We start from the raw sequence: 72,089 nt of genomic DNA, 5'->3' as shown, positions 1-72,089 counted from the left end.
CCATGTCTCTGTTTTCTCCTCTCTGCTTTGGCCCAGAAACCCCATGTCTCTGTTTTCTCCTCTCTGCTTTGGCCCAGAAACCCCATGTCTCTGTTTTCTCCTCTCTGCTTTGGCCCAGAAACCCCATGTCTCCATTTTATCCTCTCTGCTTTGGCCCAGAAACCCCATGTCTCCGTTTTCTCCTCTGCTCCATGACAGGAGGAGCTTAGTGTTTAAACCCCTCACTCTGAGTGACAGCTGAGCCTCTCCTCTGATTTTCTAGTGTGTGTGTGTGTGTGTGTGTGTGTGTGTGTGTGTGTGTGTGTGTGTGTGTGTGTGTGTGTGTGTGTGTGTGTGTGTGTGTGTGTGTGTGTGTGTGTGTGTGTGTGTGTGTGTGTGTGTGTGAGAGAGAGAATGTTTCTCATCACCGCTCGCCATGCCTGATAGCAGAATCATTCCTGAAAGATTCAGAAAAGGATAAAAGGATGTTGGGAATGAACTAAAAGGACATGGTGACCTTGAAAAATCCTGCATCTTTTGAAGAGACACACCTCCATAGAGTTGCTACAGTGGTTGGGTATAGGGTTTGTATTTCAGGCTAAACAGCCTGAGAACACAGTCATCTCATTAAAACAAAAGGTCTGGTTGAGAGCTGCAGGGGAGAGGAGAGGGATTGACTGAGCCAACACTCCACGGTTAAGTTTAGGCATTCATTTCTAGTGGTTAAAGTAAAGTGTATGGTTTGGGAAAGGGTTACAACAGAAACAAATCTAAATGAGTGTCAAGCACTGGGATTGAACCCACGATCCTTGGAGACCCTAGTGGATGGTATTGACGGCACCTCCTGACGTCTTGGACAAACGTCTAATGCTGGAGAGAGAGAGAGATTCTCTCTGGCAGAAATAATTAGAAAATAACAGAGTGAGAGAGTGAGAGAGACAGAAAGCCGGGGGAGAAGAGAATCCAGTCTATATCTTATGGACGGTACGTTATAAGACTGGCTCTGATGATCAAATTCCTAACTTGAGATACACAACTAACATTTTCATTAAATCATATTGGGATATTTGAACAACATGTTTTGAGTTGTTCTGCAGATCTCAAGTTACGACTTGGCCCAGAGTGAGCTGTGTTTGGAGTTTTTGGACTGACATCAGCACAGACCTGTGATAAGCTTATACTCCCCATATCATAACCTTAATCATTAGTTAGTGAAAAACAAAGTTGACCTTAGACCAGTGTCTGGGGCCTACGTCATGTGAATCATAAAACATCACCCAAAGTAAAATAAAATAAAGTTACATTTCAAACATAAGAGTCCTAATTCTCCTTAATGCCCTAAATGACCAGCAGTGGAGTGCTCATTTCCTCTGTCAGTTCACTACATATGTTTCCAAATTCTCTTTCTTCCTCTCACATCAACAATCTCACCCAGATGGCTCTGGAATACTCTTCCTCTCAGACTCACGTCTAGACTCTCACCCAGATCACCCAGATGGCTCTGGAATACTCTTCCTCCCAGACTCACGTCTAGACTCTCACCCAGATCACCCAGATGGCTCTGGAATACTCTTCCTCTCAGACTCACGTCAACATTCTCACCCAGATCACCCAGATGGCTCTGGAATACTCTTCCTCTCAGACTCACGTCTAGACTCTCACCCAGATGGCTCTGGAATACTCTTCCTTCCTCCCAGACTCACGTCTAGACTCTCACCCAGATGGCTCTGGAATACTCTTCCTTCCTCCCAGACTCACGTCTAGACTCTCACCCAGATCACCCATATGGCTCTGAGACCTCACTTGTTTACTAAGTTAATTGGTATGGCATGACCCTTTAGTGAACTCTGGGGATGGTCATATACTATATGGTTCATTAGGCCTTTAATCTCTGTATACCTCTCTAAAGTAAGATAACTTACAGAACTGTATTAAAATGTTCATACCATGGATCTTTTAGCCATTTGCTTTAGAATTTTAGACCCCTTTTATGTATAAAAAAATATATATATGCAAAGATATCTCTAGCTTAAACTGCCAGATTCTTTGTTATGTTACGTGGATTGACGCACAGGTGCATCGGACTTTTAACTGGATATTAGTTAGTGGGTTCTACAAACATTGACTGTTGCTACAGAATCAACACTGTTTACTGTCTCTGTCATGTTGTCTACACACAATGTGTTTCCGTATCTAATAATATCACTAAAACAGAACAGAGCTGATCAGTGTTATCAAGAAGTGGACATGTTTTCAAGTACACACAGCAGGGAAAGTTACAGGCATTGGTATGGCTCAAACTTGTCTTCTACAGTAAAACCTGTCTCTATCAAACTGAAAGGAACAGAGGATGACATCAGTCTGAAGGTCTGCATGCATCAATGGCTCATCATAGTATGAGGGTCACCTCCTTTATGAGAAAGAGTCTATGAATGAGGACATGGCCACAGAGGAACAGCTGAGGAACACAGGGTCATTCCTTATGCGTTGCTATACAGGAGAGACTGATGGGGTCATTCCACGCTTGTGATTACATGTCCTGCTATGCAGGAGAGAATGATGGGTAATCACTTTGCTTTATTGAGGAAAAATGTATTACTATAATCAAGTTTCCATCCAACCTTTTAATGCGAGTAATGTACATTGGATAAAAAAAAATTTATGACAGGCCTGATGGAGTGTTTTAATAAATAAATGCAACATAAAACAAGAAACACGAACAACGCACAGACTAAACACTGGAACAGAAACAATAACGCCTGGGGAAGGAACCAAAGAGAGTGACAGACATACGGCAGGTAATCAGGGAGGTGATGGTGTCCAGGTGAGTCTGATGACGTGCAGGTGTGCGTAACGATGGTGACAGGTGTGCCATAACGAGCAGCATGGTGACCTAGAGCACCGGAGAGGGAGCACACGTGACAGTACCCCCTCCCCGACGTAGGCTCCAGCCGCAGGACGCCGACCAAAAGATGATCCGGGGATCAGGAGCGGACCAGTCACCTCTGCTGAGGCGTAGGAAACCTGTCAGCCGGCTGAGACACAGGAGCATGGTGACCTAGAGCGCCGGAGAGGGAGCACACGTGACAGTACCCCCTCCCCGACGTGCGGCTCCAGCCGCAGGACACTGACCAAAAGACAATCCCGGGGATCAGGAGCAGACACCCCTGCTGATGCGCGGGAACCTGTCGCCGGCTGGGACAAGGGAACCTGACAGATGGCTGAGGCAAGTGAGCCTGGCGATCTGGCTGAGGCACGAGAGACTGACGAGCCAGTGGAAGCAGGGGAGCCTGGCAATCTGGGTGAAGGCATGAAAGCCTGTAGCGGCTCCCGGACGTCATTCCACCTGACACACACAAAAAAAAAAACACTCCCTAATGCTTCCCTTAGGTGAGGCGTTATTTTGTAACGATGTGCGCTGAGAGTCAGGAAGCAAGTTCAGGGAGTGAGAGTTTTAATAAATAAACATAAAAGAAACATTAACGCACAGGCTAAACACTGGAACAGAAACAATAACGCCAGGGAAGGAACCAAAGAGAGTGACAGACATGGTGCGCGTAACGATGGTGACAGGTGTGCACCATAGAGAGCAGCCTGGTGACCTAGAGACCGGAGAGGGAGCACACGTGACAAGAACATTCCAAATGTCGACAAAACAAAATAAGCTAGACATGGTGGGATCTTTTTGTGTAACATGAATTAGCGAGAAATCTGTGGAAAAATGCTTTTATGCGCAAATATTCATATAATAACGTCAAAGTAAACTTGGAGTCACAGGATGTTATGATCTGTGGTCCTCCCACTACAACTCGTCGGGAAAGCATGCAGTTTATAGCACTTTGACATCAGCTTTATAAATACATTTTGATATTAGGCTACAGATTAAATAAGATATGATGAACTTCCACTATGCTGACCAGTTTGTTTGCTTCCCGTTCATACAGGACTAATAAAGGTACATTTTTTTTATGAATTATGTTTGAATTGTGATTTATCAGGGGTTGCTGCGGTAACTTCAGCACCCCTACTTCGCGGCTATGTATATAATGCAACAATGTTTACCAATTTAACTTTTTGTTCCGGTACATTGGAATTTAACTTCAAAAGGTATTTTTTATGTGAGCTACGTCATCACGCACAGCCATTTTATCTGCAACAAGTCAATTTGATGCAAACATCTCCGGTGGAAAAATGCTCATTGTTTTTATGCAGATTGTAGAATATTTACATGAAAATCTGTCACCAATTGGATAGAAACCTAGCTTATGATGGTAGTATGTGGTTGTCTCACCTAGTTATCTGTAAGTCGCTGCTAAATAACAAAATTAGAGGCACACTAACACAAAGTGCAATGCAAAATAGCCTACATCAACTAATATAAAATAGATATATAGTACCCTAGCACTTTGCAGATTGTGCAGCAATGTAGTTTTAAAAGTGGGCTGTGTCCAGTGTGACCACTTTGTGATTCCTCAATTGAAATGATTGTCTGCATTTGTAAGCTATTCCTCCATTATAAAAGACAGATCTCCATGTTAGTTACTTACAGTAGCAGACGCTCTTATCCAGAGAGACTTACAGATTGCTAGGTGAGACAACCACATATCACCTTCATAAATTAGGTTTCCATCCAATTAGCAACATATTTTCATGCGGAATATTGAAACAGCTGTAAAAAGAAAATATGACAATTCTTTTCCACCAGTGGTCCGTTTCCACCAAACGGATTTGTTGCCGATAAGTCATAGCACACAACGTGCACCTTTTCCATTTCATTTTCATGTACCGAATAAAAATGCAATGTTCAATGTGTTTCTACTTATAGTTTTATCCAAAACTGTTGAGTTAAATAGCATTGCACCACTCTGGTCTTGGTACGTGAGCCCTAGCTAACGGCTCGCAGATACAGTGCTGGTAGGCTGTGTGGGTAGGGTGGTCTGCATGATGAGATTATGGAAAATAATATTTATTTGTTAAAGGGCAGTCAAGCATTGATCATCATCTCACCAGAAAAAAAAAGACCCTCAACATTTATTGGAAAGTAGCATCAAGCGCCTCCCGTGAACTTTCACCACCCTGTGAAGTTCATCAGAATTTATTTCCTCTGTAGCCTAATAAACTGCATTGTGGACCACACACCATGTCATAAAGTGACTCCAAGTTTACTTTGATAATGATGGTTATCAGAGTCGGTTCTTACCTCCCTGGGGCCCTAGGCAAAATTCTGCTAAGGGGCCCTCCTTCCTGACCCGTTGTCACATTCACGATCTTCAAACTCCCAATCATAAATAAACCAAGGCGCAGCGTGCATGGAATTCCACATCTTTTAATGAAGCTGAAACTCACCAAAACGTGCCATTCTGTGCTGCTCACAGGCAGCAACACAAAAACAAGATCCCACAATCACAGGTGGGAAAAGGGCTGCCTAAGTATGATTCCCAATCAGAGACAACGCTAGACAGCTGCCTCTGATTAGGAACCATACTCGGCCAAAAACAAAGAAATAAACAACATAGAATGCCCACCCCACATCACACCCTGACCTAACCAAATAGAGAAATAAAACGGCTCTCTAAGGTCAGGGCGTGACACCCGTGAGCCATGTAAACCATTTACCATTGCCACGCAGTCACACCTGACACCCCAGTGCTCCCACTACAATCCTCCCTCCTTTAGAACAGTTTGCTCCATCTGTCAGTCTAAGAATAAGTGGACCTATACAGAACAAAATGATGTATAAACAAACAATATTTATTGAATATTTATTGAATATTAACATTAACATAAATAAGAAATTGTAGAAATTATAAAATGTAGACAATAATAAAATATAACACTGAGCATTGGCTCTGCTGCCTGGTAATTAGTCCAGTCCTCACAATATTATACAATTAGCTTTGGCTATACAATGTAAACATAAGCCTATAGGCTATGGCTGCAGCTATATGTCTTAAAATAGTCAAATAGAACCTATACATCTGTGTGATTAACTTTGGTTCCCTCTACAGCCTGGGCATCAGAGTTCCTCCGGGGGTTTTTTCCTAACAGAGAAAGGAAAGCAGCTCAAAGGCAGTCATCTTATCTGATAGCAGATCAGGTCAATTCTGAATCTCGTGTGCCAGATCCATTCCACTGATGTCACATCTCTGAATGTTAGAATGTTTTCAACTTCCATGCAGTGAGCGTTTAAAGATTCACTGGACATCTGAGAGGCAGTGCTGATTTTCAGCAGCACTCCATATTTGGTTTTCACCTGGTTGAGGGTTTCAAATCTCTCATCCATGGATGTCACAGCAGAGTCAACCACAATGTTAAAGTAGTAGACTTCAAGGTTTTTCAGTGCATCAGTCAGTGGTTCATCAGGAGCCTCATAGCTGAAATGCCTCTTGCTGTTTCTCAGTCTCTTCTCTTTCAGAACAGCCTCCACATCGTGTTAGCACTGGTATGTAGTGAGGGAGGCCATTGCATTTGAGATTAAATTCACTGCGATATCCAACTGCATTGAGGCAGATTGGAGGAGCTTGTTCTCCTTGTTTGTCATTGTCAGTATCTCACACCATACGACACAGCAAATCAAGAAGCGGTAGGACCCAACTTCCTCTGCAAGTGCTTGTGCCTCCACTTTGGCCACAGGATCGTTGATCGTCTGTCTGGCTTCCCAGTAATTCCTCCCAAACCTCAGAAGCCTGATACCTGATTGCAGAACACTTTGGAGCCTACTCTCCCATCTTGTGTCACTCTGTGACTTCACGGTTATGTTCACGTGTTTCTTCAAAACACTCCATCTTTGTGTGCCAGCTGAAAAGAAGGTGAAGAGCTTTTTCACATACCCCCCCAAAAAACAACTGCATCTTTTGAAGATTTGGCAGAATCTGCAATGACAAGGTATAGAGTATGTGCTCCACATGGGACCAACACGGCTCTGGGATGTTTTTTTGAGCAGTCTGGCTTGTACTCCTTTGAGCAGTCTGGCTTGCTCTTCATGTTGGTTCCATTATCATAAGCTTGCCCTCTGCAATCTTCAAATGGAATCTTCAGCTTGTTCAGCTTATCTAAGATGACAGTGGACAGATTCAAGCCTGTTGTAAACTCAACATTCACAAAGCCGAGAAAGTGATCCTTGATCTCTGGCTTTCCCTTTAAAGCCACGCTTCTCAGAATAGTGGACATTTGCTCCTGGTGACTAATGTCAGGTGTACAGTCCAAGATAATGGAGAAGTACTTTGAGTCTCTTGCTTGAGTCACTATTGCTTCCAGAATCGTGTCACTCACAATCTGTATCAGCTCATTCTGTGTGCGCTTCCCAAGGTAATGAGCACGTGTCTCTCCATCTTTAATTTTGCTGAGATGATTTTTCCATAACGGGGTCAAATTTTGCTAGTAATTCAACCTCTTTTAGGAAGTTTCCATTATCTGGTTGGAAGAGTATGTCTGAACCCCTGAATGCTAGGTGTCTTTCAGCCAGAGACTGGGTGATACTTATTAAACGTGTAAGGACATCCCACCATCTCTTTCTTTCAGCCTCCAAAATTGTCATTTGTATCTGGTCAGTCTGTCCCAGACTTAGGCGCAGACCAAGCTCTCTCCACGAAATCATATTGTTTGTGTGTTCAGGACTACCCTCATGGTGTTTCAGAATGGCGTTGATATTTGACGAGTCATTCACGCCTTCCTTTATTATTTTGTAGTCTTTTGTAGAAAAGAGCTTACAGCAAAAACAATATACAGCGTTGTTTTTGATTGAGTATGAAAGCCAGCTCCTGGTAATCTTTTCTCCATTTGACAGCTGTCTATGTAATGAGCCTGAATGGAAACCTCTTCTAGACTTGTCTTTAGGGTAAGAAAAATCCAGTCCTGATTTGAATGAACCTCTGCACACTAACTCAGTCCTCATAAAGTCTGTTAAGACTGGGGGTCAATCTGCTGGGTCAATTGGTCGAGCAGAAACTGTTCTATTAGAGTCTGAGCTGCTTGTATCTGACGCTGGCAGTACACCTCTGGTTGTGATAGTACTGGCTAAGGCTGCCTGTACTTCACCTGGGTCTGTGTTAGTATTTGCTAAAGCCAGCTGTATTGGGTCTGTGTTAGTACCTGCTGAAGACGGCTGTACTGGGTCTGTGTTAGTATTTGCTGAAGCTGCCAATACTGGGTCTGTGTTAGTATTTGCTGAAGCTGCCAGTACTGGGTCTGTGTTAGTATTTGCTGAGGCCGGCTGTACTTGGTCTGTGTTAGTATTTGCTGAAGCTGCCAGTACTGGGTCTGTGTTAGTATTTGCTGAAGCTGCCAGTACTGGGTCTGTGTTAGTATTTGCTGAAGCTGCCAGTACTGGGTCTGTGTTAGTATTTGCTGAGGCCGGCTGTACTTGGTCTGTGTTAGTATTTGCTGAAGCTGCCAGTACTGGGTCTGTGTTAGTATTTGCTGAAGCTGCCAGTACTGGGTCTGTGTTAGTATTTGCTGAAGCTGCCAGTACTGGGTCTGTGTTAGTATTTGCTGAAGCCAGATGTACTGGGTCTGTGTTAGTACTGGCTGAGGCTGGATGTGGATCAACTGAGGCTGTGCTTGTACTGGCTGATGATCCAGCATGTCCTCTACTGACAAACTTAAGCATTGCACCTGTAAATTATAGATAACAATACTATCATTCATTTGATCAGCTGCATCAGGCCCATTCAACCTGGATCCCCCAGATTTCCTTTTAATACATTTTCAAATATAAAACACTATTTATACTATGGCTTGACTGAATACTTGACTGTTATTATTTACTGAGATATGTACATCCATATTGCATAGCTAATCAACATTTGAAATTCAAGAATGGCATTCTATGCCATCAAAAGGAACATAATATTCGACATACAAATTAGGATCTGGCTAAAAATACTTGAGCCCATTGCCCTTTATGATTGTGAGGTCTGGGGTCTGCTCACCAACCAAGAATTCACAAAATGAGACAAACACCAAATTGAGACTCTACATGCAGAATTCTGCAAAAATATCCTCTGTGGACAACGTAAAAAAATGAATAATGCATGCAGAGCAGAACTAGGCCGATACCCGCTAATTATCAAAATCCAGAAAAGCGACATTAAATTCTACAACCACCTAAAACAAAGTGATTCCCAAACCCTCCATAACAAAGCCATCACCCTACAGAGAGATGAACCTGAAGAAGAGTCCCCTAAGCAAGCTGGTCCTGGGGCTCTGTTCACAAACACAAACAGACCCCACAGAGCCCGAGGACAGCAACACAATTCGATCAACAAAATCATGAGAAAACAAAAAGATATTTACTTGACACATTGGAAAGAATTAACAAAAAAACTGAGCAAACTAGAATGCTATTTGGCCCTAAACAGAGAGTACACAGTGGCAGAATACCTGACCACTGTGACTGACCCAAACTTAAGGAAAGCTTTGACTATGTACAGATTCAGTGTCAGTGAGCATGGCCTTGCTATTGAGAAAGGCTGCCGTAGGCAGACCTGGCTCTCAAGAGAAGACAGGCTATGTGCACACTGCCCACAAAATGAGGTGGAAACTGAGCTGCACTTCCTGACCTCCTGCCAAATACATGACCATATTAGAGACACATATTTCCCTCAGATTACACAGATCCACAATCAAACGTAATAAATAGTTGTATTTTACTCTCACCTTTGTCAGCACAAAGTCACAGAACACCGCCCTGGAAGTGGCTGGCAAGCAAGACACAGACAGACAAAGAGATGCACTGCCCAGCTAGGCTAGCAAGACAGACAGACTAGAGAGAGATGCACTGCAAGCTAACACATCAACTTAAAGCTACTGTTATTTGCTGATGTCAAAGTTGGAGAGGAGAGAATCAAATCAAATTTATTTATAAAGCCCTTCTTTTATCAGCTGATATCTCAAAGTTCGGTACAGAAACCCAGTCTAAAACTCCAAACAGCAAGCAATGCAGACGGCTATGAGCGCTGGCTAGGAAAAACTCCCTAGAAAGGCCAAACCTAGGAATAAACCTAGAGAGGAAACAGGCTCTGAGGGGTGGCCAGTCCTCTTCTGGCTGTGCTTGGTGGAGATTATAACAGAACATGGCCAAGATGTTCAAATGTTCATAGATGACCAACAGGGTCAAATAATAATAATCACAGTGGTTGTCGAGGGTGCAACAGGTCAGCACCTCAGGAGTAAATGTCAGTTGGCTTTTCGTAGACGATCACATTCAGAGTATCTCTACCGCTCCTGCTGTCTCTAGATAGTTGAAAACAGCAGGTCTGGGACAGGTAGCACGTCCGGTGAGGATTCCATAGCCGCAGGCAGAACAGTTGAAACTGGAGCAGCATCACGGCCAGCTGGACTGGGGAGAGCAAGGAGTCATTAGGCCAGGTAGTCCTGAGGCATGGTCCTAGGGCTCAGGTCCTCTGAGAGAGAGAGAGAGAGAGAGAGAGAGAGAAATAATTAGAGAGAGCATACTTAAATTCACACAGGACACTGGATAAGACAGGATAAATACTCCAGATATAACAGACTGACCCTAGCCCCCCGACACATAAACTACTTCAGCATAAATACTGGAGGCTGAGACAGGAGGGGTCGGGAGACACTGTGGCCCCATCCGATGATACCCCCAGACAGGGCCAAACAGGCATGATATAACCCCACCCACTTTGCCAAAGCACAGCTCCCACACCACTAGAGGGATATCTTCAACCACCAACTTACCATCCTGAGACAAGGCCGAGTATAGCCCACAAAGATCTCCGCCGGGGGGGGGGGGGGGGGGGGGTCGGCAACCCGGAAAGGAAGACCATGTCAGTGACTCAACCCACTCAAGTGACCCCTCCTAGGGACGGCATGGAAGAGCACTAGTAAGCCAGTGACTCAGCCCCCGTAATAGGGTTAGAGGCAGAAAATCCCAGTGGAGAGAGGGGAACCGGCCAGGCAGAGACAGCAAGGGCGGTTCGTTGCTCCAGTGCCTTTCCATTCACCTTTACACTCCTGGGCCAGACTACACTCAATCATTGGACCTACTGAAGAGATGAGTCTTCAATAAAGACTTAAAGGTTGAGACTGAGTCTGCGTCTCTCACATGGGTAGGCAGACCATTCCATAAAATTGGAGCTCTATAGGAGAAAGCCCTGCCTCCAGCTGTTTGCTTAGAAATTCTAGGGACAATAAGGAGGCCTGCATCTTGCGACCATAGCGTACGTGTAGGTATGTATGGCAGGACCAAATCGGAAAGATAGGTAGGAACAAGCCCATGTACTGCTTTGTAGGTTAGCAGTAGAACCTTGAAATCAGCCCTTGCCTTAACAGGAAGCCAGTGTAGAGAGGCTAGCACTGGAGTAATATGATCACATTTTTTGGTTCTTGTCAAGATTCTAGCAGCTGTGTTTAGCACTAACTGAAGTTTATTTTGTGCTTTATCCGGGTAGCTGGAAAGTAGGTCATTGCAGTAGTCTAACCTAGAAGTGACAAAAGCATGGATTAATTTTTCTGCATCATTTTAGGACAGAAAGTTTCTGATTTTTGCAATGTTACGCAGATGGAAAAAAGCTGTCCTTGAAACAGTCTTGATATGTTCGTCAAAAGAGAGATCAGGGTCCAGAGTAACGCCGAGGTCCTTCACAGTTTTATTTGAGATGACTGTACAACCATCAAGATTGATTGTCAGATTTAACAGAATATCTCTTTGTTTCTTGGGACCTAGAACAAGCATCTCTGTTTTGTCCGAGTTTAAAAGTAGAACATTTGCACCCATCCACTTCCTTATGTCTGAAACACAGGCTGCCAGCGAGGGCAATTTTGGGGCTTCACCATGTTTCATCGAAATGTACAGCTGTGTGTCATCCGCATAGCAGTGAAAGTTGACTTTATGTTTCCGAATGACATCACCAAGAGGTAAAATATATAGTGAAAACAATAGTGGCCCCAAAACGGAACCTTGAGGAACACCAGAATTTACAGTTGATTTGTCAGAGGACAAACCATCCACAGAGACAAACTGATATCTTTCCAACAGATAAGATCTAAACCAGGCCAGAACTTGTCCGTGTAGATCAATTTGGGTTTCCAATCTCTCCAAAAGAATGTGGTGATCGATGGTATCAAAAACAGCACTAAGGTCTAGGAGCACGAGGACAGATGCAGAGCCTCGGTCTGACGCCATTAAAGGTAATTTATCACCTTCACAAGTGCAGTCTCAGTGCTATGGTGGGGTCTAAAACCAGACTGAAGCGTTTTGTATACATCGTTTGTCTTCAGGAAGGCAGTGAGTTGCTGCGCAACAGCTTTTTCAAAATGTTTTGAGAGGAATGGGAGATTCAATATAGGCCGATAGTTTTTTATATTTTCTGGGTCAAGCTTTGGTTTTTTTCAAGAATGGCTTTATTACTGCCACTTTTAGTGAGTTTGGTACACATCCTGTGGATAGAGAGCCGTTTATTATGTTCAACATAGGAGGGCCAAGCACAGGAAGCAGCTCTTTCAGTAGAGAACACACGTTTACTTGATTGCTGTTCCCGCAATTCACTCTTCACTCTCATGGCGTTTTTTTTCTCTTTTCTTGACCTAGTTATAGTTCCGCTTCATCCTCTCATCTAAGTTGTAAACATTGACACACGCTTTGACACGAGGGGGAGGCCATTGCGTAATTTGCGGGGCACTACGCAACTTGCGTAGGGAGCGTATAGGGCCTTCCGGCTCTGATGGTTATAATATCAATACTTGCACCTAAAGGCGTTTCTACCATCATTTCTCGCACAATTCATTTTACCAAACCAAAAAGATCCCACCATGTCGAACGAACAAATGATCTGTTGGCATTTATTGAAATTGTACCGAAACTACCTGTTTCCATCACAGCTGTCATTTTTATACCTTATGACTTTATTCTGTGGATGGGAAACATGGTTGTAGATATAGACTAAGGACGAGTCAATGAAGGTCATTGCACAACACAATTTTAGCCTACCCCCCTGATCCAAGTTCGTTGCAACTTGCAAGTTATTGAGAAAGGGGAGTTTGATCAACGAATAATGCAAGGAGTAACCATTATCATACCAGTGACCGAACTGCGGTATAGGCAGCCTATTCGCTCATGGCGCAATCCGCTCGCACCAGCTATTTAGGAGCGACTTGTGGCGCGCTCCTCATCTACTCGCCGCTCCGTTGACAGGCTCACTTCTAAACGCTGCCTTAAAGAGCGGCAACGTATCGGTAACCGCTAAGTGGGAACTTCACCGGGATACTTCACTGACAGGTCACACGTTTACTCGCCGGTCATTAGACTTTTTCGTTGATTTATCTTACATTTCTCGCTGAAGCGTCCGTTCAATAGATCTAGAATAGAAATACAACTGTCTTGGACTCTGGCTCGGGGGTGGTGTAGGCTCGTGGAGTTAACAGGTAGGCGAGATAAACGTGTGTTCACGTTCTTTGCCAGCAAGGGAAGAGCGAGGCGGATTGTTCTTGAAATCCACAGACCGGCAGCCAGAAAGGAAGAGTAGATGCTGCACGTGCAGTAGCTAATGGGGATCCTAATAAACTAATATAAACAGGAAGCCTACATTCTCACCAACATCCATTTCCAGGTCGTATTCCCTCCGCGCATCTGATTGACTTTGATGGACGTTTGATTGGTTGATGTAATGCCCATATACATCATCGATCGAAAATTGACAGAGATACCTGGTAAGTCGGTTACACGGTGCCAGATCTATTCTAAATATTGCTGTTTGATGCTTGGTCTGTGTGTGTGGGACAAGTGGCATTCACCGGTTGATCATCGTGTCGTCCCATTGAGTTTTCTTTACTCTTGTTTTGATGTGCAACAGTTTAGGATATGAACTCAGTCGCATAAACCCGTTCGGCTCCATTTCCTTGGTCATTCAGTGTCTCTCGCCAGATATGATCATGTGTTTATTGATGTCATAATTGTAGACAGATTTTTTTGTATTTTTTTTTGCTCACAAAATAGATGTTTTAATAGGAGTAGTTTTCTCTTCGGACATGCTTCGTACAGACTAGAATGTGTTTTGTGATGGATCTTTAAAAAAAAAAAAAAACGTGAACATATTTTCATTCCAGCTCTGTCATTTCTATAAATAAAATCCAGTTTGAGTTGTTGTGTTGGGGACAGTCATGGACATATGTGTTCGTTTCCATTGTAATGATTCCCTGTAGGTGTTGGGCTCAGACTACATGGTTTTATAGTCTTTAGCCATTATTCAAAGGATTCATTTCAGTAATTGAAACTTTTTATCATCTGGACATTTTGATGGTTAACAATAATGTCTTAGTGGAACCGTAACTTCCGGGAATAGGCTTAAGTTACGTGTGAAACATGACTTTCATTTTGAAGGGGTTTGTGAGGTCTCATTGCGATGTTTCACATTCATCAGAGTAACAGACAACAATCATAAATAAAGCCTGTGTGTGGAGCCTTAAACCCATCTGGAGCCCCCACACGAACAGAGGTGTGTGCGAAACTGTGTGTGTGGTGCGTGCATGCTTCTGTGTGTGAGACATAGTCCTACTAAAAGTGCTGCCTACAAGTCACTCCTACAGTAAGAGGGCCCACTGTCTCACTCCTACATGCCTCACTCCTACATGCCTCACTCCTACATGCCTCACTCCTACATGCTAACTGCCATCTCTCTTTCACATCTCTCCCGCTTCCCCCCACCTCTTGCATATGTCAGACGTCATTCTATCCTAGTGCTTAGACTTGACGTGCCTGGCAGGATTAGGACTTTCTCTCTCACACACACACACTCATGTAGCACCCCCCCCATATCAAGACCCCAAACCCCCCCTCAACATACACCTCGTGGTGTGACATTGTGAAAGCACACATGGCTGCTGTCGTCACCATATGTAATCCCTTTCTCTCTGTGTGTGTGTGTGTGTGTGTGTGTGTGTGTGTGTGTGTGTGTGTGTGTGTGTGTGTGTGTGTGTGTGTGTGTGTGTGTGGAAACAGTTTTATGTGCTGTGCAGTATGCAGGCTAGAGTAACAGTAAGCTCTAATTAGTAGGTCAAACAATGCTGATCTTCCTCTGCCTCTCTTTCTCTTCCTCCCCTGCTTCTCTCTGCCCCTGCCTCTCTCTCTCTGCCTCCCCCTGCCTCTCTCTCTGCCTCCCCCTGCCTGTCTCTCCCCTTGCCTCCCTCTCTCTCTCTCTGCCTCTCTCCTCTTCTCTTTTCAGAATACCCATTGACCCTCATCCCTCCATATTTCTCTATCTGTGTCTGTGGATCTCCTGTCTGTCTGTGTATTATCAGCCTATGGAATGCATGTCTTCCAGGTAATATATAGCTGCAGTGACATGCCACTCCTGGCAGTCAATCATTGAACTGGAGCCAACTGGGATGATGGAATAGGAATGAATGCATAAGCGTTCACATGATGCCTGAGGAGATGGCACATCTAACAGTTAGCATCTGAATTATGATGAGTTCCAGCTAAAGCAGAGTGTCTGGTCTTCTCTGCTTCCTTGCTGTAATGGCCAATTATCTGTCCTCCTAATGCGCCTGACATTAGGCGCTTAATAGGTCCAGGTTACAGGTGTAGAACAGTAACGGAGAGTGTTGTTCCGTCTACGCATTCAGCCGTTCTGACGCCTTACTTCAAGTAGATATCAGGCACCTGTGTGTGTGTGTGGTGTGTGTGGTGTGTGTGGTGTGTGTGGTGTGTGTGTGTGGTGTGTGTGGTGTGGTTGAAAGGGAGGCAGAGAGACTTTGTCCCCTGGATGGGTGCTCTCATCTCAGCCAGCTAACAGCAGGAGCCTCCCTTATGCAGACTCGGGTCACTGAACCAGCTTGTAAATGTGTGTGTGTGTGTGTGTGTGTGTGTGTGTACTTGACAAGCGGGGATCAAGGATTCATTGCCTGCTAAGGAAGAGTTTACTACTTGCTACGTGCACTTTGCTGAAGAGTTGAACTACAACTTGGTGAGAGGCAGAGCTGATCTTTTCTGGTTCTGGAGCCTGTATTCTTCTGCTGCACATTACAAGGTAGGGTAGTATATTTTCATCTGGACCATTTTTGTGGACTTTTGTAAGGTTTGTACCTTACTGTGTGACCCCCCCCTCCCTTTCCCTGTCTTTCTTTTAGAATTTAGCTACTTATCTCTCTCTGTTTTTCTCTCACTTTCTCTCATTCTCTCTCTATTCATCTCTCATTCTCTCTCTATTCATCTCTCATTCTCTCTCTATTCATCTCTCATTCTCTCTCTATTCATCTCTCATTCTCTCTCTATTCATCTCTCATTCTCTCTCTATTCATCTCTCATTCTCTCTCTATTCATCTCTCATTCTCTCTCTATTCATCTCTCATTCTCTCTCTATTCATCTCTCATTCTCTCTCTATTCATCTCTCATTCTCTCTCTATATCGTGTTGTTGGGGGGGGGGGGGGGTTGACCTTTATTGTGTTGTTGGGGGGGTTGACCTTTATCGTGGTGTTGGGGGGGTTGACCTTTATCGTGGTGTTGGGGGGGGTTGACCTTTATTGTGTTGTTGGGGGGGTTGACCTTTATCGTGGTGTTGGGGGGGTTGACCTTTATCGTGGTGTTGGGGGGGGGGGGGGGGGTTGACCTTTATTGTGTTGTTGGGGGGGGGGGGGGGTTGACCTTTATCGTGGTGTTGGGGGGGGTTGACCTTTATTGTGTTGTTGGGGACGGTTGACCTTTATCGTGGTGTTGGCGGGGTTGACCTTTATTGTGTTGTTGGGGGGGGGGGGGGGGTTGACCTTTATTGTGTTGTTGGGGGGGGGGTTGACCTTTATTGTGTTGTTGGGGGGGGGGTTGACCTTTATTGTGTTGTTGGGGGGGTTGACCTTTATCGTGGTGTTGGGGGGGTTGACCTTTATCGTGGTGTTGGGGGGGGGGGGGGGGTTGACCTTTATTGTGTTGTTGGGGGGGGGGGGGGGTTGACCTTTATCGTGGTGTTGGGGGGGGTTGACCTTTATTGTGTTGTTGGGGACGGTTGACCTTTATCGTGGTGTTGGCGGGGTTGACCTTTATTGTGTTGTTGGGGGGGGGGGGGGGGGTTGACCTTTATTGTGTTGTTGGGGGGGGGGTTGACCTTTATTGTGTTGTTGGGGGGGGGGTTGACCTTTATCGTGGTGTTGGGGGGGGGGGTTGACCTTTATTGTGTTGTTGGGGGGGTTGACCTTTATTGTGTTGTTGGGGGGGTTGACCTTTATCATGGTGTTGGGGGGTTGACCTTTATCATGGTGTTGGGGGGGTTGACCTTTATCGTGGTGTTGGGGGGGGTTGACCTTTATCATGGTGTTGGGGGGGGGGGGTTGACCTTTTATCATGGTGTTGGGGGGGGGGTTGACCTTTATCATGGTGTTGGGGGGGGGTTGACCTTTATCATGGTGTTGGGGGGGTTGACCTTTTATCGTGGTGTTGGGGGGGGTTGACCTTTATCGTGGTGTTGGGGGGGGGGGTTGACCTTTATCATGGTGTTGGGGGGGGGGTTGACCTTTATCGTGGTGTTGGGGGGGGTTGACCTTTATCGTGGTGTTGGGGGGGGGGGTTGACCTTTATCGTGGTGTTGGGGGGGGGGGGTGACCTTTATCGTGGTGTTGGGGGGGTGACCTTTATCATGGTGTTGGGGGGGTGACCTTTATCGGGGTGTTGGGGGGGGGGTGACCTTTATTGTGGTGTTGGGGGGGGGTTGACCTTTATCATGGTGTTGGGGGGGTGACCTTTATCGTGGTGTTGGGGGGGTGACCTTTATTGTGGTGTTGGGAGGGTTGACCTTTTATTTTTACAGCTGAGTTGTTGCCACATCTTTCTATGAGATATCATGTTTAGTTGGTTTATATTCTTCAAGGAGATTATTTCAGAGTTAACCTTCTTTGTCTCCCCTCAGGTGAGTCGTTACAGCCAGCAGCTGAAGGAGTGTTGAGCATGGTGGAGACCGTCCCCCCTAAATCGGCTAAGAAGCCCCGCTGGACCTCTCTGGAGATCGGCCTGCTCACCATTGTCTCCCTCCTCTTCATCGTCATATTGGCCCTCATTGTCCTCTTCGCCACAAAGAAGACTGACAGTGGTGAGTGGAGAAACTCCTAGAGCAATCACTGTCTATCTATCAAGCAAGCAATGAATCTATCAATCAGTTAGACAGTCAAATCAAATGTCATTAAAACGTTATGTAAAGAGCATTTAGCCATCTCAACAGATGTTATGGTGATATGATGTGCTATTGAAAAAAAAATCTGTTTACTATTCATACGGTTGCAATCTTGTGCGCTTGTATAGCCTACTTCCTGTCAGCGACGACCCTAAAACATAGAGTTAAGTCAAATGTTATGGCACATTTTAATATGTGGCTTTCAGACATCGAAGGGGCAATATGCGTTGCTACATTTAAAAAAACTTTTATATTAATGATATCTAACGTTACCCATTTTGATACTCTCATTAGCTTAGGTCAACTGTTGTACCCCATTTAGAACACAAAATATAAGATTGTTTTGCTCCTATGTTTGTAAACATTTAAGTTGTAAACAAACACTAAATAGCTGGGCGGCAGGTAGCCTAGTGGTTAGAGCGTTGGCCCAGTAACCGAAAGGTTGCTGGGTCGAATCCCCGAGCTGACAAAGTAAAAATCTGTTGTTCTGAACAAGGCAGTTAACCCACTGTTCCCTGGGCGATGAAGATGTGGATGTTGATTATGGCAGCCCCCCCCAGCACCTCTCTGATTCAGAGGGGTTGGGTTAAATGCAGAAGACACATTTCAGATGAATGCATTGTTCCCCCTTTCCCTTAACATGGTTAAAACTATAATTTTGATACCATGGATGGTCAGGCCTTGCAACCATAGATCTGTTAATGAATTTGAAAGTGGTTACATTTCTCCAGCCCCTATCCCACAGCTTTTTACCAAAACAGTGTAGCAGGGCTTTGTTATTGTTCAAACTGCAGATTACCCCCTTAAAGTTTGTCAGCTCAAGGGGAGCGTTAAAGCCCATAGTGGCCTGAATACTGAAACCCACTAAGGTGCAGGGTTTTCAACAGGCTGTTAGGGATGGCCAGTAGTGGCCTGAATACTGAATCCCACTGAGGTGCAGGGTTTTCAACAGGCTGTTAGGGATGGCCAGTAGTGGCCTGAATACTGAATCCCACTGAGGTGCAGGGCTTTCAACAGGCTGTTAGGGATGGCCAGTAGTGGTCTGAATACTGAATCCCACTGAGGTGCAGGGTTTTCAACAGGCTGTTAGGGATGGCCAGTAGTGGCCTGAATACTGAATCCCACTGAGGTGCAGGGTTTTCAACAGGCTGTTAGGGATGGCCAGTAGTGGTCTGAATACTGAATCCCACTGAGGTGCAGGGTTTTCAACAGGCTGTTAGGGATGGCCAGTAGTGGCCTGAATACTGAATCCCACTGAGGTGCAGGGTTTTCAACAGGCTGTTAGGGATGGCCAGTAGTGGCCTGAATACTGAATCTCACTGAGGTGCAGGGTTTTCAACAGGCTGTTAGGGATGGCCAGTAGTGGCCTGAATACTGAATCCCACTGAGGTGCAGGGTTTTCAACAGGCTGTTAGGGATGGCCAGTAGTGGTCTGAATACTGAATCCCACTGAGGTGCAGGGCTTTCAACAGGCTGTTAGGGATGGCCAGTAGTGGTCTGAATACTGAATCCCACTGCATCTCAGTGCTAGAGACGTCACTACAGAAGCTGGTTAGATTCCAGGATGTATCACACCCGAGTCACATAGGGCGGCGCACAATTGGCCCAGCGTCGTTAGGGTTTGTCCAGGGGTAGGCCGTCATTGTAAATAAGAATTTGATCTTAACTGAGTTGCCTAGTTAAGTAAAGGTTCAATAAAATGTAAATAAATGTGAAGCTTGTTGAGAGCTTTACGGCCATTGGAGATGGAGCCTTCCTAGTCCTTTACAGGCCAATAAACACTGTGATAGGAGCTATGAATGGGGTTGTGGGAATAAAATAGAACGAGGTCACTGTTCACACTGATTTCGTTACAGACACGGAGACATGACGTCTTCATGTTTACTAATCCATGACAATGGATAACTAAACATGGGCAGTACGTGAGTGTCGATTAGATTATCCCAAATGTGACAGTGTGCAGCAGGTGACGTTGGTGAGTAATGATTGATAGTGAGAGAACTGATTGGTACTGAAAGGCACCACTTTATTGTTTTCAGATAGCGGGATTAAGATATCCCAGCAGTTTGTCAGCAGTCATAAAGTGTTCTACTACTGACGACTACTATCTGACCAGCAGTACTGTTTCCTTCAGAAGAGTTCTACTACTATCTGACCGGCACTACTGTTTCCTTCAGTAGAGTTGTACTGCTGTCTGACCGGCACTACTGTTTCCTTCAGTAGAGTTATACTGCTGTGTGACCGGCACTACTGTTTCCTTCAGTAGAGTTCTACTACTGTCTGACCGGCAGTAGTTTCCTTCAGTAGAGTTATACTGCTGTCTGACCGGCACTACTGTTTCCTTCAGTAGAGTTCTACTACTGTCTACTATTTATTTAACCTTGTTATTTTATCAGGGAGTCATACTGATTGAGACCAAGGTCTATTTTGCAGATCAATTACAGAAATGACAGAAAATACACACATCAATATAAATACAAAATGCATGCTGAAAGAAAAACATGGGCCTAAACTACCACATTCATCAGTAATAAGGTCCTCAATCAGCTTTCTGAATTACCCTAGAGGCACCAAATCCCTCTTCGGCACAACACATACAAGTGCAGGTTACAGTTTTTTACAGACAAGTCTATTGTTTATACTGAATTATTATATTCAATACCAGTCAAAAGTTTGGACACACCTACTTATTCAAGGGGTTTTATTTTTACTATTTTCTACATTGTAGAATAATAGTGAAGACATCAAAACTATGAAATAACACATATGGAATCATGTAGTAACCAAGAAAGTGTTAAACAAATCAAAATATATTTTTAGATTCTTCAAAGTAGCCACCTTTTGAATTGATGACAGCTTTGCACACTCTTGGCATTCTCTCAACCAGCTTCACCTGGAATGCTTTTCCAATAGTCTTGAAGGAGTTTCCACATATACTAAGCACTTGTTGCTGCTTTTCCTTCATTCTGCGGTCCAATTCATCCCAAACGATCTCAACTGGTTTGAGGTTGGGTGATTGTGGAAGCCAGGTCATCCTTCTCGACCATTGGCGACTCAAACCTCCTTCTCGTGACTATTTGCACTTGGACTGGATAGGCTAAAATGATAAGCAGAATATTAGCACTGTGTGTGCACAGCAGCGATGGGTTCTGTTCTCTAGCAGTGGAAATGACGCTCCACACCTGGTACATGCAGCATACATCAGCTGGTGAGCAAGCAATGCGTGTGGACAGGCAGGCTCGTCTGAAACCACCAGTCACCAGCCTACTCTTTAGCTTTGCCTGGTTAAGAAACACAAACTGCTTTATGAAGTGTAAAACAACACTAGTGTGGAGTTTAATAGTAAACAATAGACTAGATATTTGTCTCTCTCTCTCTCCCCTTGAGGACCGAGAAATAGGCTGTCTCGCTCCGACCTCCCACTTTCCCCCCTGCATCCCATAGCCAGATTCTGACAAGTCTCAGATTAACAGAAAATTACAGACGTTACCTTCTTAGTGAAGTATTTTGGGAATTTTCTGTTATTTTGCTACATAACGTTCCTGTAGACTTAACCCTGATTTGGTCAACACCAGTAATAGCCTATGGAGCGTTGATGATGCCTGCTATGAAAGTATCAGCCTTGTCCCTGTTTCACTGTCGGCTGCTGTGTGAGTGAGCCACTCTCACTCCCTCTCCCCATTGTGCTCACAGAGGAGGGAGAGATGCATTATGAGAAGAAACAAGCGTATGACCTTTGCTCAAATGCAATTGTGGGGAAAAAGACAGTTTTCAAAGCAACTACTGTTGTTCTAGTTACAGAGAGCTTTCTGTGAGTACCACTTCACAGCCGGAGTAGGCTGTAGCTTAGTGTGGTTTTGATGCACCCGCAGAGTGGAGCAGAGCATGTCATTTTGCAGTGAATAGGTAACCTAGGACTATTGCTGGAAAGTCTTTGTCGGACATAAGCCTAGATTTTACTGATTTAGATTAACCAATTAGCCATCATGGCTATATAGCAACAATATCTTATATTTAGAGTTAGCAATCTAAGTGTTTTGAGTTCCCACTTCTACAGGTAGTGTATAATATAGCCTACAGGCCAATATGCACAAAGATGGTGGCAAATTCTATGAAGAGCAAAAAAAATGTTTCTGATAATTCTGGATCCTACTTTGACAGGTTGCACATCAATATAAATCAGCATTTCCTGGATATGTTAGATGAAATAGCTTACTTTTTTAATCATAGGTTACCATCTTAGTTGTCCTACTGGTTTCTGGAAGAAAATTGTCTAGAACCCTGCCCCTAATATAAAGTAGCTGTTCACTAACTTTCTATTTATTGTTATCGATATAAAATTATTATATATTGCACTAATTTCCCTAATGTGGACATTTTCTAGTTATTATACTGAACAAAAATATAAACGCAACAATTTCAATGATTTTACGGCGTTACAGTTCACAGAAGAAAATCAGTCAATTGAAGTAAATTCATTAGGCCCTAATCTATGGATTTCACATGACTGGGCAGGGGTGCATAGAGGAGGGCATAGGTCCACCCACTAGGGAGCCAGGCCCACCCACTAGGGAGCAATCAGAATGAGTTTTTCCCCCGCAAAAGGGCTTCATTGAAGACAGATACTCCTCAGTACTGATATGGAGGTCCTGAGCTGACGTGGTTACACATGGTCTGCGTTTGTGAGGCCGATTTGGACGTACTGCCAAATTCTCTAGAATGACGTTAGAGGCAGTTTATGGTAGAGAAATTAACATGACATTTTCTGGCAACAGCTCTGGTGGACATTCCTGCAGTCAGCATGTCAATTGCACACTCCTTCAACTTGAGGCATTTGTGCCATTGCGTTGTGTGTCAACTGCACATTTTATTATCCCCAGCACAAGGTGCACCTGTGTAATGATTATGCTGTTGAATCAGCTTTTTGATATGCCACACCTGTCAGGTGGATGGATTATCTTTGCAAAGGAGAAATGCTCACTAACAGGGATGTAAACAAAATCTGAGAAATAAGCTTTTTGTGTATATGGAACATTTTGGGGATTTTTTTTTTTTATTTCAGCTCATGAAACATGGGACCAACACTTTACATGTTATGTTTATTTTTGTTCAGGATATATTTTGCAAGTTCTCATTTTCACCACAAAACTGAGTCGTATTACACATCCATTTAAAAAAAAAAAAAAAGTTTTTTTACTTCAGATTGGGGATATTAATGTAAACCGTTATAGTCCTAACGATGACCCTAAATTGTTTTCTTTAAACAGATTCATATCTTTGGTTAAGTACCGTTGACTTTTCATACGCGACTCTCCGTGGCAGCGCTGTTGTAATTTTCAAACTCAATTGGCAAGGAGAAATCAGCTCATTTATAAAAGTAGTTGGCCACAAACAAATAGTCGGATTTGACAGTCAAGCTATCAGTCAAATGAGAGCCAACACCTGTCCCTATTTAGAACTACCTGTGGAGAGATGATTTGTTGAAATTTTCCCATCAACAAAGTGTTGCGTTTCCTTTTTTATATTGAATATATGCTGTAAAAATTGTCCCAGAAGGGGACGACCTCTACAGGTTGTGTAGTATATATTTAGTATACCCAAGCTCTTTGTGGTTTGTCTGTTTTAAAAGAGTAGCAGCAGCAAACTGTCCATGTTCCAATACCATATCAATGTGTGTGATTCATTTGCATGTGTAAAGGACATCACACTGCTTGCTTAGCGAGTACCATTTCCTCTCGATTCGACCCATACCTGGCGTGAACTCGGGACCTCAGCCTCAAAAACACACGTGACTGTCCTCCTCAAGCCTCTTAGCCGATCGCCCCAGCTCGAAAGCTAACTAATGAGGCGAAGAGTACGTTGATTACAGGAAGTCATCTGACAGGAAGTCATCTGAACACAAATGAGACACCTGTATGTGTAGAGTAATTTGTATGTTACATTTTCAAATTATAACAACCTATTTCAGTATTTTGATAATGAATTTGGTGTTTTGACACTGGGCTATAAATTCGAGGTATGATTTATGAAAATAAATGATTTCAAAAGGGTTGTATTTAACCCTGAAAGTGCCAATGGGTCAAAATGTCATCATTTTGAACCCCCTTTTTATTTTATCCTTGTGAAATTGTAGGACTTTGTTAAGGAACTAGTTACCACAAAAAACACTATTTACCATGTCTGTTAGTGTGGAGGAATGAAAAATAATCTCTCTGTATAATAGTGGTGTGGGGTCCAGCTGAAAATATGGACTCGTTAGTAAACCACATTTGGCACAGAGGTAGATGTACAATGCTGTGAAAAAGTATTTGCCCACTTTCTAATTTTCTCTACTTTTGCTTGTTTTGGATACTGAATGTTATCTAATATTAGGTTTTGTGTAGAAGATCTGATAAAGGGAACCTGAGTGAACAAATGTCACAACAATTACATATTTCATAAACAAAGTTATGCAACACCCAATGCCTCTGTGTCATTTTTTTTCTTCTCCCCCTTTCACTCAATTACTGGTTGTGCCACCTTTAGCTGAAATGACTCCAACCAAACGCTTCCTGTAGTTGGTGATCAGTTTCTCATGTTGCTGTGGAGGAACTTTTGCCCACTTTTTTTCATGCAGAACTTTTTTGAAACTGCTTGTTTTAAGTCCTACCACAACATCTCAGTTGGGATTAGGTCTGGACTTTGACTAGGCCGTTCCAAAACATCAAATGTGTTGCTTTTTAGTCATTTTCATGTAGATTTGATTGTGTGTTTTGGATTATTGTCTTGCTGTGCTTCAGCTCACAGACACATGGCCTGATATCATCCTATAGAATTATTTGTTACAGACCAGAATTCATGGTTCCTTTTTATTAAGGCAAGTTGTCCAGGTCCTGAGGCAGCAAAGCATCCTCAAACCATCACACTACCACCACCATGTTTGACTGTTGGTATGAGGTTCTTACTGTGGAATGCAGTGTTTGGTTTTGGCCAGGCATAATGGGACCCATTTTGTCCAAAATGTTATACTTTGACTCATCTGTCCATAGAACATTCTTCCAAGAGTATTGATGATCATCCAGGAGCTTTTTGGAGAACTTGTCTACTTTTTGGATGAGAAGGGTCCCATTTATGTCTGGTGAAAATCCAAACACTGCCTTCTACAGTAAGAACCTCATACCAACGGTCAAGCGTGGTGGTGATGGAGCACGGATTTTGCAACGTCAGGATTGTGGGTTCAATTCCTGGGACTAACCATACTTAAAATGGATGCAGTCACTTCTAGAAGTCATAAGGCACTTTGGATGAAAGCATCTGCTAAATGGCATATATTATTACTATGTGCCCATCCTCCCCAATTAAGGTGTCACCAGCCGCCCGTGGTAGACATTGGTATTGCCCTTTTTTAAGCAAAAAAAATAAGGTAAAAAGCCACTGAACAAGCCCCAAAACGTGCTACGGTTTATTGATTTTGATAATAGTCCTGAAATCTTGCCCAGCCTACTAATAGTGGATCCATTTTTTTAAACAGTCACAGCAGGCAGGATGCAAACAGGGAGGTAGTTTACCACAAGAGTCCGCACCGCTCTGTGTGCGTCACTGTGCGTGTTCTGCCTCATTATGGTGTTGTGATTTTTAGCGCCACCTGCTCGACGTTTGTTCTACTACATCTTGTTAATTGCATTTTATTCTATGGTATTTTGGTATGTGCTCCATTGGAATCAGTTGACCACCCTTCATCACAGGAAGATGTATTCCGGGGTATCTCTAGCCATCCTTGTTGTGTCTGCCTGCGAAAGCATTGTCTGTAAGTCTAACATGTTGTCTGTATGTTCATCTTGCTATATCAGAAGTTATTATCTTCAGAGGATGTTGTTGTTTGGGTTTTATGTCAGTTGTTTTGCTGAGTAGCAGCTTGCCTAATAAATCAGACTGTGATACCAATTCTTGGGATTCAGTCTGAAACAAAGCACTGTAAAACCGTGGAAAGTTTCCTTTTCAAGCCAGAATGTTGAATGTGATTTACATTTTGAACTTATTCTACCGGTTGTCTGTGCAGTTGGTCCTTCAGTTGGTTTAAATTTGAAACAAAATATCCACAGGAAGGTATTATTTACCCAACTTAGAGCGCGACGCCGGAACTGGAGTTGGCATTTCTATGACCTGACACGCGCAAAACCACAAACACCTGCAAGACTACGGGTGGTATGCATCGTCTGCGTGTACCATCGTCTTGTGCATGAGCAAACACACAGAGACCTGAGTTTTGAAGTCGGTTTAATTATGCTTTCCTGTCGATATTTTGTCTCAAATTTCAACCCACTGAAGGACAAACCCCACAAACAATTGATAGAGTAAGTTCAAATGTAATTTTAGTCAACATTCGTGACAGACAAGGGACATTCTTTTTATTGATTTATTTTTTCTGTAATTGTGCATGGTTTTTCTGTAACTTTGCATAGCCACAGCAGGACTATGTGGCAGATGGCATCACTTGCTAAATGTGATCTCTTCATGACTTATGCTAGCATACAGGTCTATTTGGGCAGTGTTTGAATTTAGAACGTTGTTCATTTCAATATGCTTATTGGATACAGCTTTTACCTAAGCATTCTGTTGCACAATGGGTAATGTCTGAGCTGCATGTTCATTGCATTTTTCTTTGAAGTTTCACACCATTTCATTAAATACTGAAGGTTTGGAGAAAGCCTAATCCTGACTCTTGACATGGTTTTTGAATGGAGTTTGGCTGTCTGCCTAATTACGGTTGAACACAGCCTGAGGAGGACAGTACAATGTGTGTGTGTGTGTGGGGTGACCATTTTGTGATAATCAAAACAGAAATTAGCCACAGAAGGCTCATCCAAAAATGCAGCGTTTGCATTGGGTTAAGGTTAGGGACGTCCCTAGGAGTCGAGATGGCGCTAACACGTTTAAACAGGCAGCCCAATTCGGATATATATTTTTTGTCTTTTGATCAATCTCAGCAGATCTTTCCACAGCAGATCTTTTTCAGAGCTGATTTGATTGGTCAAAGACAATTAGTGAAAAAAAAGATCCTTATTGGGCTGCCTGTATAAACGCAGCTAATGAGGTTGACAGAAAACAGCCTGAAAGAGTAATTATTTACCCCAAGTCTGATTTGGAGCCCACCCACCATTTCATTCATGTTTAAAACATCTACTTAACTGTTACATTTTTTTATTTATTATTGATTATCACTATCAACATTAACATCTCGTTCCTTTTCTCTGCTAATATGCTGTTTTTTTTCCCCTGGCACTACACCGCTGACTCAAATGACCAAAGCTTGATAATGAGTTGGTTATTTGAATCAGCTGTGTAGTGGTTGGGCAAAAACCAAAATGTTCACCAAGAACCCTGTTCTATTCCAATCCCTTCATTACTGCACAGGAAACCAAAGCACAGTTCATGGTTTCCCTCCTGGTTATTTCCTAGAAGGGGATCAACAAGGATTATACGTAGATTATGCCAAACATTCATTACAAATGAAACGCTCTCAGGAGCCAAATGTTCATTCAGCCATTTAACCAAGTCAAACATTTTTCATTCAGTTCCGTTCACTTAGATGTGCATCTACTTCCTGTAGCACCTTGAGGTTTGTGACAGTGTGATCCATCTTTAATTTATCTCATGTAATATACATTTAGTGCTTAAAGTAAAAGTTTTTTACAATTTATTTTATATATATTTTTTTTTAAACAACCAAATCTCTATTATTGATGTAAGTGGCATGTTATAGAAGGGTCTGGACACTTAAAAAAAAAAAATATATATATATTCTCCATTTCCTCATTGTGCAGTACGGGGTCTCTGAGAAAACATAAACAAACGCTCCATAAACACCCCGTTCTTTTAGAAACAGAAACTCTCTCAGTATAGTGATGCAGGTCTTTAGATGTTATACACATGAAATTGTCATTCTGAACTTTATCCGCAGCATTAAATTCCTTTTTGTGCGACTCCAACTGTTTCCGATATCCAGCAGTTCCATTCTCCGTGTAGCCTGCTGCTAGAATAGACAGAGGTATCGCTCGAGTCTCTTGAAAACCAAGTGAAACCGCAAAAAAAAGTGTTTGGACGCTTCTATAACATGACATTACATCAAAAATAGAGATTTGGTTGTAAAAAAAACAATTCTCCTTTAAGTTGGCAGTGATGGTTTATATTTTTTCCCCTTTTTAGATGGTGTCTGCACCACGGCGGACTGCACTCAGTCAGGTAAATACACATGCATACATACATACATACATACATACATACATACATACATACATACATACATACATACACAGGTAGAATATGAGCTGTATTTGTCTGTGTGCAGCATCTCGTCTGATAGAGAACATGGATGCCAATGTGGACCCGTGTGACAACTTCTACCAGTACGCCTGTGGAGGCTGGTTGAAGAAGAACATCATCCCAGAGACCAGCTCCCGATATAGCACCTTCGACATCCTACGAGACGAACTGGAGGTGGTCCTGAAAGGTTAGAGACACACACACACTCACACACACACAGACGCATGTCTTGCTAGGAAGCTGAATGTGTGTCCAGGTCAGATAAGTCTTGTAGCATGGCGCAGTTTGGATTCAGTGAGTTTTCCAGGGAGGTGTAAGGGCTGGGTTTGGATCTGTTGGCCAGGGAGGTAGGAGTGAGAGGGGGCTGGGTGTGGATCTGTTGGCCAGGGAGGTTGGAGTGAGAGGGGGCTGGGTGTGGATCTGTTGGCCAGGGAGGTTGGAGTGAGAGGGGGCTGGGTGTGGATCTGTTGGCCAGGGAGGTTGGAGTGAGAGGGGGCTGGGTGTGAATCTATTGGCCAGGGAGGTTGGAGTGCAGGCTAGGGTTGGTATGGTTGGAGGATTTACTGGGGTTAAAGCAGCTTGTCCTTCAGGGAAAACCTGGGGCTCTAGGAATAGTCACTGTGGTTAATGGTGTCATCTATCTGCAGCGTTTACTGCCAATGCAGGAACATTTTATTTTAAAAGGTGCATAGAGGACAAAGCGTCATCTGATGAAATCCCGACCTTAGAATAGTTGGAGGCCTCTAACACCATCTGGTTAGCACCATCTTGACAGTAGATTTACAGGAAGGCTTCCCTTACACCTGAAGGAGTGGGTGGAGGTGGGGGCTTGAAGGTGTTTCTGATTACATTGGACATATGTATGTCCCTGCACGTGGGCCAAATCAAATTGTAAACTCAGCAAAAAAAGAAGCGTCACATTTTCAGGACCCTGTCTTTCAAAGATAAGTCGTAAAAATCCAAATAACTTCACAGATCTTCATTGTAAAGGGTTTAAACACTGCTTCCCATGCTTGTTCAATGAACCGTAAACAATTAATGAACATGCACCTCTGGAACGGTCATTAAGACGCTAACAGACGGTAGGCAATTAAGGTCACAGTTGTGAAAACTTAGGCCTTTCTACTGAGTCTGAAAAACAACAAAAGAAAGATGCCCAGGGTCCCTGCTCATCCGCATAAACATGCCTTAGGCATGCTGCAAGTAGGCATGAGGACTGCAGATGTGGCCAGGGCAATAAATTGCCATTTCCGTACTTTGAGACACCTAAGACAGCGCTACAGGGAGACGGGAGGGACAGCTGATCGTCCTCGCAGTGGCAGACCACGTGTAACAACACCTACACAGGATCGGTACATCCGAACATCACACCTGTGGGACAGGTACAAGATGGCAACAACAACTGCCCGAGTTACACCAGGAACGCACAATCCCTCGATCAGGGCTCAGACTGTCCGCAATAGGCTGAGAGAGGCTGGACTGAGGACTTGTAGGTCTGTTGTAAGGCAGGTCCTCACCAGACATCACCGGCAACAACGTCACCTATGGGCACAAACCCATCATTGCTTGACCAGACAGGACTGGCAAAAAATTGCTCTTCACTGACGAGTCGTGGTTTTGTCTCACGAGGGCTGATGGTCGCATTCACGTTTATCGTCGAAGGAATGAGCGTTACACCGAGGCCTGTACTGTGGAGTGGGATTGAGGTGGAGGGTCCCTCATGGTCTGTGGCGGTGTGTCACCGCGAGCTTGTTGCAGGCAATCTCAATGCTGTGCATTACAGGGAAGACATCCTCCTCCATCATGTGATACCCTTCCTGCAGGCTCATCCTGACATGACCCTCCAGCATGACAATTCCACCAGCCGTACTGCTCATTCTGTGCGTGATTTCCTGCAAGACAGGAATTTCAGTGTTCTGCCATGGCCAGCGACGAGCCCGGATCTCAATCCCATTGAACACATCTGGGACCTGTTGGATCGGAGGGTGAGGGCTAGGGCCATTCTCCCCACAGAAATGTCCGGGAACTTGCCTTAGTGGAAAAGTGGTGTAACATCTCACAGCAAGCACTGGCAAATCTGTTGCAGTCCATGAGAAGGAGATGCACTGCAGTACTTAATGCAGCTGGTGGCCACACCAGATACTGTTATTTTTGATTTTGACCCCACCCTTTGTTCAGGGACACATTATTCAATTTCTGTTAGTCAGATGTCTGTGGAACTTGTTCAGTTTGTCTGTTGTTGAAACTTGTCATGTTCATACAAATATTTAAGTTTGCTAAAAATAAACGCAGTTGACAGTGAGAGGACGTTTATTTTTTTGCTGAGTTAATTTGTCACATGCGCCGAATACAACAGGTGTAGACCTTACTGTGAAATGCTTACTTAAAAGCCCTTAATAACCTGTTTGGGATAGGGGGCAGTATTTTCATGTTCGTATGCAAAGCGTGCCCAAAGTAAACTGCCTGCTACTCAGGCCCAGAAGCTAGCATATGCATATAATTGGTAGATGTGGATAGAAAACACTCTTTTAAAAACTTTTAAAATAATGTCTGTGAGTATAACAGAACTTATTTGGCAGGCGAGACCCCGAAGACACCCATCCAGGAATTTTTTTTGTTTGTTGAGTTCACTGTGTTTTCAATTAGTTGAGACTCTGAAATATGAGACTCTCACCCCTCTCTTTTAGCATATTTTACAGTCAACCTCTTCCTGTTCCACTTTATATGCCCTCAATCACACTCTGGATCACCCCTTTATTTCTCTCCTCTTCTCATCTGCCTCCCTCTGTTATGCTCTCCACCTCCTTTCTGTCTTTTGACGTCTCAAGTATCTGTGATTAACTTGTATGGCTTTTTAAAGCATACTGAAAATCAGCGGTAGAGTACTCTTGGGGGTCCTAATTTGTCTGAGTGAATGGGCATGATTGTCCACTGCCAAAGCCTGATTGTATTTTATTATTATTATTTTTGTCTGTGTTTTGATTCTCAGGTTTATGTCTCTGAATGATTACTGTAATTCAGTCTCCACACTTTCTCTATCAGACATCATTATCACCAGAACAATGCTGTCAGAAGAAAAGCTCACCCTGGTACCAGACGGGTAGACAATTGTGTCTGCTAATAACAGTCAAGGTTAAGACAAAATTCACAGGAACAAACTGTATGAAAAGATAAGCGGGGCAAAATAAGGTTGTGTTTTGTCATTGGTCCTGATGGTCTAATCTTCTGCTGTCGCACACTGAATCCTCATGTGATGAAATGGGCTTTGTGCCAATGGAAGAATATTGCATTTCAAATTCTGACGGACAGAGATGTGGGATGCTGTATGTGTGCTCCCATGTCTGTCTGTGGAGTTTCCTGTCACATCCTGTAGTAACTAGATCTCAGGACCATGGAGCCTGACTGACAAGTGTTCTGCCTGGTCAGCATATCCTGTATCTGTTAACAGCTGCCTGCAGGGCGCTGCTCTGGTCACACCTGGACAGCCGTTAACATCAGGTGTTGACAGCAGGTGTTAACAGCAGTAAATAACCTGTACTGTATCGGTATGTGTGTGTTTGTACGGAATGTTTGTGTAGGCTTAAGTGTGTGTGTGTGTGTTTGTACGGTGTGTGTGTGTGTGTGTGTGTGTGTGTTTGTACGGAATGTTTGTGTAGGCTTAAGTGTGTGTGTGTGTGTGTGTGTGTGTGTGTGTGTGTGTGTGTGTTTGTACGGTGTGTGTGTGTGTGTGTGTGTGTGTGTGTGTGTGTTTGTACGGTGTGTGTGTGTGTGTGTGTGTGTGTGTGTGTGTGTTTGTACGGAATGTTTGTGTGTGTGTGTGTGTGTGTGTGTGTGTGTGTGTGTTTGTACGGAATGTTTGTGTGTGTGTGTGTGTGTGTGTGTTTGTACGGAATGTTTGTGTGTGTGTGTGTTTGTACGGAATGTGTGTGTGTGTGTGTGTGTGTGTGTGTAAATGCCTCACGTTGTTCTCCACTGCAATAGAAAGTCATAAAGGAACCCTATAGGCGCCCACATATTAGGTTTGGTCTCCTCAGCTATGGCGACACGAACATATGTACCTCGCATACTCCCTTAAAAGACCTTGGGCTTAAAAATGAGTGGCAGTATTAATGTGTCTCTCTTGAGACGCTGTAGCAACAACATAGCCAGTATACACTTCCTCAAAATAAGGTAAATAAAAAAAACAAATCTGATTTAATTTCGAAGTTTCTGCTGAGGAGACCTTAGTTGTGCAGTTTTCCATTTAACTAAGATGTTTGGTTTAGTATTTCTCAAGATAAAGAATGTGCATGAAAATCTACTCCTTTCTCATTTAATGACAACAAACCCGTCCACAGTTCCCACTCCTACTACCGACCTGTTCAGTACGGGGACATCGGTTCGGTCTGCACTGTGAACCCGAAATGAATACATCAAAAAATGACAGTCACTAGGCCTATAGGCTAAGCCTACGCTGCGTTGTATGCCTCTTGAGTAAATCTGAGCTGAAAGAACATTTCTGTTTAAACAACTAGAAGCCTTTAATCTTACATTTTAAAACAATTGTGTGCACGAACAGCTGAAAAAACCCTCACCAAAACGAACAAAAACGACAACCTCTTGTCATAATATATGCGCAAACTGTTTTGACGGGCTTAATGAGGCACTGCTCTTGGCTCTTAACCACAGCTGTGTGTGGGTAGGACAGTTTTCCACCTCTCTCTTTGTTTCAGGTATGGCATACTCTGCAATAATTTGCCCAATTGACCGTGAGCTTTTTAATTGTACCTTGTTTGTGCCGGAGGGGGAGGGAGAAATCGGTGCAAGTCCAAAAGAGAGAAATGTAGAAAGATGATTAACTTAGAGAAAGGCAAGTGAGGAAATGGGAGGTGACATGGTTGTTATCTCTGTGGGAAGGGCCCAATGAGCTGTCAGTGACATCACAAAGGGCCAGACAAAATGTCTGTCAGACAGACAACAGTGACATCACAAAGGGCCAGACAAAATGTCTGTCAGACAGACAACAGTGACATCAGCGGGGTTAGACAGAGCGGATCACTTTTGTCAAATGGTCACCGCTTTCAAGGTGTTGCACGATGTTTAAAAACATTCTCTGACTTGCGCCTATATGTCGATTTGCATGAACTTTATACAAATCAAAGGTCATTCACTTTTGACTGCAGTCAACTGCAAGTTTCTGCAGTTGCTCTTCACCAACTTCATCCTGCAGCCCTCACCTGCATTGTGGGAGGCTCTATCGTCAGCCAGACATTCTGTTTTTTTTTCTTTTTTTTTTTTTTTTTTTTTTCACCCACGCGAACAAAAGTTTGGGGTCACTTAAATGTCCTTTTTTTTTAACGAAAATGAACATTTTTGTCAATTTTCACATCAAATTGATCAGAAATACAGTGTAGACATTGTTAATGACTATTGTGGCTGGAAACGGCATATTAAAAAAATATATATATATATATATATATATATACAAATTTCATGGAATATCTACATAGGCGTACATAGGCCCATTATCAGCAACCATCACTCCTGTGTTCCAATGGAATGTTGTGTTTAGCTAATCCAAGTTTAGCATTTTTAAAAGGCTAATTTATCATTAGAAAACCCTTTTGCAATTATGTTATCACAGCTGAAAACTGTTCTGATTAAAGAAGCAATAAAACTGGCCTTCTTTAGACTAGTTGAGTATCTGGAGCCTCAGCATTTGTGGGTTCGATTACAGGCTCAAAATGGCCAGAGACATAAACCTTTCTTCTGAAATTCATCAGTCTATTCTTGTTCTAAGAAATGAAGGCTTTTCCATGTGAGAAATTGCCAAGAAACTAAAGATCTCGTACAACGCTGTGTACTACTACTTTCACAGAACAGCGCAAACTGTCTCTAACCAGAATAGAAAGAGGAGTGGGAGGCCACGGTGCACAACTGAGCAAGAGGACAAGTACTTTAGTGTCTAGTTTGAGAAACAGATGCCTCACAAGTCCTCAACTGGCAGCTTTATTAAATAGTACCCGCAAAACAGGCGGGTACAATTTTGCTGGGGGGGGGGGGCAATTAAGAGATTTGAGATCTTTGCCCACGCATTACCATGGCACTTCAATTGATTAGCTTGAGTTAGATTTACTTCTTTACTGCATTTATGTGGTTAGACAGAATGTCTAAGTCAGACATCTTATGACAGCACAGAGGGTCAGACAGCACGAAGTCAGAAGTCAAGTCCCAACAAATCCGTGCTCCATGTTCAGCTTGTCAGCAATACTGCAGTTGTTGCCTGGGTCTGTAGAACATATACATGGAGGATTTGCTCTGCGGAGACACACTTCCTGTTTAGTTCCTTTTTTATCAGGATGGGCCCTGATGTTGGTGCCAGATAAGGTCACATTATTTAAGTGTGTGTGTGTGTGTGCGTGCCTCACGAGCATCATGTGGTCTTTAATCCATATGCGTGTACACACTCTCTCTCACACACACACACACACACACACACACACACACACACACACACACACACACACACACACACACACACACACCAGTCAGTTGTTAATCCAATCATACACACATGATCTGTGCCCTTTGGCAGGAAGCTCCCTATGAAGGGTTCCTAACCCAGAGCTTCATTAAGATTAAATGAGTAGATAAATAGTGCACACTAGGTAATGAGACCGCAGGGGTTCTGCCCTAACCAGAAGAGGGGGTGATGGGAAGAGGCAATCGGGGGAGAGGGAAAGAGGAAGATTGAGATGACAGAGAGCTGTTACTGTAAGAAAGAAGAAAGAAAGAGAGGGGGGCAGATGAAAGGTAGAAATACAGAGTGGGTGATACAAAAAGGTTGAGAGAAAAATAAAAGCACATTCTTTGTCCTAACTCTAGCCAATGTGTTTTTTCCTACTATTACCACTGCTAGTGCATGTGGGAAGGACCTCCAATTTAAAGCATTGTTTTTACCCTGCTTGTTTTTTGTTCTGTGATGTTTCTCAATGTTTGTTATGTGGTGAAAAGCAGCGGTGCCAGCAGACAGACGGCTCCTTGGCCTGGGGTCTGGCTGAGTTCTGTCTGGTCTGGAGCGACCTGTTGCGGTCTCTCTGGGGGGCAGCATTCTATTGTCCTCCAAAACACAGATTCCATGTTACTCACAACACTCGCAGCTGAACTGATCTCCCCACCTCATTATAGATGTTTTGGAGAAAAGCGTGGAGGGGGAGGCCAGTGCCCTCACTAAAGCCAAGACCCTCTACAGATCCTGCACCAATGAGAGTGAGTCTGCTGGTCTGTTTTGTTGGGGTCAATAACATTTCAATTCAGACATTTCAGTCAAATGAGTTGTCTACCGCTTTTTAAACTATGAGTTAACCTTGGTCACTTCCTGTGTTTTTTTTTCTTTGTTTTCTCCCACCTCTGAAGGTCAGATTGAGAAAAGGGGCGGAGCTCCTTTACTAGACATGCTCCCTAATGTATTTGAGTGGCCAATAGCAACAGACGACTGGGAGAGTGTCTATGGTAATCTACACTGCTCTTCTCGCACTGTGTGTCCTACACCCATTTTTGTTTATCTATCCACAATCCAATTCAATCCTCCTCTGTACTCTCCTCTTCTACTTAGGTAACACATGGAAGTTGGAGGATGCCATTGCCATACTAAATGAAAAATATGGAACTCATGTCTTGGTTAATTTTTTTATCGGCACTGATGACAAGGACTCCAATTCACACATCATTCATGTAGGTGGCCGTCACATGCACAGAGAGAACGCCTATACTCCGTCACATGCACAGAGAGACGCCTATACTCCGTCACATGCACAGAGAGACGCCTATACTCCATCACATGCACAGAGAGACGCCTATTCTCCGTCACATGCACAGAGAGAACGCCTATACTCCGTCACATGCACAGAGAGAACGCCTATACTCCGTCACATGCACAGAGAGAACGCCTATACTCCGTCACATGCACAGAGAGAACGCCTATACTCCGTCACATGCACAGAGAGAACGCCTATACTCCGTCACATGCACAGAGAGACGCCTATACTCCGTCACATGCACAGAGAGACGCCTATACTCCGTCACATGCACAGAGAGACGCCTATACTCCGTCACATGCACAGAGAGACGCCTATACTCCGTCACATGCACAGAGAGACGCCTATACTCCGTCACATGCACAGAGAGACGCCTATACTCCGTCACATGCACAGAGAGACGCCTATACTCCGTCACATGCGCAGAGAGACGCCTATACTCCGTCACATGCGCAGAGAGACGCCTATACTCCGTCACATGCGCAGAGAGACGCCTATACTCCGTCACATGCGCAGAGAGACGCCTATACTCCGTCACATGCGCAGAGAGACGCCTATACTCCGTCACATGCGCAGAGAGACGCCTATACTCCGTCACATGCGCAGAGAGACGCCTATACTCCGTCACATGCGCAGAGAGACGCCTATACTCCGTCACATGCGCAGAGAGACGCCTATACTCCGTCACATGCGCAGAGAGACGCCTATACTCCGTCACATGCGCAGAGAGACGCCTATACTCCGTCACATGCGCAGAGAGACGCCTATACTCCGTCACATGCGCAGAGAGACGCCTATACTCCGTCACATGCGCAGAGAGACGCCTATACTCCGTCACATGCGCAGAGAGACGCCTATACTCCGTCACATGCGCAGAGAGACGCCTATACTCCGTCACATGCGCAGAGAGACGCCTATACTCCGTCACATGCGCAGAGAGAACGCCTATACTCCGTCACATGCGCAGAGAGAACGCCTATACTCCGTCACATGCGCAGAGAGACGCCTATACTCCGTCACATGCGCAGAGAGACGCCTATACTCCGCCACATGCGCAGAGAGACGCCTATACTCCGTCACATGAGAGAGACGCCTATACTCCGTCACATGAGAGAGACGCCTATACTCCGTCACATGAGAGAGACGCCTATACTCCGTCACATGAGAGAGACGCCTATACTCCGCCACATGCGCAGAGAGAACGCCTATACTCCGTCACATGAGAGAGAACGCCTATACACCGTCACATGAGAGAGAACGCCTATACTCCGTCACATGAGAGAGAACGCCTATACTCCGTCACATGCGCAGAGAGACGCCTATACTCCGTCACATGCGCAGAGAGACGCCTATACTCCGTCACATGCACAGAGACGCCTATACTCCATCACATCCGCAGAGAGACGCCTATACTCCGTCACATGAGAGAGACGCCTATACTCCGTCGCATGCGCAGAGAGACGCCTATACTCCGTCGCATGCGCAGAGAGACGCCTATACTCCGTCACATGCGCAGAGAGACGCCTATACTCCGTCACATGCACAGAGACGCCTATACTCCGTCACATCCGCAGAGAGACGCCTATACTCCGTCACATGAGAGAGACGCCTATACTCCGTCGCATGCGCAGAGAGACGCCTATACTCCGTCGCATGCGCAGAGAGACGCCTATACTCCGTCGCATGCGCAGAGAGACGCCTATACTCCGTCGCATGCGCAGAGAGACGCCTATACTCCGTCGCATGCGCAGAGAGACGCCTATACTCCGTCGCATGCGCAGAGAGACGCCTATACTCCGTCGCATGCGCAGAGAGACGCCTATACTCCGTCGCATGCGCAGAGAGACGCCTATACTCCGTCGCATGCGCAGAGAGACGCCTATACTCCGTCGCATGCGCAGAGAGACGCCTATACTCCGTCGCATGCGCAGAGAGACGCCTATACTCCGTCGCATGCGCAGAGAGACGCCTATACTCCGTCGCATGCGCAGAGAGACGCCTATACTCCGTCGCATGCGCAGAGAGAAGCCTATACTCTTGGGTAGGGATTTAGGGTACCAATTTGCTCAATAAACTACTGTAAATCTTTTGTATACCTTACATCTAACAGTGTGAAGTATTCACACACTAAACTCTCTGAACCTCCTGCCATTAGCAATACATGCTCTCATTGGTCACACAACCTCTACGTTCGTACAGAATGACACACACAGGCACACACATCCGTCTGTATGTATTTACCAATCATTGTTATTTTGATTTGTTTAACTAGGCAAGTTGGTTAAGAACAAATTCTTATTTTACAATGATGGCCTACCCTAACCAGGACGACGCTTGTCCAATTGTGCGCCACCCTATGGGAATGCCCTGTTATATGTCTACGAATGAGCCACTGCACTCCTTTAAAGTATCCTGTTCAGTTTAACAGTCATACCAACTATTAACGATGCAGTTTCTGGCGTAATGAATAATATGGATAGGCTTTATGGTCCAGGTGTTTAGTGAGTGTATTGGCTTTCTCCTGCAGTTGAATGAATGGCTGCTTGTGTCCTGATTTTCTCTTTCTCTCTTGCCAGTTTGACCAGCAAACCAGCCTTGGCCTCTTATCCAGAGATCACTATAGCTGTACTGGGTCCTATGCAGAGGTAGGCATGTACCCGCTAAGCACATAATACACACATTATTTCTCTGTCTGGAGCTGTGGAGGAAATTAGTTCTCTGGACGGGTATGTCTGGGTTTCCTGTTGTTCTTATCACTGGTCCATCCACCAAGAACACAACGACCCACATCAGCATAGACTCCAAGCCCTCAGCATCAGTTTAGGATAAGATCAACATCCTCTCCAGGTAATTATGCTGACACTGGGTCCAAACCTCCAGTATGGGTTAATGAACTTCAGGACTTGTTATGAGGAAGTCAAAAGCCGTGAGGTTTGAACCTGAATATATTACTGTAGTTTAATGATTAAACTAATCATCAACATAGACATGCTCTAGTGGTTTCTGAACCTCCTGTGCTAGTGTGTTTACACAGACCTCCAGATAAACCTGTTTGCCTGAGGAGGTCTCTGTTATGGAGAAACAATCAACCCCAGTATTATCCCTCTAAACACTGGTCACATTTTTGGCCCACGGATCATGCATGTTTCAACGTTTCGTACTGTTACTCATGTCAATATGACTAGCTGGAGTGTGAGTGGATGTGTGTATGTTAGTTTGGGGGTATATTGTGTATGCGTTTGTGCACACGTGTGTGTGTGATGAGACATATTTGGTCGCAGCCCAACCCAAACCACATGTGTTTTGAGGTAGACATTCTCTCGAATGGTTTCATTTTACTAAGTACCATCGCTGATTGATATTCTGTACTTGCCAAGCTTGGCCTGGAGGGGATAGGTGTTTGGTGCTTTGATGTTCATTTTGAATGCGATCGAGTCTCCTCCTATGGAGTTGTTTTCCTGTCTCTTATTACCAAAAGGAAGATCATTGAGCCTCATTTATATTTACAGTGATGTGAATACAGTGTCTCTCATTATATTTACAGTGATGTGAATACAGTGTCTCTCATTCTTCCTTAGCTACACAACTACTTATGACTGCTTTTTTCTTTTCTGTTGATACTACAATACGTGTTTTTAAGGTGTATTTCTGTGTGTGTCCTCCCAGCCATGTAGAGCATACAAACAGTTCATGATAGACGTGGCCAAGCTGATGCGCACCGACCGCAGTCTGGTGGTCAACGAGACCCAGATCGGAGAGGAGGTCACCAGGGTCATTGAGCTGGAGAAGGACATCGCCAATGTAAGTTCAACAGCGCTGCTCTAGGAACACCTGCTTTACTTATGATCTGCTGTTGTTCTGTAACAAATGACTGTGAAGATGAGGGAGAGGTAATAGTGATTCTCTAGATCAGGGGGTGGGCAACTCCAGTCCTCGAGGGCCTGATTGGTGTCACACTTTTTCTATCCCTAACAGCTGATTTATTTTATTATACATACATACATACATACATACATACATACATACATACATACATACATACATACATACATACATACATACATACATACATACATACATACTGCTCAAAAAAATTAAGGGAACACTTAAACAACACATCCTAGATCTGAATGAAATAAATAAACTTCTTAAATACTTTTTTCTTTACATAGTTGAATGTGCTGACGACAAAATTACACAAAAATAATCAATGGAAATCCAATTTATCAACCCATGGAGGTCTGGATTTGGAGTCACACTCAAAATTAAAGTGGAAAACCACACTACAGGCTGATCCAACTTTGATGTAATGTCCTTAAAACAAGTCAAAATGAGGCTCAGTAGTGTGTGTGGCCTCCACGTGCCTGTATGGCCTCCCTACAACGCCTGGGTATGCTCCTGATGAGGTGGCAGATGGTCTCCTGAGGGATCTCCTCCCAGTCCTGGACTAAAGCATCCGCCAACTCCTGGACAGTCTGTGGTGCAACGTGGCGTTGGTGGATGGAGCGAGACATGATGTCCCAGATGTGCTCAATTGGATTCAGGTCTGGGGAACGGGCGGGCCAGTCCATAGCCTCAATGCCTTCCTCTTGCAGGAACTGCTGACACACTCCAGCCACATGAGGTCTTGCATTGTCTTGCATTAGGAGGAACCCAGGGCCAACTGCACCAGCATATGGTCTCACAAGGGGTCTGAGGATCTCAATTCGGTACCTAATGGCAGTCAGGCTACCTCTGGCGAGCACATGGAGGGCTATGCGGCCCCCCAAAGAAATGCCACCCCACACCATGACTGACCCACCGCCAAACCGGTCATGCTGGAGGATGTTGCAGGCAGCAGAACGTTCTCCACGGCGTCTCCAGTCTCTGTCACGTCTGTCACATGTGCTCAGTGTGAACCTGCTTTCATCTGTGAAGAGCACAGGGTGCCAGTGGCAAATTTGCCAATCTTGGTGTTCTCTGGCAAATGCCAAACGTCCCGCACGGTGTTGGGCTGTAAGCACAACCCCCACCTGTGGACGTCGGGCAAAATAGATGGCATCATGAGGCAGGAAAATTATGTGGATATATGGAAGCAACATCTCAAGACATCAGTCAGGAAGTTAAAGCTTGGTCGCAAATGGGTCTTCCAAATGGACAATGACCCCAAGCATACTTCCAAAGTTGAGGCAAAATGGCTTAAGGACAACAAAGTCAAGGTATTGGAGTGGCCATCACAAAGCCCTGACATCAATCTTATAGAACATTTGTGGACAGAACTAAAAAAGGGTGTGCGAGCAAGGAGGCCTACAAACCTGACTTGCTTACACCAGCTCTGTCAGGAGGAATGGGCCAAAATTCACCCAACTTATTGTGGGAAGCTTGTGGAAGACTACCCAAAACGTTTGACCCAAGTAAAACGATTTAAAGGCAATGCTACCAAATACTAATTGAGTGTATGTAAACTTCTGACCCACTGGGAATGTGATGAAAGAAATAAAAGCTGATATAAATCATTCTCTCTACTATTGTTCTGACATCTCACATTCTTAAAGTAAAGTGGTGATCCTAACTGATCTAAGACGGGGCATTTTTACTAGGATTAAATGTCAGGAATTGTGAAACATTTAAACTCAGTTTATTTGGATAAGGTGTATGTAAACTTCTGACTTCAACTGTACGTACGTACATACATACATACATACATACATACATACATACATACATACATACATACATACATACATACATACATACATACATACATACATACATACATACATATCTTTTTAAAATAGATTTTCCTAACCCTCCCACCCCTAAACAACACTGAGGCGGCTTCTTCCAGCTTTTACATACTATATACATTTTATGGTCTATTTTACAATAGTTTTATTTTGTTTGTTTTTACTCCTGTCCTTCCTCAACCCCTCCCATCTATTTCTGATGTCCATCCGGGTTTTTCTATTTGCCATATCTTTCAAACTGTGCTCTTTCACAAAAGTTCTTAACCCATGTATGTTTTACGGCTCTGGTTCTTAACAGTTGGTGTGGTGCCCATGCGCTCTTTCTAAACAGATTTGTAACAGATCAACAGGTCCCAATGCTCAGTGCTACACTTCTGCCTTTTACAATAGAACCAGAATGTTCTGGTACTGACATTTACAGTGTAGTGACTCCTTGGCCTCCAAAAATGCTGTTTGTTGCTGTTGGAGGTGTGTCTGGACCTACACTGCTGTGTGTGTGTGTGTGTTATTGACAGAGGCATTTATGATGTGTCCAACAGTGCCTGTTTTTGATAAACATACAGTTAATGGTGTTGGGTACTGAATAACCCCCTACAGGCCACTGACACTCCAGAGGACCGTAACAACCCAGTTCTCCTCTACAACAACATGGAGCTGGGTGTTCTCAATGCTAACTTCAGCCTGGAGGTCGACACACAAGTAAGAGACTGTGTGTGGGTGTGCGCGTGCTATGCGTGAGTTTTCTGCTCTGTTAACTATGTCTGATGATAAACCCCTCCTCTCAGGTGTTTGACTGGAGTTACTTCACCAGGAAGATCATGGGGACGGTCGGCATCACTGTGCCTGAGACAGAGAATGTCATCAACTACGCACCTAACTACTACAGACGACTCAAACCTGTCCTGGCCAAGTACACTAAGAGGTGAGCACATTGACTCAACCTTGTCCTAGCCAAATACACTGAGATGAGAACATTGCAAAAGAAACAGAATTATAAAGTCATGATAAGCATCAGTTAATCAAACATTCTAATCTAGTGCATTGTAGATAGTTGCTGGTGTAGTACCTTCATGTTGTTGTTTCCAGAGACCTGCAGAATTACATGGTCTGGCGTTTTGTCATGAACATGGTGGTGGGTCTGAGCAGGCAGTACAGGGACACCAGGAAAGCCTTCCGCAAGGTACAGACACGCCATCTCCTCCTTTTCCTCTACCTCCCTCCCTCCTTTCTCTCTACTCCATCTTCTCTTCCTACATCTCACTATCTCTCTGGTGTGTGTGATGTCATCAGCGTGAGGCATGCTGCGTTTTCCCCTGCAGGCGCTGTACGGTACCACGTCGGAGGCGGCGGTGTGGCGGCAGTGTGCCATCTACGTCAACAACAATATGGACAACGCTGTAGGAAGACTGTACGTAGAGGAGGCCTTCTCTGGGGAGAGCAAAGAACTGGTGAGGTTAACGAGGGGGTGGAGGGGAGAGTGTGTCATACCGCGGAGTGTGTTTGTGTGTACCCCGGTCTTGTATGTTTACTTACAATACAGCGTGTGTGTGTGTATGTGTGTGTCAGCTGAGCAGTGGATATTACTCATCTGTTATTGTGCTGAGCTTCTCACACTCTGCCCGCTGTAACACCCGCTGGAACACCTGGAGCCACTGGAACACCTGGAGCCACTGTCCACTAACACCTGGAGCCACTGTCCACTAACACCTGGAGCCACTGGAACACCTGGAGCCACTGTCCACTGTAACACCTGGAGCCACTGGAACACCTGGAGCCACTGTCCACTGTAACACCTGGAGCCACTGTAACACCTGGAGCCACTGTCCTCTAACACCTGGAGCCACTGTCCTCTAACACCTGGAGCCACTGTCCTCTAACACCTGGAGCCACTGTCCTCTAACACCTGGAGCCACTGTCCTCTAACACCTGGAGCCACTGTCCTCTAACACCTGGAGCCACTGTCCTCTAACACCTGGAGCCACTGTCCTCTAACACCTGGAGCCACTGTCCTCTAACACCTGGAGCCACTGTCCTCTAACACCTGGAGCCACTGTCCTCTAACACCTGGAGCCACTGTCCTCTAACACCTGGAGCCACTGTCCTCTAACACCTGGAGCCACTGTCCTCTAAAACACCTGGAGCCACTGTCTACTGTAACACCTGGAGCCACTGTAACAGCTGGAGCCACTGTCCACTGGAACACCTGGAGCCACTGGAACACCTGGAGCCACTGGAACACCTGGAGCCACTGGAACACCTAACACCTGGAGCCACTGGAACACCTGGAGCCACTGTCCACTGTAATAGGCTGACCACACCGCTCGCGTCGTGTGCGCGAGCATTGCAAAATACATTTTGAAATCTATGTTGTTCAGTTATTGCACCCACACTGCTCGCACGCGCCAACGAGCATCTGCGTTGCCAAGGGCTAAAATAGAACTCCTTTCTATTTCTGATGCAGATCGCGCTGCAAGTCCTGCCTCTCCCATCTCCTCATTGGTTTATAGAAGCAGGTACCCACGTGCCATCTCCTCATTGGTTATACCCACGTGGGTGATTGATAGACGAACTGTGTTGCCGTTCGGTGTAGTAATACTATGAAAGTTTAGATGCCAATCACCATTTAAGTTCAAAGATGAAAAAGCCTGGAAGGAGGAGAGATGACTAGAAACGATTCAGTTGGCCATTTTATGTGTGGATTAATTGGCGGAGTAGAGGAGCTTGTGCATTTCAGGTAAAATAACAAGTCAATGTTTTTATCCCAAGACAAATTAGCTAGCAACAGCAAGCTAGCTAAATAGGACAAATTAGCTAGCAACAGCAAGCTATCTAAATAGGTGCAAGCTAACTAGCTAAATTGCCATAAATGTTTATTGCTTTTTGACCTGTCCCCAAATTAATAGAATTGGTTCAGTTTGTTTTGATATTTTAACCTGCGTGTCATGATCGCGTTTGGTGTAGGGGGACAAAATAAATGTATGCACGATGGTGCACGCGCACAGCCGGTTTGGGTTCCGTGTAACACCTGGAGCCACTGTCCACTGGAACACCTGGAGCCACTGTCCACTGGAACACCTGGAGCCACTGTCCACTGGAACACCTGGAGCCACTGGAACACCTGGAGCCACTGTCCACTGGAACACCTGGAGCCACTGTCCACTGGAACACCTGGAGCCACTGTCCACTGGAACACCTGGAGCCACTGTCCACTGGAGCCACTGTCCACTGGAACACCTGGAGCCACTGTCCACTGGAGCCACTGTCCACTGGAGCCACTGTCCACTGGAACACCTGGAGCCACTGTCCACTGGAACACCTGGAGCCACTGTCCACTGGAACACCTGGAGCCACTGTCCACTGGAACACCTGGAGCCACTGGAACACCTGGAGCCACTGTCCACTGGAACACCTGGAGCCACTGGAACACCTGGAGCCACTGGAACACCTGGAGCCACTGGAACACCTGGAGCCACTGTCCACTGGAACACCTGGAGCCACTGGAACACCTGGAGCCACTGGAACACCTGGAGCCACTGGAACACCTGGAGCCACTGGAACACCTGGAGCCACTGTCCAATGGAACACCTGGTGCCACTGTCCACTGGAACACCTGGTGCCACTGTCCACTGGAACACCTGGTGCCACTGGAACACTTGGAGCCACTGTCCAATGGAACACCTGGAGCCACTGTCCAATGGAACACCTGGAGCCACTGTCCAATGGAACACCTGGAGCCACTGTCCACTGGAACACCTGGAGCCACTGGAACACCTGGAGCCACTGGAACACCTGGAGCCACTGGAACACCTGGAGCCACTGTCCACTGGAACACCACTGGAACACCTGGAGCCACTGTCCACATGTGACATGTCACAGGAGTGTGTGTGTTTAAATACCGTGTGTGTGTGTGTGTGTGTGTGTGTGTGTGTGTGTGTGTGTGTGTGTGTGTGTGTGTGTGTGTGTGTGTGTAGAGGTTTTGCATGGCTGCCTTTTTTAGATGTGTCACAATGCATATTTCCCCTCTTGTGTGTCTTAACTGTCCTGTATGTCCGAATGATTCGCAGCATGCACTGTGTGTGTGTGTGTGTTGCATAAGCCTGTTCAGATGACCTGTTGGCTGACACAATAGGGTCTCATACCATTGAGTTTACTCTTAGACAAATCATAATCCAAACACACATATTAGCAATCAAACGTTCAGTCAGCCCCCTCATACATACCCAGCTATTTTAAAGTCACGATGACAACCATAACATTTCAATGCTCACTCTAAAGCATTTCTTTCCTTAACATTCTGAAAGGAGACATCTATCACTTTCTGTTTCAGAGGAACCTGGTCTGAGATCCACTAGTGAAATTATCAGTACATGCTGATCTGTCTAAAGTGTGTGTGTGTGTGTGTGTGTGTGTGTGTGTGTGTGTGTGTGTGTGTGTGTGTGTTAGATGGAAGAGATGATCTCTGTGATCCGGGAGGTGTTCATCAGTAACTTAGACCACCTAAGATGGATGGATGTAGACACCAAGAAGGCTGCTGAGGAGAAGGTGAGACTCACCTGCCATTGATTTCCATCTGTTGACCTCGGGCTGATCTTTTTACCTGTCTCTGTTTTACCTGTCTGTCTCTCTTCTACCTGTCTCTTCTGTCTCGTCTCTGTCTCTTCTGTCTTGTTTTACTTGTCTCTTCTGTCTCGTCTCTGTCTCTTCTGTCTTGTTTTACTTGTCTCTCTTCTGCCTGTCTCTCTCTTCTACCTGTCTGTCTCTGTTTTACCGGTCTCTCTTCTACCTACCTGTCTGTCTGTTTTTACTGGTCTCTCTTCTTCCTGTATGTCTCTGTTTTTACCGGTCTCTCTCTTCTTTTGGTCTGTCTCTTCTACTCTGTCATTATCACCCTCAATCTCTCCAATCCTCTATAGGCACAAGCTATCCGGGAGCGGATTGGCTACTCCAACAACATAAAGAATGACACCTACCTGAACAACGAGTATAAAAATGTGAGTGTTGAAAGATCATAATGCATTTCACCAGTGGATGTGATACAGTGGACACAGGGTTCAAACTATCATATTTGCCATTAACACCAATGCAATGTGTTTGTGTGTTGGTGTTAGTTGAGCTACAGTGCAGAGGAGTACTTTGAGAACATCCTTCAGAACCTGGAGTACGTACAGAAGAAACGTCTAAGGAAGCTACGGGTCAAAGTCAACAAAGAAGAGTAAGAGCCTCCCTTTCCAAAACCCATTGTCAGCGCTGGCTAAAATAGCAGCCACAGCGCTAAGATTAGAGTAGTTATTAACTTCTGTTTGATAATTCATGGAAGAGTTCATAGTTAATGTGAAACGTCTTCCCGTCTCATCACCAGATGGGTAACGGGAGCAGCCATTGTCAACGCTTTCTACTCTTCAAGCAAAAACCAAATAGGTAACAGAGTCCTCTCAACTGTCATCTCCCGTCCTCTCAACTGTCATCTCCCGTCCTCTCAACTGTCATCTCCCGTCCTCTCAACTGTCATCTCCCGTCCTCTCAACTGTCATCTCCCGTCCTCTCAACTGTCATCTCCCGTCCTCTCAACTGTCATCTCCCGTCCTCTCAACTGTCATCTCCTCCCGTCCCCTCTACTGTCATCTCCTCACGTCCCCTCTACTGTCATCTCCTCACGTCCCCTCTACTGTCTCCTCCTATGCTCTCAGTGTTTCCAGCAGGCATCCTACAGCCTCCGTTCTTCGGTAAAGGCCAGACCAAGTCTCTGAATTTTGGCGGTATCGGCATGGTGATCGGACATGAGATCACTCACGGGTTCGATGACAACGGTAAGAGACTGTGCACATAGAATTAGCTTCATTAGACAGTCCAATTTGAAAGTGTAGTTTTATGACATGTGGACTAGCTGGTCAGCTGTCCTTAACAGAGTTTGTTTGTCCGGTTGCAAGGTCGTAACTATGATAAAGATGGTGACCTGAAGGACTGGTGGACGCCAAGCTCCACCCAGAACTTTGTGAATCTGTCCAAGTGCATGGTGGACCAGTATGGAAGCTTCTCCTGGGACCTGGCCAACGGACTGAATGTATGTTTTCCTCTCCTTTTTCTCTGCATCTGTTTTCTCTTTTCTCCTCTCTTTCCCAGGGAATGTGCACTGGGATCACATCAAATCAAATTGTATTCGTCACATGCGCCGAATACAACCGGTGTAGACCTTACTGTGAAATGCTTACTTACAAGCCCTTAACCAACAATGCAGTTCATGAAATAGAGTTAAGAACATTTTTACTAAATAAACTCAAGTTACAAAGTAACACAATACAATAACGAGGCTATATACAGAGGGTACCGGTAACGAGTCAATGTGCGGGGGTACAGGTTAGTCTAGGTAATTTGTACATGTAGGTAGGGGAATAGTGACTATGCATAAATAATAAACAGCGAGTAGCAGCAGTGTAAAAACAAAAGGGGGGGGGGGGGTTGTCAATGTACATAGTCTGGGTGGTCATTTGATTACCTGTTCAGGAGTCTTACGGCCTGGGGGTAGAAGCTGTTAACCTGTCAAGGTATAGGTGGCAGTATTTTCGATTTCGGATGAAAAGCGTGCCCAGAGTAAACTGCCTAATACTCGGGCTCAGAGTCAAATATTTGCATATTATTAGTAGATTTGGATAGAAAACACTCTGAAGTTTCTAAAACTGTTTGAATGATGTCTGTGAGTATAACAGAACTCATATGGCAGGCAAAAACCTGAGAAAAATCCAACCAGGAAGTGGGAGATCTGAGAATTGTTGTTATTCTTTTGAATCCCTATCGAAACTACAGTGTCTGTGGGGTCACGTTGCATTTCCTAAGGCTTCCATTGGCTGTCAACAGCCTTCAGAAAGTTTTTTCATCCTTCTACTGTTACTGGGCAGAAAATAGTAGCTCAGTCAATGAGTGGACTGCCTGGGACCAGTGAGTTGTTTACTGCGCGGGCACGTTTGGCGCGCCCCTCCTTTTTCTCCTGGAATGAATAAGCTATTGTCCGGTTGGAATATTATCGCATTTTTACGTAAAAAATACCCTAAAGATTGATTGTAAACAACGGTTGACATGTTTCTACGAACGGTAATGGAACTATTTGACTTTTCGTCTCTCGTACTGTGCTCACGCGTTATGCCTTTGGATAGTGATCTGATCACACAAACAAAACGGAGGTATTTGGACATAAATATGGAGTATTTCGAACAAAAAGAACATTTCTTGTGGAAGTAGGAGTCCTCGGAGTGCATTCTGACGAAGATCAGCAAAGGTAAGAGAATATTTATAATACTAATTCAGAGTTTTGTTGATTCCAGAACTTGGCAGGTAGCTGTATAGCTTGCTTCGATGGCTGAGCTATGTACTCAGAATATTGAACAATGTGCTTTCTCCGTAAAGTTATTTTGAAATCTGACAAAGCGGTTGCGTCAAGGTGTAGTGTATCTATAATTCTTTCAATAACTGTTGTAAATTTTATCAACGTTTATGATGAGTATTTTTGTAAATTGATGTGCATGTTCACCAGGAGTTTTGGGGGGAAAAATGTTCTGAACATTACGCGCCAATGTAAAATGCTGTTTTTATATATAAATATGAACTTTATCGAGCAAACATACATGTATTGTATAACATGAAGTCCTATGAGTGCCATCTGATGAAGATCATCAAAGGTTAGTGAATATTTTAGCTGTACTTTTGGTTTTTGTGATGCATGTCCTTGCTTGGAAAATGGCTGTGGATTTTCTTGTGAAGTTTATGTCCTAACATAATCTAATTTTATGCTTTCGCCGTAAAGCCTTTTTGAAATCGGACAATGTGGTTAGGCCTCTCGTTAATCTATCTTTAAAATGGTGTAAAATAGTTGATTGTTTGAGAAAATGAAATTATGAGATTTTTGCTGTTTTGTATTTCACGCCATGCTATTTCACTGGCTGTTGAATAGTGTGGGACGGTCACATCCCACCTAGCCCAGAGAAGTTAAGGAGCCTTTTGGTCCTAGACTTGGTGTTCCGGTGCAGCTTGCCATGGTGTAGCAGAGAAAACAGTCTATGACTTGGGTGGCTGGAGTCTTTGACAATTTTTAGGGCCTTCCTCTGACACCGCCTGGTATAGAGGTCCTGGATGGCAGGAAGCTTGACCCTAGTGATGTACTGGGCCGTACGCACTACCCTCTGTAGCGCCTCATGGTCGGATTCCGAACAGTTGCCATACCAGGCGGTGATGCAACCAGTCAGGATGCTCTTGATGGTGTAGCTTTAGAACGTTTTAAGGATCTGAGGACCCATGCCAAATCTTTTCAGTCTCCTGAAGGAGAAAAGGTGTTGTCGTGCCCTCTTCACAACTATCTTGGCGTGTTTGGACCATGATAGTTTGTTGGCCCTCTCCGCTACAGCCCCGTCTATGTGAATTGGGGCCTGTTCAGCCTGCCTTTACCTGTAGTCCACAGTCGGCTACTTTGACTTGCTCATGTTGAGGGAGAGGTTATTGTCCTGGCACCACACTGCTAGGTCTCTGACATCTTCCCTATAGGATGTCTCATTGTTGTCGGTGATCAGGCCTACCACTGTTGTCATCAGCGAACTCAATGATGGTGTTGGAGTCGTGCTTGGCCACGCAGTCGTGGGTGAACAGGGAGTACTAAGCACACGCACACCTGAGGGGTCCCCGCTTTGAAGATCAGCATTGCAGATGTGTTGTTGCCTACCCTTAACACCTGGGGGCGGCCCGTCAGGAAGTCCAGGATCCAGTTGCAGCGGGTGGTGTTTAGTCCCAGGGTCCTTAACTTAGTGATCAGCTTCGTGGGCACTATGGTATTGAGCTGTAGTCAATGAACATCATTCTCACATACTTAGTCCCCTCCTGTTCTCCCTGTTCACCCACGACTGGATCAGCATGTCTTTGGGGTATGAGTTTTGGGAATCTACTTTTGTCCTGCTCCCTTAAAATGGGAGGACTATGTACAAAACGTGCTGTAATTTCTGGATGGATAAAAATATCCTCAAATTAAAGCTGACAGTCTGCACTTATAGTCATTGTATCATTTAAAATGCTGGAGTACAGAGCCAAAACAACAACATGTTTCAGACTATTGATCTGTGTTTTTCTTTTTCTGTAAGCAGCTCAATGGGAATAACACTCTGGGAGAGAACATTGCAGACAACGGCGGGATTCGCCAGTCGTACCAGGTAGGCATGGACACTGCAGAAAGACAAAGATTTTACAGAAGGAAAAAAAACGCACACACAATCTGTGGAAAAAAATCAAGGAGTTTGAATACTTTCTGAAGGCACCGTAGATGGGTACTTCAATAGCCTTTAATACTTTACATTAGATAGACAGGTACTTTATTGGACTTTAATACTTTAAGATAGTTTATTAGATTTTACTTTACGATAGATATGCACTGTCAACAGTTTTTATTCAATGCTATTATAAAACATAAAATGTGCTTCTCCCTACTTCCACTGCAGCTGCAATGAATGAGTAACCAAGTGTATCGATAGCCCTGCGTTTTTGTTATTATTAGCAGCTCGTTGTCTATTTTAATATCAAGGAATATTTCACTTTCGCTGGTCATAGGAACAACATGAATTTGTGCGTGAAGCTGATGCGGTTTGACTTGCGTTTCGCCATCAGGTGTAAGACGGTGCCCCCTCTCTCTGGTCAGTCTCACCGTAGGAAAGGAAGGAGAGAGCAGGGACCATGAGAGGCAGACCCTCTTCTGCTCTCTCCCTCCGCTGAGACTAATGTCGTGTTCAAACAAAGAAAACGAGATCCGACTGGGGAATTGCTTTTTCAATGGTCATCCAACTCGAAAACGTGGGTATCTTTCTAGAGCTCCGACTTTCCGACCAGAAGATCACTGACGTCATGATTTGATCTCGGAAAGCATTATGACCATGCTTTCCAACAGACACCGGGAGACAAATCCACCTTTCAGCAGGACAATAACGGTGTACAGTATACCGGGGTATTTGGAAATACCATCAAATATAAATACCCACAGGATGCGTTTTCAATACCATCAAAACTGTTTTTGAAGCTTTTCAATACATTTTTTTATATTTGTAGCTACTTTTTAAGGAAATACTTGCAGTCAACTTGTGCAATATGTTAGCATATACAGCAGATTGCATTAATTTCACCTGTTCTCACCTGTCCCATTATTTTACGTAATGAATCTTGCAGTAGTTCCCCAGAACATTTGTAAATAGCACAATGGGAGAAAGTGGGAGCTGGTGAGTCCAGCTATGTATTGACAGGGGTTGCATTTATATTTCAATTCGTGTTTGTTTATTTTTTTTGCTTCAAGAATTATCAGGGATGTGCAATTATAGTTTTCCTTCACAGAAAATACATTATTGCAACACATTCGGCAGAAAATAGCTTCATTTTCATCAGATGACAACAGAAGTGCAACGCTATTTGTTTGGCGGCAACACAAGTAAATGAGTTTACAATAAACAGGCGGTCTTTTTTGCAAAAGCTCCTGAGTGGCGCAACAAGTGGCGCTGTGGTCTAAGGCACTGCATCTCAGTGCAAGAGGCATCACTACAGTCCCTGGTTCGATTCCAGGCTGTATCACATCCGGCCGTGATTGGGAGTCCCATAGGGCGGTGCACAATTGGCCCAGTGTCATCCGGGTTTGACCATGGTAGGCCGTCATTGTAAATAAGAATTTGTTCTTGCCTAGTTAAATTAAGATTACATTTTTTTTTTTAATTAAGCAATGCATGGCCATCATATTTCTAATGTTTATTATAGAAAGAATGTAGCCAGCTTCATTTCCTAATGTTTTGCTTAATGGTAATCTTGCATTTTACCAGAGAAAGATAGGCTGGCTACAGCGAGAAAAGTAGCTACACATCAGCCAGAGCGCTGTCTGCTGATAGAATTCCCGTTTGTGAATTGCAACTGAAGAACTAAATGTGTCTGATGCTGAGCAGAAATTACAATAAGTATTTTTGATCTGCGTTTCCAAAACGTAGCAGAATATTTCTTATGCATTCAATTGTTTTCTCCTTTGTGAAAAACACACAATTCTGCATTAATGTGACCCCTAAGTTTAACTTGCTAGTTATCTAGTGGATGAATTAATAAGGTGACGGGACATCATATAGTGTTGGCTTTCTGCTGTGTTTGAGAAGGCAAAGCCCTTTGGATGAGTTATCTGTACAGCTGCCACTGCTATCTTTTGATTTCTCCTGTCTGTTCTTGGCTGGACTGCTCTCCCCCCCCCCTTCTTTGAGCACAGCAGGCAGACCTGTTGACCTAGTGACTCCACACAGACACAGCGTGTACACATGCTGCTCCAAGAGCCAGTACTGTTCTTGCTTCAGAAAAGCAAAACATTTATAAGTGAATGTCTACCATTCATTCACTTATAAATGTCCTAACTCACCAAAAATGACATTCGGTAGCTCCTACCTATACATGTATAACTTTATGAGCTGGATTGCCTGTCTTTGCAATTTCTTTATTTTTGTTTGCACTTGTTAGCATATTTGGCTATTACTTGTGCTGATTTTGTTATCAGAATGTTAATAGACGCCTTGTGGAATACGCCGGCAATACCGTAAATCCCAGGATAAGAGCAAGACAATATGAACATCTTCATAGCACCCAAAACTACCTAAAACACAAGGACAAATATATACTGGAGTTGCTAACCAAGATGACATTAAATGTTCGAGTTAGTTTTGACTTAAATCAGCTTAAATCTGTGGCAAGACTTAAATGCCTGTCTAGCAATGATCAACAACCAACTTGAGAGCTTGAAGAATAATGTGCAAATATTGTACAATCCAGGTGTTCAAAGCTTTGAGATTTACCCAGAAATACTCACAGCTGTACTCTCTGCCAAAGATGATTCTAACATGAATTGACTCGGGTTTGAATCATTATTTAATCAAGATATATTAGTTTTGTTTTTCATGCATTTTTTTTGTTAGAATTGGTCTTCCACTTTGACTTCACAGGGTATTTTGTGTAGATCGTTGACAAAAAATGACTTCAACACAACAAACTTTGGAAAAAGTTGAGGAGTGTGAATACTTTCTGAGTATAAAAGGCTAATAAAGTACCTATGTATCTTTCCTAAAGGCAAAGTGGTGTTGTTGATTTCAGGCCTATTGTACCCAGTAATACTGTATGTGCGGAAGCTCAGAGGATGAGTGTAAAATTTGTCTAACTCTGTTATATACTCAGACGGAAGTGGGGTTGTAATGATTTCAGGCCAGAGAGGGTGGAAGGATTTCAGGCCAGAGAGGGTGGAAGGATTTCAGGCCAGAGAAGGTGGAAGGATTTCAGGCCAGAGAGGGTGGAAGGATTTCAGGCCAGAGAGGGTGGAAGTGGGGTTGTTATAATTCCAGGCCAGAGAGGATGTAAGTGGTGTTGTTATGATTTCAGGCCTACCTGAACTATGTGGAGAAGAATGGGAATGAGCCTCTCCTGCCTGGAATAAACCTCAACCATCAACAACTCTTCTTTCTCAACTTCGCTCAGGTCAGACTGGATGGATGGATAAGTGGATGGATGGATGGTTAAGGGGATGGATGGATGTATAAGGGGAATAATGGATGTCACTATCTATCACACTCCTGTTTCTTCCTCCAGGTGTGGTGTGGAACACATCGACCACAACAAGCTGTCAACTCCATCAAAGTAGATGTACACAGTCCAGGGAAGTTCAGGTACGATCTCTCATGCTATAATTTAATTCCTCTCCTGTATCACTCAATGCCACTTCCTCTTCCACTAACCCCATCTCTCTCCATATTAACTCTTTGTGGCCCTCAGTGTCTCGGGTTTACCTTATTTCATTTGAATGAGTGTGATTTAGACCTGGGACACCAGGTGTGGGGATTGCCTTGACATTCTGACCAGTGATGACCATTTCCTGTTTCCTGTTCAGGGTCCTGGGGTCCCTCCAGAACTTCCCAGAGTTTGCCAAGGCCTTCAACTGTCCCAAGAACAGCTACATGGTGCCTGACAATATCTGCCGAGTCTGGTGATACTGTAGTCTTGACACTAGCCTGCCCGGAGGCTGGTAGGGGGTGAGAGGTGGGCTTGTATCCTCTTCCCCTTCCTAACCTCCTCACCACCTCACCTTTCCCCCTGACTGTTAGAGCACTAGTCTGGAACAGGGGTATGTTCTATGTTCCCTGCAGGGTGGACCAGGACTGCTACACTGACTGTACAGAACAAACAGATTCAATGGACTACAGTGCTGTTCATAGCCAGCTCCCAGACTCTTCACCAGATCAGCCAGGTCACTGCTTTCCACGGGATACAGTCACGTCAATTCAATCTTTTTTTTTGTTGTTGTGTGTTTCAAAATGTACTTTTCAAATCTACTTTTTTCCCCCGCTGCATTTCAATCATGATTAATTATTTTATTTGTATACAAAATGTGAGACTAATTTGAGCATCTTGAACCACAGACAAATATCCACTTATTCTAAACTGTAGCTCTGTTTGTCCAAAATTCGATTTGTTTTACACAGAGGTGGGTCTCAATATAAGCAAATGTATACTGTATATCAATACATTCTAGCTGAATATACATTGACAGTAATCAATAGTCACACTTGGGGGGGATTCTATTTTCTTGTATATTTAAGAAAATCACAATTTTACTGAATATACACTAATGAGTATAATAAGAATTTCACAAATGTTTTTCTGTATATGTTAAATGTTTCTAAATGGATGCCAACTATTTATGTCTACAAGCATTGCACCAAAAATGTAAGTTGTTCCCTTGGAATCAGTTGGGCGATTTAGCTGGTCAGAAATTGACATACATCAAACATATTGCTATTTTTATTTTACAGCAATAATGTGACCTTGATTCAAACTGCTCTGTCCAGCAGAGGAGGCTGGTGGGAGGAGCTATAGAAGGACAGTCTCATTAAAGGCTGGAATGGAATCTATGGAATGGTACCAAACACATGGAAACAACGCGTTTCACTCGGTTTCTTTATTTATTCCATTCCAACCGTTACAATGAGCCCGTTCTCTTAGTTCCTCCCACCAGCCTCCTCTGGTGTTCAGTATGTGTGTGTTGTTGTGTTTTTATCTGGATGTAACCACTACATTTTTCAACAAACTGATGCAGCCCTGCATGATCCATGGTGCTACTGCTGTTTTGTGTGTGTGTGTGTGTGTGTGTGTGTAGGGGGGGCAGAGGAAGTCAGGTTTATAGCTGGACCCCCCCCCCCCACACACACACACACACACACACACTGTTTACGCCAAAGATTTCCAATTTCAAATCCCTAAATGAGCCTGTGCGGTTTCCAGCAATCTGAAATATTTTCCTGACTTAAAAATGTGCCACATAACCTTTTCTTTCTCCCTCTCTTTGTTATTTTTAATTTTTCCACACACAGCAAACAAAACATGTTGTCCTTGTTGATTTTCATCATTAGCACGGTGTCTTTAAGGTACAGATTTACTAACTGTTAGGTTTTTGTCTCTATTCCTTTCTGGGAAAAGCAGATGAAATATTTGCACCTGTTAAGGTGTTTGGTAAATCCTGGTTTGAAACACACTGTATCCTTACATTTTCTTTAAGGGGAAATGAGGTCCAGTCCACAATGTGTCATGGGACTCAAAACATACATTTCTCAAAAATGCCACCCGTTTATGTTGCCATGTCCACTCGCACAGCTTTCTGTGTATATGTTCTCCCTCCTACACATATACACACACACAGCCATCTCACCTGTAGAAGGACAGACGGATATACCTCAGTTGCCTGTATTTACATATTTTGTAATAAAAAAAAAAATCACAATGACAATAATGAGCACTTTTTGGGGGGGGGGGTTTAATAATAAATCCTTAAAGAGAATGTGGTATGTTTATGACTTATTCTGTGTGTGGGTAGAGTACATGCAAGAGATATGGAGATAGAGAAGGTGTGTCATTGTGCCTCCAGGGTCTAACTGAGATGAAAACCAGTGGATGGATGTGTACAGCCAGTTAGCGCAGCCAGGCAACACAGAGTTTGTCAGGAAGGAACAAATAAAAAATCCAGCAGGACTGTCAAGAACTGACCTAAGTCATTCCTCAGCTGAACACATGAACTGTTATACCATCCCATTTTGCCAACAGTCCCAATAAGAGTGATGTGTTGTACCATTGACCTACCGTAAATTCCGGACTATAAGCCGCAACTTTTTTCCCAGCTTTGAACCTCGCGGCTTAAACAATGACGCGGCTAATATATGGATTTTTCCCGCTTTCAATTATTTTTTTTTTCCAAAAAAACACATTCTGTGACGTGCTCAGTTTTTTGGCGGCATGAAGCTTTCATTAGACCAATGAAATTGCCGAACGGGTTAAGGTCAAACAACTTTTTTGTTTACTGTTTAGATTAAATCGAGCGCTCTCAAACTTCCCATCATTCTGTTTACGGTAGTCATTTTGTCACCCTCATCATGGCAAAGACACGGAGAAATGCATATGATGCAGCTTTCAAGTTGAAGGCGATTGATCTGGCTGTTGGAAAAGGAAATAGAGCTGCTGCACGGGAGCTTGGTCTTAATGAGTCGATGATAAGACGTTGGAAACAGCAGCGTGAGGAATTGACTCAGTGCAAAAAGACAACTAAAGCTTACTGCAAATGTTTTATTTTTTGTTACAAGCCGTTTCGTTAAAGCCCATTTATTTTTGTTACAAGCCGTGTTTCGTTAAAGCCTGTGTAAAGTTAATTTGTTTCAATGTACCGGTAGGCACCTGCGGCTTATAGACGTGCGGCTTATTTATATTCAAAATAATAATTTTTAAAAAATTCAGGCTTATATTCAGGTGCGCTTAATAGTCCGGAACTTACGGTAAGTCATTGGTTTTGGCTTGATTGTGACAAGTTGATAATTTAAGTCCTAGGGAGAGTAATGACTCCAGGACGGTGTCCCTCCACAACTCAAGTTGTTCCCCATTGACACTAGGTGAGTGTTTTTAGGGTGTTTTGGCTGTTTTGCATGCATCAACCAATGGTTGCATGCCATGTCATCGACTGACAGATTGCTGTAACTTTGATGTGGTTAGCTGCAGTTACAATACCTATCCAGGCGTTGTAAGATCTGGCATGTGTCAGCAACGCCTGGGCAGAGGAACGCGCCCTCCCTCCCCCGAGCCTGGTTGGTGGAGAGAGTATCTGCGGTATCTTAATGTCCGCCCCGGGGACATGTTAAATATACCCCACACTGTCCTGCACCTGATTAGAAGCACATTTGTTGGCACTCAGGAGACAGCCTGCAGAGAGATATACTGACACATGAGAGGGAGAGAGATAGGCTTACTGAGAGGGAGAGAGACATGAAAAGAGGTAGATAAAGGGAGAAATGCAAAGAGAAAAATATAGTAAGGTAAAGAGAGGGAGGGAGGGACTGAGATCGAGACACATGTAGAGATATGCTGAAGTTCACTGATTGCTGACCTGGGTGTGAAGGAAGGCTGGAGGATCAAATTTCATTCTCTCTCTGCTGGCTGTCAAAACTGTGCCAAAAAAATGCCTTGTTATGCCTGCCCTCTCCATGTCTCTTTCTGTATCTCTCACTCTTTATTTCTGTCTCTCTCTTTTTGTGTGTGTGTATATATATATATATATGTATATGTGTGTGTGTGTGTGTAGCGCTCTCTTTCTTCTCTCTCTCTCTCTCTCTCACTCACTGCTTGGCAGATTGCTGTAGGTTAACACCACCCACTACCCTATGTTAGCAGAAGCAGCAGCAGTGTTTCCACACCATTCCCACTCACACCTTCAGTGCTATTAGTGGCTACGCTACCTAGCGTCACAGCTAGCATTACAACACCTCAGCATGTTCCCGGCAACCTGCCTGCCATTTGGCTTGCTGGGTCGCTGTGACCAAGTCAGAGTAGTTTGGTGGGGGCTGGTAGACACAGTCCCTTTTCATGTTTGCAACACAGAGTGTTGAGAGTTTGACAATTTCGAGTCACCAAGACCTGTACTACTTGACAATCAGGCCCATTCAGTGGTAGTAATCAGTAGTAGTAATCAAGGGACTTTATACTGGACTGAACAGAGGAAGAAGAGGGAGTGAGAGAGGTGTAGATTGTCGGATCTGGACAGATTGTCACTGTGTCTGTTTGACATTTACTGCACTGTAGTCAGCACTAAAGTCAGCACTGTGGTCAGCCATGTAGTCAGCACTAAAGTCAGCACTGTTGTCAGCCATGTAGTCAGCACTATAGTCAGCCCTGTAGTCATCACAGTGGTCAGCCCTGTAGTCAGCACTGTGGTCAGCACTGTGTTCAGCCATGTAGTCAGCCAAGTAGTCATCACAGTGGTCAGCCCTGTAGTCAGCACTGTGGTCAGCACTGTGTTCAGCCATGTAGTCAGCCATATAGTAAGCTATGTAGTCAGCACCGTGGTCAGCCATGTAGTCAGCCTTGTAGTCATCACTTTGGTCAGCACTGTGTTCAGCCCAGTGATCAGCCATGTAGTCAGCCCTCTAGTCATCACAGTGGTCAGCACTGTGGTCAGCCTTGTAGTCATCATTTTGGTCAGCACTGTGTTCAGCCCAGTGATCAGCCATGTGGTCAGCTATGTAGTCAGCCCTGTAGTCAGCACCGTGGTCAGCCATGTAGTCAGCCCAGTGATCAGCCATGTAGTAAGCTATGTAGTCAGCCTTGTCATCACTGTGATCAGCACTGTGTTCAGCCCAGTGATCAGCCATGTAGTCAGCACTGTGGTCAGCTATGTAGTAAGCTATGTAGTCAGCCGTGTGGTCAGCACCGTGGTCAGCCATGTAGTCAGCCCTGTGGTCAGCCCTGTAGTGAACCATGTAGTCAGCAGTATCAGACAGATGATAATAAACCAGCTGGGATGATGGGTGAGAATTAAATAGATGACCTCAACATCCAGTCCAGTGTAATGTCCAGTTTAGGGGATGAGAGGAGGACAGGTGGTCAAGCAGCAGGTTCAACCATGACGGTTGGTAACTTTCCAGTCACTGATACAATGTCCATATCTCCCTGCCTCCTCCTTCCCCCAAATTCTTCCAAAGGGCAGAGTTGGGAGGTGACCTACCTCATGTTTCTATGCCCCCTTGCCACTTGCCCATACCCTCCCTCCTCTCTTCATCATTCCAGCCGATGTGTGTTCCTCACCAGTGGTGGTTGTTTTGGTGTGTTTCCCCTGTAGCCTCTAGATGGCCCTCAGAGTGGGTGCTGTGGTCTGTGTGTTGGTCCTGTAGCCTCTAGATGGCCCTCAGAATGGGTGCTGTGGTCTGTGTGTTGGTCCTGTAGCCTCTAGATGGCCCTCAGAATGGGTGCTGTGGTCTGTGTGTTGGTCCTGTAGCCTCTAGATGGCCCTCAGAGTGGGTGCTGTGGTCTGTATGTTGGTGTTTGCTCATAGAATGTTTGGAATGCCCTGGCAGACGTCATGTGACAGGTCCTGGTGTTTTAGACATCACACTGGGATGTGAGAGGGAACCCACACACACACACACACACACACACACACACACACACACATATACTGGCCCAGGCTCACACTGACATGTATTTACTGCGTGGGAGGTGGTGCACATTTACCGTTGGGTGTGAAGTTCGTGTTAACTTCAGCAGGAATATTTACACTTTAGAGTACAGCCTACAGTGAAGTGTGCACTTATTTTGGAGTACCAATTTGCTTGGAAAGAGACACTTTACTCTACACTTGTTGTGGAGAACCCACTTATGTTGAAGTGAGCATACCTACTTTGAAGTGCACTGAGTATTATGTAAGGCCAAGCATAATCACCCAACGTAACCTTGGTCTAAATTAAGGTCTCACAGCAGGACACTGGGCCTCTCACTCTCATACTCACCTAAATCTAGACTACACATCTCAACTGCAGTCTGTCTTTCAGCCAGGGATGCTGTCTTCACAGGAAGTAGGGGGAAATGTCCTCTCATTTATAGTGGACCGGTAGGGTTCAAATGACTGATGAGAGAAAGGTGTCGTTTGCAGCACAGACAGACAGGCAGTAGGAACAGATGTTAGAAGAGAGAGACACAGTGGAGAGGGCCATGATCTGAACCATTACTGTTAGTAAACACTGATCACACTGACAGACAGACGGGCAGTAGGAATCAGACGAGGAGGGATTGTAACCAGGAGGAGCCATGAGTACGACTGTTATGATGATTTCCAGCATTGATCAAAGTAAGACATGAAATGTGGACAATCTCTCTGGACATTTGTGTCATTCATCATGTAACAATGTCATGTTTCTTACTGTAGACACAGATCGTTGACAATGTATGTGACTGAAAACGGACATCTGTGGCCAATATGGCTGGGTGCTGTGTCGTTGATGCTATGGTAACCATGACAACATACCGTAGAATACTGCAGGTCACAGACACTCCACATGGTGACATATCCCCCAGGAATTATTACAAACCTCATGTTAAATGACTGACATGGATTCAATCCAAGACACATTGTGGAGCAGTGTACTAGACAGCCTTTTAAAGACATTTTCTCTGATATTTGCAGAGATCGCATCCACGGTAAACACTACTGTCAGCTAAAGTATAAATTCATTTAAAAGCCTGATATAGTGGCCTGCTCTATAACGAGCCTTTGATTGAATCCTGGCCTGTTGCCTAACAGAACAAAAAGCTTTCCTCTTGGTCTAACTAGGCAAAACAGTGACGCCATGTGGCTAGTTAGAATACTGCATGCAGAGTTTAAATGAACAGTAAGTGAGAGAATTGAGTTTTAAAACTAGTGCAACTAGTAATCCTATCCAAGATCAGCAATGAACTTGTTAAAGCTTTTTTCTTGTTATCACTCATTTTTGCCTCTGCAGACTGTGTTTGCAGAATATCACTGTAAGCAACACTGCACCAAATACCCTACGTTTCATACTCCCACTTACTCTAACACATCTGAAGACTGTCGCCACTCCCTAAATTCCCCCGAGGGTCTAAAATCTATGATGATTCAAACGCAGTGTTATCTCACGACTGTTTGAGAAGTGAGTTGGTAATACCTATTAATGGGGGGGACTAAAGATCCAGCCAACATTCTTTATGGAAACAGACCATAGAACACCCAGCAGACCTGACTTCAGTTTATGTTCTTGAGTCAGTGTAGTTTACATTACTTTAAGTGATGATTTCATCTGATTCTTGATCAGCACTCCGGTGTACTTTCCACCCTGGTTACAGGGAGGAACAGTACACTTAACCTCGATTGAGGTGCCTAATACCAACATGGTGTTTATGACCACATATTGTACATTGTGTTTTGAAGGAACAGCTTTGGCCTGAGGCGTTTATACACACCTATTTTCCCCACCGACGTGTGCATTCCTGTGTAAAAAAGAAGACATGAATAAACACATTAAATTCAATGTAGGTGTTGAGCTAATGCCCTCATTTTATTACACAATAACATGTGGTGTACTCAGGCATAAGTGACATAAGCAGTCACTTAGAACCATGGCCAAATGTATTACAATTTAGGAACTCAGTCAGGATTTCAACTTACTGTTGAGAGTTAGAATAACCAACCAAGGTTCAGTTTTGAAATTTGGTTGTCCATCAGTAGTTTCTCTTGTTATGTCAGTCACTCACAGACACTCAATTAGCTCATGTCAGCAAACATGTTTTTTTTTGGTAAGTTAGTCTAGCCAGCTATCTAAACTTGTAGTAATCATGGCCAAATAACCGACCAGGCACGAAGGGCACGTGCCCATGGGCCCTGACCTCCATGTGGCCCCCATTGGCTTTGATTCATTCATGGAATAACAGAAAGGTGTCACATTAGTTTTTTTCTGGCAAACATCCTTTCTGAACTTAAAAGTAATCCATGAAGCATATCATCTAGTTTTTCCAAAGTATCTGTAAATCTGATTCTAATATTTTCGCTGGTAAAATATAACTGACAACTGTCATTGTGAGCCGTAGTGCTTTTAAAGGCCAGACATCAACGTTCATTCTTCTCTTCCCTCTTCCTCCCTAACCTCCTCCATCACGAGAAGTGCTCGCACTCTCACTTATGGGGGGGGGGGGGGGGGGGGGAGAACAAATGGGAGACTTTCAGTAACCATGGCAACCACATCATCACATCTGATGTTTTTGATAGGTATTACCAAAAGTGTGACACACACACACACACACACACACACACACACACACACACAGTTACAGAACTGATACTTTTAGCACATCATGTAACAAGAGAAACTGATAATGGATAGCTGAAGGTTCATCAACACTCAAGGACATTACATCACCACATTACATCACCACATGGTGGGTTCATCAACACTCAAGGACATTACATCACCACATTACATCACCACATGGTGGGTTCATCAACAACTCAAGGACATTACATCACCACAGCTGAACCATGGTGGGTTCATCAACACTCAAGGACATTACATCACCACAGCTGAACCATGGTGGGTTCATCAACACTCAAGGACATTACATCACCACAGCTGAACCATGGTGGGTTCATCAACACTCAAGGACATTACATCACCACAGCTGAACCATGGTGGGTTCATCAACACTCAAGGACATTACATCACCACAGCTGCTCACACTGACAATTTCACAAGACAGTGGGTCATTTAGTCCCGTGTGGCTCGGTTGGTAGAGCATGGTTTTTGCAATGCCACGGTTGTGGGTTTGATTCCCACGGGGGACCAGTACGAAAAAAAAAAAAATGAAATGTATGCATTCACTACTGTAAGTTGCTCTGGATAAGAGTGTCTGCTAAATGACTAAAATGTACATTTAGGGTCACAGTCATCTGGTACAGAAGGCTTGTTTTACTGTATGGCAGCACAGCCTTACATGCTGACTAGACCGGGCGCGTTCATGCGTCCGCGTGCGCCATCCTCGCATGTTGATTTTGTCCTCCCACACCAGACGCAACTGAAATATCAAAACGAACTTGGAACCAACTTTACTAATTTGGGGACAGGTCAAAAAGCATGAAACATTTGTCAATTAAGCTAGTTAGCTTGCAGTTGCTAGCTAATTTGTCCTGGGATATAAACATTGGGTTGTTATTTTACCTGAAATGCACAAGGTCTTCTACTCCGACAATTAATACACAAATAAATGGGTAAACCGAGTTCGTTTCTATTAATCTCTCCTCCTTCAGTCATCTTCTTCTTTGGACTTTATATGGCGGTTGGCAACTAACTTTAAGGTGCATTACTGCCACCGACTGGACTGGAGTGTGGACCTCAGTTCATCTTCCAATCACCCACGTGGGTACAGTTAGAGTTGGAAGTTTACAGTACATACACCTTATCCAAATACATTTAAACTCAGTTTCACAATTCCTGACATTTAATCCTAGTAAAAATTCCCTGTTTTAGGTGAATTAGGATCACCACTTTATTTTAAGAATGTGAAATGTCAGAATAATAGTAGAGAGAATGATTTATTTCAGCTTTATTTCTTTCATCACATTCCCAGTGGGTCAGAAGTTTACATACCCTCAATTAGTATTTGGTAGCATTGCCTATAAATTGTTTACCTTGAGTCAAACATTTCGGGTAGCCTTCCACCAGCTTCCCACAATAAGTTGGGTGAATTTTGGCCCATTCCTCCTGACAGAGCTGGTGTAAGTGAGTCAGGTGTGTAGACCTCGTAGCTCGCACATGCTTTTTCAGTTCTGCCCACAAATTTTCTATGGGGTTGAGGTCAGGGCTTTGTGATGGCCACTCTAATACCTTGATTTTGTTGTCCTTAAGCTATTTTGGCACAACTTTGGAAGTATGCTTGGGGTCATTGTCCTTTTTCCTCCAAACATAATGATGGTCATTATGGCCAAACAGTTCTATTTTTGTTTGATCAGACCAGAGGACATTTCTCCAAAAAGTTTGATCTTTGTCCCCATGTGCAGTTGCAATCCATCGTCTGGCTTTTTTATGGCAGTTTTGGAGTAGTGGCTTCTTCCTTGCTGAGCGGCCTTTCAGGTTATGTCAATATAGGACTCGTTTTACTGTGGATATAGATAGTTTTGTACCTGTTTCCTCCAGCATTAGATTAATTTGCACTTTTCGCACCAAAGTACGTTCATCTCTAGGACAGAACGCGTCTCCTTCCTGAGCGGTATGACGGCTGCGTGGTCCCATGGTGTTTATATTTGCATACCATTGTTTGTACAGATGAACGTGGTATCTTCAGATGTTTGGAAATTGCTCCCAATGATGAAACAGATTTGTGGTCTACAAAAAAAATGTCTGAGGTCTTGGCTGATTTCTTTTGATTTTCCCATGATGTCAAGCAAAGAGGCACTGAGTTTGAAGTTGGGCCTTAAAATACATCCACAGGTCAACCTCCAATTGACTCAAATGATGTCAATTAGCCTATCAGAAGCTTCTAAAGCCATGACATCATTTTCTGGAATTTTCCAAGCTGTTTAAAAGCACAGTCAACTTAGTGTATGTAAACTTCTGACCCACTGGAATTGTGATACAGTGAATTATAAGTTAAATAATCTGTCTGTAAACAATTGTTGGAAAAATGACTTGTGTCATGCACAAAGTAGATGTCCTAACCGACTTGCCTAAACTATAGTTTGTTAACAAGAAATTTGTGGAGTGGTTGAAAAATGAGTTTTAATGACTCCAACCTAAGTGTATGTAAACTTCTGACTTCAACTGTATATGCTCCTAAAAACCAATGAGGAGATGGGAGAGGCGGGACTTGCAGCGCTTCAAGCGTCAGAAATAGAACCAAGTTGTATTTCGTTGACATGCGAGAGCAGTGTGGATGCAATGATTGAATAACATGTATATAGACATTTCTTATTTTTTGTTGTTGCGGTTTTTGTCAGCATGTTAAACTAGATAAACATCCATCTCTATATACAGATTGAGTACAGACAGATCCTTTATGAAACGTCATGTATGAGTCACAGATAGGAAGGCAGTATAAAATCACACATTGACACTGACAGTCAATAAGGACTAGATTATATCAGATCCACGCTAGCCGGCGGTGTCTGATGTGGAACTGTGTTAAAGCTGTCAAATCCACAAGCGACTCCCATCATTGTACCTAAAGAGGGACAATGCCATTGGCTGCATGGAGTTGCGTTAAGCCAAATCCCATGCAGCCTTGTTTACCAGTTGGAACACTGGAATGTGTGATGTAATCTACACCGCCGTTAGGCTGATAGAAATCCTGGTTTCCTATTTGAGCTTCATTGGTTCTATTTAACCTACACATTCTTGTTCTGAACTTCTAATGTGAGTGGAACGGGTGTGGCTTCATGTCAATGATCACGAGCAGCTGCTCCCCGATTTGACAGCTTCAACGCACAAAACATGAACAAACTTAACGCATGGTCTGATTGAATTTAGGCCTAAGAGTAATTTGGGCGTGCCGGTAGATTCTGCCTGTTATTTACAGACATGCACAATGGACATATTTTCTAAGACAGAAAAACACATTTTCTTGGGGCTTTGCTTTGTCTTCTATTCAGCTTCCTGTCGTCAGGAGGTGAGTTCCAACATGAAGCACAAGGACTAGACGTCTCTTCTGTTGGGAGAGAGGGCAGGTGTTCATACCCAACTTTATTATGTAACATGCATTTTCTCTCTCTCACACACACACACACACACACACACACACACACACACACACACACACACACACACACACACACACACACACACACAGTACCTAGGCGAAGACAAAATAGACTACCGTCATGCAGCCAACGATCCATGCCACCATCAGTAGAGCAGGAAACAGCCTGCAGGACGACTCCACCTGACCTGAAGCTGCATGATATAACACATCAGAACACCTCAACACACACAACTGGACACAGTAGCTCTTGGTCATGGTCCCCTCTTAACACAATTCATTGTTAAAAGTCTAAGCCGTTGTGAGGGGGTTGTAAGCTAACATATTGAATCGTTTTAAGACGGTCATAGTATGGATCACTTAGCTATTTGATTTGGAATTTGAGGACCCCTTTAGGTGTAAAAAAAAAGTATATAAAAAAGTATTTAATAAAGTATTTATTTTGGCCTTCACCACTATAGTCCAGAGAAACGCATTGAATAACACATCCATAAATGGAAAAAATAATTACAAACAATGTTTTGAAGTGTTTGTTCTATATCTAGGAGATATAAGTATCAAGGCACAAGGCAAGACCCAGATGCAGACACAGGAAGCAGATGGTTGGAGTCTTACAATGTTTATTAAATCAAAGTGGTAGGCAAGAGAATGGTCGTGGACAGGCAAAAAGGTCTAAACCAGATCAGAGTCCAGGAGGTACAGAGTGGCAGACAGGCTCGTGGTCAAGGCAGGCAGGATGGTCAGGCAGGCGGGTACAGAGTCCAGAAACAGGCAAGGGTCAAAACCAGGAGGAGAAAAAAGGAGAATGCAAAAAGAAGGAGAACGGGAAAACCACTGGTTGACTTGGAAACATACAAGATGAACTGGCACAGAGAGACAGGAAACACAGGGATAAATACACTGGGGAAAACAAGCGACACCTGGAGGGGGTGGAGACAATAACGAGGACAGGTGAAACAGATCAGGGCGTGACAATAATAAAGCTCAGGAAATATATTACTTTTTTTTTTTTTTTACACATATTCAACCCTTTTTTTTGGGGGTAGGCACAAAACTACTTTCATACTTCCATACATTTTTTTAAAAACTGGTACCGGTTACCTTTACACAAGTCATGTGACAATTGTGGGGGTCATAGAGCAAAATGAGAGTCTCCCCTTTCCATACAGTGGTCATAATAGTTTGTAGGTCAAACTGTTTGGACTTGACAGATGTTTTCGTGAGAAGACCGATAATCGGGATGTCTCCCGGACTAACAAACACCGCTCTAGCTCTGTCACCTTTCACCTCAGATTTCTGGTGCTTGGTAAGCATACCATCAATAACATACAAGTATTTATCAGAGCCAAAGAAATCCCTCTCTCATTCACTCACTCACTCACTCACTCACTCACTCACTCACTCACTCACTCACTCACTCACTCACTCACTCACTCACTCACTACACAGTTTTGAAGAGAGAATATTGAAGAGGTTTCTTACCTCTTGGCTCCATGGTCCCTCTTCACTGACCTTCTGGTCACCTTGGATCCTACTGTATAAGAGCAGTGGTGACTTGATGTTTACACCTGGCAGGGCAGCTATGGACTGAGCAGGGGGGTGAATACACACTCAGTCCCCACCGGAAACAGCTTCTAAAATGAAACTCATTCACACACACGCACACACTCAGACAGAAAACACACACACACACAGATTGACACATGGAGAGTACACACATGTCCCCATTGGCCTCTTTTTCTAAACTCAAATGGCCCTTACGCCTCTAGAGAATGCTATCTCCAGAAAAACACACAAACAATTACATCACACACCAACACGCATGAGGGCCTACAGTGGGAGACCATGTGAAAAGGCAAGTAAATGCATGGCAGAAAGCCAGAACTTAAAGTGTGTGTCTGAGTATATCAGGGGTCACATCAAAACATAGAGACCCCACGTTTTGGGAAATCTAAAGGGAGGATAGCTGTTTCCATAACAACCATTTCTCTGTGGGCTTGGTCCCAGCTGTGAAAGACCCAGGTCTCCTCTTCAGATCTCCCCCAGGAGCAGCACCTCCAGCTGGGGTGCACTCCCCTCTCTGTCCCCAGGGAGGCCTGGAGCTCCAACCCTAGCCCCAGTGAGGCCACAGACAAGCAGTAAGGCAGGTGAAGAGGAACGTGGAGATCATTAACTATCATGGAAATTAACTTCACAAGATGTGCAATGCAAGCTCCTCGAGTGACTTTACAACTTTGCGGCTAATGACAGGTTATATTAGGTTGAATACCTTCACACTTTATTTCTCTCTCCATCCCTCCAGTCTACCACTCATCAGACTCGGGTAGCACAGAGGCAGTAAAGCCAGTCACACACAGTCTGTAGAAGAGGAGGGCAAAGGGGAGAGGGGGATGAGAAGAGGAGAAGAAGAGGGCATAGGGGAGAGGGGGATGAGAAGAGGAGGGTATAGGGGAGAGGGGGATGAGAAGAGGAGGGTATAGGGGACAGGGGGATGAGAAGAGGAGGGTATAGGGGACAGGGGGATGAGAAGAGGAGGGTATAGGGGAGAGGGGGATGAGAAGAGTAGGACATATGGGAGAGGGGGATGAGAAGAGTAGGACATATGGGAGAGGGGGATGAGAAGAGGAGGGTATAGGGGAGAGGGGGATGAGAAGAGGAGAAGAAGAGGACATATGGGAGAGGGGGATGAGAAGAGGAGGGTATAGGGGAGAGGGGGATGAGGGGAGAAGGACATAGGGGAGAGGGGGATGAGAAGAGGAGAAGATTAGGGCATAGGGGAGAGGGGGATGAGAAGAGTAGGACATATGGGAGAGGGGGATGAGAAGAGGGGGGTATAGGGGAGAGGGGGATGAGAAGAGGAGGGTATAGGGGAGAGGGGGATGAGGGGAGGAGGACATAGGGGAGAGGGGGATGAGAAGAGGAGGGTATAGGGGAGAGGGGGATGAGAAGAGGAGGGTATAGGGGAGAGGGGGATGAGGGGAGGAGAAGAAGAGGACATAGGGGAGAGGGGGATGAGAAGAGGAGGGTATAGGGGAGAGGGGGATGAGGGGAGGAGGACATAGGGGAGAGGGGGATGAGAAGAGGAGGGTATAGGGGACAGGGGGATGAGAAGAGGAGGGTATAGGGGACAGGGGGATGAGAAGAGGAGGGTATAGGGGAGAGGGGGATGAGGGGAGGAGAAGAAGAGGACATAGGGGAGAGGGGGATGAGAAGAGGAGGGTATAGGGGAGAGGGGGATGAGAAGAGGGGGGTATAGGGGAGAGGGGGATGAGAAGAGTAGGACATATGGGAGAGGGGGATGAGAAGAGGGGGGTATAGGGGAGAGGGGAAGGAGAAGAGGTGGATTAGAGGAGGAGAAGAGGTGGATGAGAAGAGGATGAGAAGAGGAGGGACACGCATGAGAGGCTGAAGTACAGGACAAAAGAGAGAAAGAAATTGGAAAGGCTAAGTGGAGGGAACAGGGAGAGAGTGAGGTAGAGGAAAAAAGAGGGGACATTTTGGGGGTAGAGTAGGTGGTGATCCAGAGAAGAACATGACAGCTCTCTCTCTCTCACTGACCCCTGCCTTTCACAATACACCTCTCCAACACTCCATTCCTGTTGATGCAGTACAAGACTTTTACACACACACACACAGAAGCCATACAACTGCTAAATAGTTAACTAAATATACAGTACCAGTCAAAAGTTTGGACACATCTACTCATTCAAGGGTTTTTCTTATTATTTTTTTTAAACTATTTTCTACATTGTAGAATAATAGTGAAGACATAAAACCATGAAAGAACACATATGGAATCATGTAGTAACCAAAAAAGTGTTAAACAAATCAAAATATATTTTAGATTTTAGATTCTTCAAAGTAGCCACCCTTTGCAATTGCTAACTCTTGGCATTCTCTCAACCAGCTTCACCTGGAATGATTTTCCAACAGTCTTGAAGGAGTTCCCACATATGCTGAGCACTTGTTGGCTGCTTGTCCTTCACTCTGCAGTCCAACTCATCCCAAAGCAGCTCAATTGGGTTGAGGTCAGGTGATTGTGGAGGCCAGGTCATCTGATGCAGCACCATCACTCTCCTTCTTGGTCAAATAGCCCTTACACAGCCTGAAGGTGTGTTGGGTCATTGTCCTGTTGAAAAACAAATGACAGTCCCACTAAGAGCAAACCAGATAGGATGTCATATTGCTGCAAAATGCTCTGGTAGCCATGCTTGTTAAGTGTGCCTTGAATTCTAAATAAATTACAGACTGTCACCAGCAAAGCACCCCACACCATCCACCTCCTCCTGCATGCTTCATGGTGGGAACCACACATGTGTAGATCATCCGTTCACCTATGCTCCGTCTCACAAAGACACGGCGGTTGGAACCAAAAATCTCAAATTTGGACTCATCAGACAAAAGGACACATTTCCACCAGTCCAATGTCCATTGCTCGTGTTCCTTGGCCTAAGCAAGTCTCTTCTTAATATTGGTGTCCTTTAGTAGTGGTTTCTTTGTAATTCGACAGTGAAGGCCTGATTCACGCAGTCTCCTCTAAACACTTGATGTTGAGATTTGTCTCTGACTTAAACTCTGTGAAGCATTCATCAAATAGCACCTGGGCCGGCACAGGTTAAACACCTCCCCACTTACCAGATGAACAAGCCAGCAAAGGTGTAACACATACTGACTAACGAGGTGACACCAATTGGTGCGCCCCACGTGCTAAAGTCCAACCTCAAAACATAAATGGAAAAAACAAAACCTGTAACAGGAGTAACTACAATGTTGATCCATCCTCAGTTTTCTCCTTTCACAGCCATTACACTCTTTAACTGTTTAAAGTCACCATTGGCCTCATGGTGAAATTCCTGAGCGGTTTCCTTCCTCTCTGGCAACTGAGTTAGGAAGGACGCTTGTATCTTTGTAGTGACTGGGTGTATTGATACACCATCCAAAGTGTAATTAATAACTTCAACATGCTCAAAAGGGATATTCAATGTCTGTGTTTTGTTTCTTTACCCATCTACCACTAGCTGCTCTTCTTTGCGAGGCATTGAAAAACCTCCCTGGCCTTAGTGGTTGAATGGTTTGAAATTCACTGCTCTACTGCGGGACCTTACAGATAATTATATGTGTGGGTACAGCAATTAGGAAGTCAAATCACAATTTAACCGATTTTAAATTCAGGCTGTAACACAACAAAATGTGGAAAAAGTCAAGGGGTGTGAATACTTTCTGAAGGCACTGTATCTACCTCAAATACCTTGTATCCCTGCACATCGACTCGGTAATGGTACCCTGTGTATATAGCCTAGTTATTGTTATTCATTGTTTATTTATTACTTGTATTATTACATATTTAACTTGTCCATTATTTCTCTATTTTATTTCTCTCTGCATTGTTGGGAAGGGCCCATAAGTAAGCATTTATTTCACTGTTAGTCTTCACCTTTACGAAACATGTGCCAAAAATGTATTTGACACACACACGAACACACACATAAATCACCACATCCTCTTATGTGTCAGGCTCAACCAGAACACTGACCCAATCTCAGTGGAATTACTCTTGATATGTAATACTAGACA

At 44.2% G+C, this 72,089-nt stretch overlaps 1 protein-coding gene across 2 annotated transcripts; it reads left to right on the top strand.

Annotated features, from left to right (window-relative positions):
* The first annotated feature begins 13,108 nt into the window (after positions 1 to 13,108).
* LOC115163780 (neprilysin) lies at positions 13,109 to 56,733 on the top strand. Of its 2 annotated transcripts, none has more exons than XM_029715944.1 (23): positions 13,109 to 13,653; positions 17,840 to 18,019; positions 28,286 to 28,321; positions 28,428 to 28,589; positions 35,570 to 35,650; positions 35,798 to 35,893; positions 35,997 to 36,115; positions 38,775 to 38,843; positions 39,865 to 39,999; positions 42,522 to 42,623; positions 42,710 to 42,846; positions 43,011 to 43,104; positions 43,244 to 43,372; positions 46,368 to 46,466; positions 46,838 to 46,915; positions 47,033 to 47,136; positions 47,284 to 47,342; positions 47,612 to 47,731; positions 47,852 to 47,985; positions 51,044 to 51,109; positions 54,333 to 54,428; positions 54,540 to 54,616; positions 54,838 to 56,733. In XM_029715944.1, the coding sequence occupies exons 1-23, from the start codon at positions 13,611 to 13,613 to the stop codon at positions 54,935 to 54,937; spliced, it is 2,316 nt and encodes a 771-aa protein (XP_029571804.1). In that variant the 5' UTR covers positions 13,109 to 13,610; the 3' UTR covers positions 54,938 to 56,733. The 2 variants fall into 2 exon arrangements, with proteins under 2 accessions (XP_029571804.1, XP_029571805.1); XM_029715945.1 differs by lacking the exon at positions 13,109 to 13,653 and adding an exon at positions 15,840 to 15,971.
* The last annotated feature ends 15,356 nt before the right edge of the window (positions 56,734 to 72,089 follow it).

This window comes from Salmo trutta, chromosome 26, assembly GCF_901001165.1.
Source record: "Salmo trutta chromosome 26, fSalTru1.1, whole genome shotgun sequence".
Taxonomy (NCBI): Eukaryota; Metazoa; Chordata; class Actinopteri; order Salmoniformes; family Salmonidae; genus Salmo; species Salmo trutta.
The sequence above is the reverse complement of the archived record's forward strand: the minus strand, read 5'-3'. Positions and strand labels throughout refer to the sequence as shown.

Bases quoted from the DNA above. Each gene is read 5' to 3' on its own strand.
- LOC115163780 (XM_029715944.1), top strand. From the start codon at position 13,611: ATGCCCATATACATCATCGATCGAAAATTGACAGAGATACCTG. The intron at 36,116-38,774 runs GTAGGTGGCCGT...CTCTCTTGCCAG, and splicing joins CCAATTCACACATCATTCAT to TTTGACCAGCAAACCAGCCT. The intron at 40,000-42,521 runs GTAAGTTCAACA...AACCCCCTACAG, and splicing joins TGGAGAAGGACATCGCCAAT to GCCACTGACACTCCAGAGGA.